The 60,948-nt window shown below is 40.2% G+C and overlaps 3 protein-coding genes across 5 annotated transcripts; 1 reads left to right on the top strand and 2 right to left on the bottom strand.

Annotated features, from left to right (window-relative positions):
* Positions 1-5,714: 5,714 nt before the first annotated feature.
* On the top strand, positions 5,715-18,430 carry LOC131240843 (mannosyl-oligosaccharide 1,2-alpha-mannosidase MNS3). 2 transcript variants are annotated; one of them, XR_009168879.1, is made up of 6 exons: positions 5,715-6,003; positions 7,924-8,912; positions 11,670-11,931; positions 13,764-13,935; positions 16,967-17,164; positions 17,314-17,452. XR_009168879.1 is itself a non-coding variant. In XM_058239341.1 (6 exons), the coding sequence occupies exons 1-6, from the start codon at positions 5,926-5,928 to the stop codon at positions 17,870-17,872; spliced, it is 1,932 nt and encodes a 643-aa protein (XP_058095324.1). In that variant the 5' UTR covers positions 5,726-5,925; the 3' UTR covers positions 17,873-18,430. The 2 variants fall into 2 exon arrangements, 1 of the variants encoding a protein (XP_058095324.1); XM_058239341.1 differs by lacking the exon at positions 13,764-13,935 and adding an exon at positions 17,617-18,430 and having other exon boundaries at positions 5,726-6,003; positions 17,314-17,462.
* On the bottom strand, positions 18,425-25,554 carry LOC131240842 (potassium channel KAT3-like). Of its 2 annotated transcripts, XM_058239340.1 has the most exons (11): positions 25,331-25,554; positions 25,038-25,253; positions 24,722-24,877; positions 24,555-24,612; positions 23,920-24,237; positions 22,677-22,916; positions 22,447-22,545; positions 22,315-22,347; positions 22,045-22,230; positions 18,896-19,376; positions 18,425-18,648 (listed from the first exon to the last, which is right to left on the bottom strand). In XM_058239340.1, exons 1-11 carry the CDS (start codon positions 25,501-25,503, stop codon positions 18,509-18,511), a joined length of 2,100 nt encoding a protein of 699 aa, XP_058095323.1. In that variant the 5' UTR covers positions 25,504-25,554; the 3' UTR covers positions 18,425-18,508. The 2 variants fall into 2 exon arrangements, with proteins under 2 accessions (XP_058095323.1, XP_058095322.1); XM_058239339.1 differs by having other exon boundaries at positions 18,510-19,376.
* Positions 25,555-50,410: 24,856 nt separating this feature from the next.
* On the bottom strand, positions 50,411-58,990 carry LOC131240841 (protein DUF642 L-GALACTONO-1,4-LACTONE-RESPONSIVE GENE 2). The gene is made up of 4 exons (XM_058239338.1): positions 58,785-58,990; positions 52,975-53,133; positions 52,030-52,362; positions 50,411-51,138 (listed from the first exon to the last, which is right to left on the bottom strand). Exons 1-4 carry the CDS (start codon positions 58,867-58,869, stop codon positions 50,546-50,548), a joined length of 1,170 nt encoding a protein of 389 aa, XP_058095321.1. The 5' UTR covers positions 58,870-58,990; the 3' UTR covers positions 50,411-50,545.
* Between the last annotated feature and the right edge of the window lie 1,958 nt (positions 58,991-60,948).

Below are 60,948 nucleotides of genomic sequence, written 5' to 3'. Positions count from 1 at the left end.
TAAGAATCTCCGAAGTTTAAATCCAAGCTATTAAATACAATTTCTAAATTCTAAGATTTTAAAATTCAGCCTGCCAAACACAATTAAATATCTAAGGTTCAGAATCTAGAATTTAAAAATTAGCATTTGAAATCCATGCTCCAAAATAGTCCCTGAAATCTATTATTTCCAAATCTTATACTAACTAATCAACGCAGGGATGGATGTGATGAGGTCGAGCACCATTTTCCTCAAGGAATAATTACTCTGAATCAACGGAGTTCTCTGGACTCCTCACAGAGATGCCTCGAATCCACGAGGAGAGAGAGAAAATAAAAATAAATTAATTGATAATTTTCTAACGTGTATGTGTCTATGTTACACCATTTATAAAGAAAAAAAAAATCAAAATTCATAATTACCAAAAATATCAAAATTCTAACTCTAATAAAAATACTAATTCTAGTCAAACTCTTTTAAAACTTAATTTCTAAAAATAAAAATTTCGAATAAACTTTTCCTAGAATAGTCCAATCATGATTAAAAGTTATTTCTAAAAAAGAAGAAAATCTAAAACTTTAAGAATAAGAAAATATTACAAAAATCGAAATTATTAGAAAATATTACAAAAATCGAATTACTAAAAATAATAAATTTTTCTTAAATTTTCATTTTTGAGTTGAAAGCGCGTGTTTTTTGGAGAATTTGACAAATGCAACCCACTTTGTGGGTCAATTCACCTCGGATGGTCCATTACAGTAAAAATTGATAGGTTGTGCGTCCCGTAACAATACCCGAATCAAAAGTTATGATCGATTTTTGGTCCACATTCTTTTGGTCCAACCATGCTAGGAATGTACCGGTGTCATGTCCTACATCAAACCCCTCCACTTGGAAAAAACTTATCCTTGAGTTATTCGAATAACTTTGCACATGATACTCAAACAATTTATGATATCGATGTTTATCAGCACTTTCTTTATACTTTGCATTAGGCTTTTGAGCTGACACAATACATGTACTCATTCTCTCATTGACTTGACCAGTATGTATTAGTTTTTTCACTTGTGCTTACAAGATCTCACATTCTTTCTGATAATATGGGAAATTAGGCAGACTTGTCTCTGAGACAAGATCAATGTGGTTTTGTATATCTTATATGGAAGGCAATTGATTAGGGAGTTTATTGAGCGCGATTGCCTTGAACTCCTGCAACACTGGTTTCAAATCCTCCGGGACGTTCACATGTTCCATATATTTTTCATTTTCAACTAATGTATCTACATCTCCTCTTTACTCAGATTGTTTAACAAAATCTTGTTCGGTTATGAGAAACTCTCCCTCCACTTTAGAAGTCATGGGTTGATTCTCCGTTCCCATAGAGATGAGAATAATCTTTATACCGTCTTTAATAAATATAAATACGTTATCCCAACCTCTATGTATAGCATTAACATTATTTTTCCATGATCGACTAAGTAACATGTGACAAGCTTCGATATCGACTACGTCAAATATTACTTCTTCCTTATAATATTTACCAATGAAAAATAATATACGATATCGTTCGATTACATCTGTTTTGTTAATTTCATTGATCCATCCAATTGTGTACGTATATGGATGTTTTTCTGTTTTCAGTTCCAGCTTTTCCATCATTATTTTTAACATGAGATTCTCACTGCTTTTGTAAATCTATTTCTACCTTTGGTACATATAACGACTTTCTCACAATCAAAGTAGTGGCCTACGATTCACCATCATTGAGTGGTGCTCTGCGAAAATTGGGGTTATGTTATACATCGGCCACAAGCTCGCGGTTGAGCATCGCCTTCGGCGTGGGGCGGAATTAGTGAATCCACAATATAATTAAGGGTTACATGCATCCCTTGCATAGTTAAATGACTCTTTTGATGGAAAACTTTCATTCTTTCCAAAAAAATAATAAATAGTTGGATCACCGTCCATGAGATTTTGCTCCATACTATTGTTACTTGTCATCGGTCCGAGGAGAGTCCTCACTCTGATACCGAACCGACGTGATAAGGTCGAGCATAATCTTCCTCAAGGGATAAATACGCTGAATCCACGGAGCTTCTCCACACTCAGAGAGATGCCTCGAATCCACAAGGACATATAGAAAATATAAATAAATTCTAATAAAATTTGAAATAAATTGATTAATAATTGTCTAATGTGTATGTGTTTATGTTATATCATTTATAAAGAAAAAAATAAACCAAAATTCATAATTACCAAAAATAGCAAAATTCTAACTTTAATAAAAATTAGTAAAAAGTCTTCTAAAACCTAATTTTTAAAGATAAAAATTCCACATAAACTTTTTCTAGAAGAGTCCTATTATGATTAAAAATTATTTTTAGAAAATAAGAAACTCTAAAAATCTAAATAAGAAAATATTACAAAAATTGAAATTACTAAAAGTAGTAATTTTTTCTTAAAATTTTGTTTTTGAGGCGCATTTTTGAGGAAATAGACAAATGCGACCCACTCTGTAGTTGGTTCACCTTGGATGGCCTGTTACAACAAAGATTTATAAATTGTGCGTCTCATAGCGACATTCGGATCAAAAGTTATAATCAATTTACGATTCACCTTCTTTTGGTCCAACCATGCTAGGAATATATCGGTGCAACGTCCTACATCACTAATTGCATAGATAATGATGTCCATAGCTACTCACATTATATCTAATTAAGATGGATAGATTATAACATTCTAATTAGTGTAAAATATTAATTAGTAGATACTTCAATAAATAAATAAAAACTTAAAAAGAAGAAGAAAAAAAAAAAAAAAGACTAAAAAAAAACTTGGATCCACCCGAAAGGAAGCATTATCCTACACCTAATGGCATTTGCATGTAATTTGCAAATTTAATGAAAAATGAAAATTGAAAAATGAATGGCATCCAAACACGCCATTCTTTAAACACGTGGTCTATTTGTTTCATAAATTGGACCTGGCAACGACACTAAAGGCCCATTTCATTGGACAGAATGGGGCCCACACAAGTAGGTGTGTACATGAGTTGCCTCATATATCTGCTACAGGATCAACTGGTCTGAGCCAAATCAAGATTGGTTAAGCTAACAGTCGACCATCTTTATTCAGATTAGCTCTACCTTAGAAAGTTAGCCCATCTCGAGCTCGAATTGGGCTTGGATCTGGCCTTCGATTAGTGGGTCGGGTATTTCTGACTGTAAGCTGGGCTTGTGTTGTGATCTTAAAAATCTTTGTATATGGTGCAGGCATTGACATCCCTACGTGCCCTGTCCACAACCGTTGGATCACATGCATGCCCAACTATCTAGTTCCTCGAGGAGGACAACCCTGAACTGGCCGGCAGCCCCATGTGCCCTTTCCACAACGGGCCACATGATTTAGACGGTTGGGATTTCATGCATACCCAAGTATTGTAGTTCCTAAAAGATGATGTACAAGACCTTGCAGCTTCACGTTCATGGAACATGACGAATGTGCATATCCAGCTTATTAGTGGTATGAGCATACACACACACACACGTGCTTATGACGATGACACATCATCGGTGTATATCAAACTGGTAGGCATTGCAAGGGCCTGTTTGGAATGTGTCATCATCGTTATTGCACAATGATTGCCTGCATGTAAATACCATGGTATCTTGACTGTTGAATGCCACAATTGGGATCAAATTCTTCCTCTGAAAATATCAGAGTATTAAGTGAACTTTGCATTTGGTGGACCATGGAATTGTAATCAATGGGCTGGATTTTACAATTGATTCCAGTCACATGTACATCTAACTTGAATGTCACGCATGAGTAAAGGGTGCATATGGATGGACAGTGTAGGTAAAACACATACATTATGGTGGATATGCATGAACGTATAGGCAAAATACATACATCAATGTATGCCCACAAATGTAGTGGATAAAATCACACAGTATCTGTTGCCGGGACTAGATGATATGATACTTGAATTAATCCATTCCTTCCCTTATTTTCATGTGTATAAGACCAAATGCAATTCCATGGCACTTAATCCCACCTTCCAAACGGGTTCTCTAAGAAGGGAAAAGCAGGGTACAAGCTATTTGGAGAGACGGGGGATGGGGAACAGGCGAAGAGGATAAAATTGGCATAGCAAAATCTGAATTGTTTATTGATAAGTAAGCTGAGGTGTGCAGATCACTTAAATACAATTTGAAATATTCAAAATTTCTTCCAACGTTATTTTAAAATCTAAAACTGCTCTAACTCACAGCTCACCTCATGTGCAATAAAACCACCCGCCGTGTATTAGGTGAACAATCATGCCAGCATTTTCCGTGCTAAAATCTAGGTATATCGTTGAGTGTATATGAAAAATGGACAAAAATTATAGACCAACGGTCCACATCCATCGACCCCACATGAGAAGCGGACTGTCCTGATTGGTGGGCTAGCATACATTTGCAGTTGGCCCATCCCGTCAATGGATATGATTTCACACGGGTGGCCTTAGGATTCTCTACTCTTTTTACGGGTTTTGATTCTATGTTTCGGGTACACAGCACCCCAGTTCATAGAAGTGGGGCCCAGCATTTAGACTGGTGCCGTGGATGGGGATTCTGCAAAGATCATAACCATCTCCTTTTTGGCCTTTTCTGCAGACTGGTGCAGTATGTTTTTCTTTAATTTTTAGTTACAGGAAGCCGATCTGAGTTCATGGAGATTCCAATGGATCCACATCCACCGTTGGATTCAACAGTTACACGGTCCAGATCACTGGAACAAGGGGTTGTGCTGGAAGGACCTGGATTGTGTCCTATCCTCGCTATTCTCTAGCCCCGAACCGGAAGTTCTGTGCCCACCGTAATGTATCGGTTTATCCACGCCGCTCATTCCTCCTCTCTGATCATTTTATGGTACGTGAACAAAAATGAGGCAGATCCAACGCTTAAGTTGACCACACCAAATAATAAGCTTGGTTGCTTTAAATGCACATAGCATTAAATGCAAGAGTCATCTGTGGTCCATTACAGCGTTGGATCTGCCTCATTTTTGTGCACTTGTTATAAAATGATCCTAGTGGAGGTATGGACGGCGTGGATAAACCGATACATCACAGTGGGCTAGCCAGAATAACTGCCCGTTCGTAGCTAGAGACGGGCGGGCGTAGGACGCAATCCGCGTGGGCGTAGGACGCAATCCGCGTCCGTGCTAGAAGAGTTGCAGGATCACACATTCCATGCTAAGCGCGCCGTAGAGAACGCGGACGGCGAGAAATGGAAGAAATGCATTAAGTGAATTGCCCCCGTCAACTGAAGCCGCGTGAATTGACCCGGGGGGTCACATACAGATTCAGTGATTGGAACCGTTCATATTCTGTGGCCTCTTCTGTATGGACCTCATGCAAATATTAACAATCAAAGGATGATAATGATCGTTGATTTACAAAAATTGAAAGTGAACCGTTAAAGTAATTTTTAAACGGTTCATGTTCAACTGCCCATAAAAATATTTCCAACCGTTCATTTATCATAATTTTTTGATATTAAGCCATCTGCTTCTCCTGATTTAATAAAAACTGTTTCGATGATCCGATAGTCTATTTTTGTCGGCCCCATAGAGCGACACCAACTGGAGATACCGATCCGCGACTGACGGAAAACGAAGTCTCTATTCCCTTAAAATGCGGGTTGACCTGCAAAGAGAGCCAGCCAAACAGAGTCATGGCGCTATAAATCGATCGAACGAACAAACCCTTCCCCCTCTTTCTTCGTAGCATTGAAGCAGACAAGCGCCCTCCTTGCACATTACGTGAGGTGCGCAGCGGCCCTCCTTTCCCTTCTCTCTCATGGCTTCTCCTCTCTGATAAGAGAAAAACACAGAAAATAAAACCCTAGAACTCCAAACACTTCAGAGAGAGAGAGAGAGAGAGAGAGAGAGAGAGAGATGTCGAAATCTCTTCCTTATTCCATGAAAGATGTCGATTACGACAACGCCAAGTTCCGCCCCCGATCCTTGTTCAAGGTCCGTACCCTTTCCGACGATCCAGATCTCGCATCAGATCTCCATTTTCTCATCTCCATATCCTAAAAATCTCATGCAATTTCGTTAGATCGAAGCTTGTTTGGATGTTACCATATCGCAATCTAGGTTTTTGTTGCATGATTCTGCCATAAGCTAGAAATTGCTACTTCACATTTTTTTTGGCCAACTTCAATTTAAATTTGAAAAGTATTCAGTGATAATCTCAATTATATTTCTTAACTATCTAAATTTCCTGAATCCGGATCGTCCATCTGTTTGGCCTCTACCGTGGATGGTGTGCACCCTGAAAATAGCACTGATCCGATTATTCTAGCCACTGACTGTACGAAAATGGTCAACATTCAATGGGTAAAAGATCCTCAATCAGCAGCTTGGATCATCTGATTGGATTGACTTTTGGTGTCTGACCCATCCAGAATCCATATCTCGAACTTTCATGGAAATTGAGCCCCTGATAACTGAAGTTGATATTTGCTTTTTACACTGGATCTTATGGCTCTAATTGTTGTATATTATATTGAAACGGGGCTAGACTACAGTTTTGAGTTTGTCATGTTGTAACAGTGTTAGTAACCCATCCACAGCACACATGTCATAGTTTCATCAATCCAGACCTTCCAAATTGTGGGCCCATTGTGGATGAAATATAGCCCATAAATCACAATGTTTGGTTGATCCTAACCATCTACTTTTCCTGTTATATTTGTAGTGTTGAGAGTTCTCTTTGTAGCTATCCATTTGATGGCTACCAATCAAACAACAAGGATTGGTCGATTGATGTGGTTTTGGTATGTGCTCCATCCATAGTGGGGCCCGCAATTGGATTGAATTGCATGCAAGCCAACTGCTCTATGGATGGGTTGCTAACATTTTCTCATGGTGTAGCATGCAAGACTGCTTTATATATGTATGTAATAACAAAAAGAGCTTTCCAAGCTGCTCATGTGTTGCACTTTTTTAGAACAGGCTCGTTCCTCTTTGCATCTGCTTAATAATCTAGAATCTTTTGAGTGCCTGCAAGGTCATGTACGGCCTGAGTGACTAATGTTGCTTTTGCAGTTCGCTTTCTCTTTATTCTCAAAGCCTCCTCCAGCGTAAATGACATACCTTGTTTAATTCCCATTATGATCTGTGACTCTTAGTCAATTTCTCATCCTATGAAGAAGTGAATTGTGGGTATACCATATACACATATATTCTTGACTAGGATCTCTTTGACTCACCCACATTGTGGACTTCATCATAGCCAACTTATGAATAAGATATCATCAGGAAAAGGCGATTCTGAGAATGCTATTTAGTGGGCATTGTCAACTGTTCCCAGTTCCTTGGAAACTTTCTACCCTCCTTGAAGAAACCAGTTTCTTTCCCCCCATTCTGTTGCAGAGTTGAACAATTTTCTTATGTACTTGGGGAAAGGAATGAGACTGCTGCCGCTCTTGCTAAAGAGGGAGTGACTAGAGAGAGGTCACTTGTTTCTTGATACATTTTGCCTTTTTCCTAGTTGATCCTTATGTGATCTTTTAGTGTATCTCATAAATTTACTTTCACATATAAAACAAAGATCATTAAGAAAGGATTACTTGTCTTGACAATGGCTATTTGGCTATAGCATGGCTAGTCCACTTTCCTTATCATGAAACATATTAGGAAGGTGAGGGCAGACTCCGACGGTACTCTAAGTGCCATAATATCCATTCTGGTCTTTGGGTTCTCTTCTTTTGCCCTTTCTCTTTGGGCCTTCGATTCTTCTTGTTTTGATCATGTACTATCTGCTGCCTTTTACTTGTCTTTTACAGTCCTTTTTCCTTCTCAAAAGAATTTATTTTCCCTATTCTGAATTGGTTGTCAGCTTTCATGTCATCCTTAATTAATTAATTAATTAATTTTTGTCTCTAGGTGATTTCTCAAGCTCCTCTTACTAGTAACATGAGACGTGAATCACGTGATTGTATAAGATGTAGCATGGGAAAATTTCTGGTGTTATTGATGATTGGTGGTCTAGCATGTCTGATGCTAACGCATAAAAGTCCTGTCCGTGCTGCCTCAAATGGACTTGCAAAAGGTATTGTCAATTATGGAGAAGGTAATATTGTGAAGGAAGGCGCTAATAAGCTTCGGAGACTTTGGAGAAGACCACCAAGGCTTCCACCACGACTGCCACCTGATGAAAAAGGTAGTAGTAATAGTTCTATTCTTGATTCAGACAAGGTAAGCACAATGTCAGAATGGCTTTCCCGACAAGGAAAGGTTAAAGAGGCATTCATTCACGCATGGTCTGGTTATCGGAAGTATGCAATGGGTAATGATGAGCTTATGCCGCTGAAACAGAAGGGAGTTGATGGTTTAGGAGGTCTAGGTGCTACAGTTGTGGATGCTCTAGATACGGCCATGATAATGGGTATTGATGAAATTGTTTCTGAAGCAGGAAATTGGATAGAAAAACACCTAACTGAAAGGATTAATGAGAAAGGGTCAGTCAATTTGTTCGAAACTACCATCCGTGTTTTGGGGGGTCTTCTTAGCGCGTACCATCTAAGTGGGGGAGAGCAGGGAAGGATGGCAGATTGGGGTTCTTCTAATTCATTTAAAGGACCTAAGCCTGAGATTTACCTAGAAACAGCTAAAAACTTGGCCGACCGGCTGTTATCTGCTTTTACTTCAAGTCCAACTTCAATTCCTTTCAGCGATGTTGTTCTTCGAGACCACTCAGCACATCCAGCCCCTGATGGATTGAGTAGTACTTCAGAAGTTTCTACTCTACAGCTCGAGTTTAATTACCTCAGTGCCATTTCGGGTGATCCAAAGTATGGCAGTGAAGCAATGAAAGTTTTGGAGCATTTAAAGACTCTCCCTAAGGTGGAAGGACTAGTACCTATCTTTATCAGGTATGCTGTATGCGGAATCTATATAAAACTTGTAACAATCACTTTAGTATTCTCTCAAAGTTTTTAACTGTCAGTCGTTTCTTGTTTATTGGTTACACATCTTTTTGAAATGCTGACTCTGTTTTTCAGTGCATATTTTTCTCTCAAGTGTTCCCTAAGTCGGTAAATAATTGGATAAGGCTTCTAGGCAAGGTATTCCAAAACGGTTACATAACGGCCCGTGTAACAGTCCGTTGTGGGGCCGAAACAGATTTTAAAAATAATAATAATCCATAATGAGTCTTATGACCCGTATCATAATGGTAACAGTGGTGGCCATTACGGGCATTATAATCATTATGGAATTCATTGCTTCTGGGCTTGTTTGTTTCGATGAGATGGATCCAGATATCCTTCATTGGGACCATTCTGATCGCCATCAAACACTTCAGAACTATCTTAACTTTTTATACTTGCTGCTATTTCTTTCTTTCCACTAGGAGGCAATATATTTTTGTGTAGTTATGTCAGTAATTCTGTAGGTTTGCCTGACGTATTTTCTTGATTTTTGTTTTGTGGAGTACAGTGTAGGTTTTGAGACTTCAGTCTAATTATGCACTAGGTTCATGCTGCATGATGATTTTTTGCACATTTTGAAGTCCTGTCTGTCTTGCTCAATACTATTGTCTTCTTAACATTGGAATGTGGTATATTTTTTTGTATACATTTTTCACCTTTACTTTCAACCAATCTGTAGTGATGCAGATCAGGCATTCTTGTTTAAACAAAAAGCCACTGCAGAAAATAGAAGTTGAAGAACTATCCAAAGTGGATGGGGAAGTTTATCTTTGTTTCTCTTGCCAGTGATCGTATGGATTTTTTCCATGTAAACCTAGGTGCACAGGGTCTGTGTTGATGCATGAAATATAACTATTGGAGCTTAAACATGTTGAGCTTTTTTATTTTTGAAAGATAAAACATGTTGAGCTTTGAGAAGAAGCAAGAAAGTTGAGAAAAGGAATAGGACTCAAGTCTAGATTTCTTCTTATCCGATGTGAAGGATCAAACAGCCGCTAAACTTCTATCAATGAAGTTTCTTATGTGACCCAGCTTCAGATGGGCCCAGAATCCAGCCTTCTTCTCTTTATTTCCCTTTTTCTCGCATATAAATTTCTGGTCCACATTTTACTTTTTAGAACCTCCAAAAAGTGCAGGTTTTACAGCCTACCAGCTGATTGCCTATTGTGCTGCTGAACCTGATCCTATCTTTCCACAAATGCCAAATTGATAGAGAAATTTGGTTGAATCTGAACAATCACTATTAGAAAATGAGAAGGAGAATCTGAACAAGCACTAGTGGAGAGAGAATTGTTTTCCCAATTATTGTAGGCTTGCACTAGGGGTTGGCATCGAGCCCGCACCTTTTCCGCATTGTTCATGGATGAGTTAACAATGCATTTGCAGGAAGAGATCCCATGGTGTATGTTATTTTCAAATGGCATAGTTTTGATTTACAAGATGAGAGAGGGCGTAAACACAAGGCTGGATTTATGGGGGGATGCTTTATAATCTAAATGGTTTAAAATTAGTCAGATTAAACAAAGTATATGGAGTGAAATTGTAGTAATGACAAAAGTGAAAATGAGGAATCAGTTCAGATTGCTGACCAAGAAGTTTCCGAAAATGACCACTTCCGATACCTTAGGTCAATAATTCTTGAGAGGAGAGATTTAGAAGGATGCTGCCCATAGAATTCAAACTAGGTGGAAGAAATGGAGATGTGCCTCTAGAGTTTTATCTGATCGCCGTGTGCCATTTAAGCTGAAAGGGAAATTTATAGGATAGTTATAAGACCAGCCAGGCTTTATGGGACAGAATGTTGGGCAGTTAAGGAACAAAGTTTGTTACCAGGTTTCTTGCCAAAATGAACATGTCATGCATATCCAATGCATGATTTTGTATAAACAAGGTCAACTATGAATGCTGCCACCAGTTAACCTTCTTAGACATTGCTTCAATTGCTTGGACATGCCACTGCCCATGGCTTTCCATTCTATTAGTTTGTAAAACCCTGAGTATGAGCTAACCCGAATATGATGGGCCATTTAGCTTTTCATTAAAAGACCAAAATGCCTGCACGTATTTCTTAATTGGGAAGTTAGATTGTTTTTCTGCCCATCATTGGGCCTCTGTGACTGCCTTAGATGCCTCCTATGACTTGAGCATGCATGCTCACCTGCTCAAAGATGCGGCCACCAAGTAACAAGTTTTAACACTGTTTAGGTCAATAAAATTATTGTCGACATTAAAGGTTTTATATATATAAAGATAAAGTAACGAGGATTTCATTAAAGAAGAAAAGGGAAAAAGGCAAACAACAAGCTCTGCCGAGATAGCAGAGACAGAAAAAAGAAAAGAAAGCAAACTAAAGACAGAGCTAAGATCCTAGGAAAAGAAAATCAAAACCCTTGAGAACAGAAATGTTGGTAGCCCATTCGATAACAAAGGTTTTAGCCCGGGACCCCCACAGTGGACGCCGAAGAAAGGTTTTTTTATTTTATTTATATGGCTGGACATGAAATAACTGTTATGATGAGTATTATGTTTGATCCAACAATATTACATGGTTATGTTTTGGGTCTTTGAAATGCTCTTCTTCCTATTCTGGTCTCATGCTTGTCTACAATGTTTTAGTAGCTGACTGAAAATTTCAACACCATATGTATTTTCTTACAATTCTGTTTCTTTTTTTCATTTTAAATTTTCGTATGGGCGCAGCCCTCAATCAGGTGAGTTCACTGGTGAAAATATTCGACTGGGATCTCGCGGTGACAGCTATTATGAGTATCTGATAAAAGTTTGGCTTCAGCAAGGGACAAGTCGAGATAATCATTTGAAGTATTTACATGAGATGTATGAAGAAGCAATGAAGGGTGTCAGGCACCTTCTGGTTCGGAAATCTATTCCAAAAGGCTTGGTTTTTGTAGGGGAGCTGCCTTATGGATCCCATGGTTCCTTTAGCCCTAAGATGGATCACCTGGTATGCGGTACTTCTGAGCGCTTTGGTATTCATCAAACTGACTAAAAATCATCACATGCTGTACTAACATGATATCTATCAAAAGGTTGGTCGTAGGGTTCCTTTAGCCCTAAGATGGATCACTTGGTATGTGGTACTTATAAGCTTTTTGGTGTTCATCAAGCTGACTAAAAACCATAACATGCTGAACTAGCATGATATCTACCAAAAGGTTAAGAACTTTGGAATGCAATGAAGTGTTTGAGATAATTATCATCCTTGCATATGGTCGAGTAGGGCATGTTTGGAGTAACTCAATTAAGTCCTTTTGGGAACTTGTAATTCCCAAAAGTGCTTTTTGGTGTTCGTCAAGCTGACTAAAAACCATTCCATGCTATACAAACATGATATCTATTGAAAGGGTGAGAACTTTAGAATGTAGTGAAGTGTTTGAGATAATTATCATCCTTGCAAACAATCAATTAGGGCATGTTTGGCATACCTCAATGAAGTGCTCTTGGCCACTAGTTATTCCTAGAAGCGCTTTTTGGTGTTCATCAAGCTGACTAAAAGCCGTTCCATGTTGTACTAACATGGTGTCCAATGTTTTAAATATCGACGATATCGGCCAATATATCCCACGATATGTCTCGTATCCCACCTGTACGATACGAAACGCACGGGTAGTGTTGATATATCCCACATGTTAGATCCGGTGAGCATTTTCAGTTTTTGATCCCCATTGTTTTTTATTTTTTATTTTTAAAATTATGTTAAATCAGTGTCAAATAGTTAGAAATCGATTGGTGTTTCATGTTTACATGAAAAAATCATGAAGTTGGAGCTTTGATTTCGATATGCATTGGTTCTTCATTTTTATTTTTTTTTAAAACGAAATTTTCCTTCAACTAGCTGTCAATTGAGACTAATTTCTAAGTATTTAGGAGTATTTGATGAAATGATAATCACATACACTCTAATTTCAAATTTTGAGTGTAGGTTGTCCGATTTAGGAAAAAATGTGGAATATTCAAAAATTTCCCAATTTCTCCCAATGTTGCGCTCTGAACATGAAATCAAGCATGTATGAGGGCTCATCTACTGATTGGTTAAGTCCTAGTCAATTTTCAGAAAATAAAAATAAATTTTAATTAAAAATTAACAAAAAAATAATTAAAAAATATATATTTTTTGAAAATTTCCTTCAACTAGCTGTCGATTGAGACTAGTTTTGAAGTATTTAGGAGTGTTTGATGAAATGATCACCACATGCAATCTAAATGTTATGTATTCAATTTTAATATAGATGCATTAATTTAGTCAGACAACGCATATCTTAAGACCCTATACAAAGGAAACCTATTATGTGCACCTTTTTTTTTTTTTTTTGAGATGTTATGATTTAAACATGTGTATTAAGATATTTTTTTGAACAATCCCTGAAGTTTTATTGAAAAATTCAACTATTTTCCTAGTTTTTCCCATGTTTCCCAAAAAGTGTGATAAAATACCCGATACAAACAATATATCTTGTGCGATAACTGATACCTATCTATATCCCAAGGATGCGATACGTAATGCGATACTGATATTTCGAACACTGCTAGTGATCTCCATTTTGGCCGTCATTCAACAAGGGGTCCCTCATGTGAGGAGATAGAATACATGTTAGAGTTCTGAATGCATGGAGCCATTCATCAGGCTAGGGTACTGTGAACATGCATATACCAAAAATCAGTGTACCACACTCATCAAATGAGTCACCCCCCCCCCCCCCCTTTGTTTTTTCTCATACAAGTTTCACCTGCCTGACCAACAAACTAACATAATTTTTGCCTATGGCACATTTACAGTGTACCCTACCTGATGAACAGCGCAGATCACTGACAAGTATTCTGCGCACCTGGATCTCTGACACATCTTACCCTTCTGTTAATTCAACCCGTCATGACTCATGTGAAGCGGTGGAACACGTCACAGATCCTTGTATTCAGCATTGTGTTAGAGATCTGGGCCATTTATCAGGTAGGGTGCACTTTGAACATTCTGTATGAGTAAGAACAGGGTAGTATACTTATCAATAGATCCATGCATGCACATTGAATTTGAATCTTGGACTATTTTTTCTAGCTACATGTTTTTTGTGTACAAGCTTAACCTCTCTGACTGAAGGACCAACACTATTTTTAGTAAATGGCATCTTCGCAGTGGAACTCACTCGAAGAGTGAATTGGATCTTATGCCTGTGTGCTGTGATGGCTCACTTGGCAGCATGTGCATTGGTGGTGATTTACACTATCTCATAGCTATTTTGGAAGGATTCTTGCTTGCGAGTAACATTAGTAGGTAAATAGTGCTGTCCACTTTACAAGGGAAATAATTGAAACAGTGCAAGTTCACCGACACTTCTAAAATGGTGGTGACTCATCCTCCTCACATTGTGTGGCACATTCTGGATGGAGCATGTCTATAATTGCACTGATCATGTAATCTGAACCATCTGATTTGTGTCTACCAGATCAATGGTAAGGAGCAAATTAGTGAGTATTCCAAATATGGATGGCAAAATCAGATGGTTACTTTCATTCTGCGTGTAACTTTTGGGTTATTCTCAGAGATTTGGACAGTCTGGATTGTTGTACAACTATGCCATGTGTATGTTTTGTGGTTTTTCAAATTGGGTACATTGTTGGGGCCAAATAGGGGGTTTCTTGGGCATGGACATGGCGTATCCATTAGTCCGGGTCGTCAGAAAACAGTTTATATCACCAAATCTCAGGTTCCACTGATGTAAACCAGGGTCCCCGGAACACTGTAGAAAGGTAGGGCCATTCATCATATAGCGCCATTGTGACCTATTGATATAGGTAGGATACGTAAATGAATAGTGTTTTGTTATGTTTACTGAACTCATTCCTAATCACATAACAATTCTCAATCAACAATTCCAGAGCATTGCTTGTTGTGAATTAGTTACGTTTTTCCTAAAAGCAATACCAAACAGGTCCTTACTCTTTTCAGCACAAGAGATTGGCGAAAAATTGGGGATTTGGGGGAATTGGAAAATTTATGTTGGAGGATTTGCGGATTTTTTATTTTTTAAAAAAAGGATTTTAGAGTTTGGAAGTTTTAGGCTTTTTAATATAGTTGTGATTTGCATTGAGGAATTTGAAAGCTTTGGTGAAATTGGAAATTTTAGGATTTGGATTTTGGGGAAATTAGGATCTAGAGTTGAGGGAATTTAGGGGAATTTGTGGATTTGGAGGTTTGGGCTACGTGGGATTGAGCATTTTATGAAATTAGCATTTCTAGGTTTGAGAGATTGGGGGAACGAAAACTTCTAGGATTTTTGTGCATTCACTGGAATGCTTGAGCAGATGTAAGTTTTTGGAAGTGGTGTATAACTATTATTTATATATAAAAAAACAATGTATTTAAATGTTTTATTTATGATATCAAATAAATAGAAGCATTTTCACCTGGTTTTGTCAGTCATGCATCTAGGCATGCGTAGTCATTTCGGGCATTCTGGAGCACTTGTGCCCAGCGTGCGCCCAGCACCTTTAACTACATTAATAGAGACATGTACATGGGTCCCATTTAATTAGTTCCATATGAAATTCATTCTCTGTAAGCTTATGTCAACAACACTCCAATGTAAGCCAACTTCTTTATTAAACCTGGTTCATTGGTACGGGGCACGAAATCTGGCTAACATTGACAAGACCGTGCATGGAATTGTAGTATCTCTGTAAGCATGGTACTACTACGGAGTAGCAGACATGTTCTGATATCAAAATATTCTTTAGTTGAATTGTTTGGCAGTGGATTTTTTAACTCAATTACTCTAAGCTACACTCAAATTATTTTTAATCTAGAAACAGACATGTCAACATGCTGCTCATTTGCATTTGAATGGATTCTCTTAGATAATAAAATACTGAAGTTTGTTACCAGTTGGATTTATTTAACTCAATTTCTCTAATTTAATCTAGAAACAGACACATCAACATGCTGCTCATTTGCATTGAAATGGATTCTCTTAGGTAATAAAATACTGAAGTTTGTTACCAGTTCATTCTTGTTTGCAACATCTCTCTTGAAATTTCAGCATTGGAAGCATGTGGAAGATCCTTAGTGCCTTTGGCCACTGTCATAAACCATTGATTGATTGGTCTTATACTCTTGAATGCAAATACATACATGCTTCCTGGTTGCTTTCAGTGATACATTGACTGGGGATTCTTCTGCATGTTTATTGGCAATTTTCCCATACACACTTGAGAACTCAGTGTCTTGATACGAACTTGAAGATTTTCATGCTTTGATAATCTCTTTTATGGCATTGTTGTGTACTTAGCCATGTCTAATTAATTGAAATCCCATATTAGTAAAAGAATACTAATTTCAATCCGTGCGCTCTACCTTGGTGATCTTTGTGATATCATGCATTGCTCTACATGCAGAATGCCTACCTTTCTCGAAGTTGATGTGCTAGTTTATTTGGTTTGAGCAAAAAACATTACATCTGATATTTTGCTTGATCTTAATCTTTGCAAACTTTATTGATGTAATGGTATTATATTTGAAAAAAAAGGTTTCAAGTTGGAGTAAGGTACGGTCCACCCAGCAGACAAGTTTCTACCTTTCATGTTGTTTGTGACGTCCAACCAATAGGTTGGCCCCATCATGATGATCACATTGTGTAAAAATCAGCCACATCCACTCATCAAGTGGGCCATACTTGTATTTTTCTATTTATCAATTGATATTCCATTATTTTCTATGGTGCGGCCCACCTGATGAGTAGATTGGGCTGATTTTGCACCGGGTGGGGCAAACCTATTGGAAGGGTTGGATGTCACATTCACACGATAAGTTAGAAGTATCTGCCGGGTGGACTGTAACTTGTGATCCAACCGGTTGGACTTGAGACCTCTTTGAAAATATAACAGTAAAGCCACCACGAGTTTAATTTTTTAGCTCTTTTTCTTACTGGAAAAACTCTTTAGTGAGGCTTGATCTCTTGATAGAAATATCAAACTCCCATCTGCAGGTTTGTTTCTTGCCAGGCACTCTTGCTCTTGGTGCTACCAAAGGCATTACGAAGAAGGCAGCGATGAGAGCCAATTTGCTTACATTTGAAGACTTGGAGAATTTGAAGCTTGCTGAAGATCTGGCAACAACATGCTTTGAGATGTATTCAGTGACATCTACTGGTCTTGCACCTGAAATAGCGTACTTCCATATAGAGGTGAGCATGCTTTATGGGCAGGAGGATCTTGTTTGATATGAGAGTGAATACGTAGTTCATTTCGTGTGACATATTTGAGTAACTGAGTTCCATCTCCTTGATGTTTTATTAGAGAAATGATACATATATTTTTTGTCTTTTTCAATCAGGGTGATTCTGAAGGAGGACCTGATGGTGGTAACAAAAGTTCTGAGTACGTGAATGATATAATAATTAAACCTGCAGATCGCCACAATCTTTTACGCCCTGAAACCGTGGAATCACTGTTCATGTTGCACCGAATCACAGAAGACCCAAAGTAAGATCTACAGTTCTTTGGGAAATGGTTCTTTAATGTGTTATGTAGATAATCCATATTTGATTTTATTTATTTATTTATTTTTTTGACCTTGGGAATACATATATATCTTCTCTTTACCTATATCTAACCTTTCTCCCTGAAACTTCTGCAGATACCGTGAATGGGGTTGGCAGATATTTGAGGCCTTCGAAAAATATACCAAGGTTGATTCTGGGGGCTATACTTCTTTGGACGATGTCACTGTGGTGCCCCCTCAGAGAAGAGACAAGATGGAGACCTTCTTCTTGGGGGAAACACTCAAGTATTTGTACTTGCTGTTTGGAGATAACAACATTCTTCCTCTGGATAAGTTTGTTTTCAACTCAGAAGCTCACCCTTTTCCAGTCAATGGGATGTCTAAGGTGTAATGTTCTTACTGGAATCTTTCTGAGTATATCATGTGAAGGAAAATGCGAGGGAGTGCCATGTTATTTTGGAGAGGAAGATAATCAGGTTTTCTTGGTATCACCAAAGCATAGCCTGACCTGCTTGTGTGTTTGACGATTCACCTGGAAAGACTGACACCGGCTAGATTACAGGAGGAATTGGCTGTGGCCCCACAAGGAACTCTACCTGTTTGGACATGGATGTCGATATTATCTACAGGGTTGCTTTTGAGTTTCAGTGCCCGTGTGTGTTCCAAAACTTGTTGTATTTTTGTTTCTTTTTCCCTGGCTTAGTCCAAGTTTTTCCTCAGAGCATTGTTCATTTGATTTGCATCCTTCCATACATCATGCTTACAATTAGTGTCCAGGCCCCTTTTTTTGCTCTTCTTTTTTCATATATATATTTTTTATACAAGTTGATGTCATTTCTAGGGACAGGGGCTTTATCGATTAATAACAAATTAAGTGCAGCCAAATTTATTTGAAATACTTATCTTTCCAGCACGATAGCTGGTTTTGAGCATCTGAGTTTGTTAATTATATGGACTCTCACCATACATTGCTTGAAACTTCTGCATCCATGTCTTACATTGCTTTATTGTAGCCTTGTAGGAATAGTTATGTCGCATCGCTTGTAATTTCATGCTCATTTTCGAGGAGAAACAGATGATCTCCGTCCTTGACAACACTAATGTCGTCTATTTCTGCATTCTCTCCATTGACCACTTTTGTAGGATGGCGGCCCACAAACTTCTGACCTGCAATTTCGCAATATTGGACATGGCTCATGAAGAGAGTATAAGCAAACTTTCAATTTTATCATGTAATAAATCCCAGTTCAAGCATTGAAATTTTTAGAATTTCAAGCTGTTTTATTGTTCTTTTCTTTACTTTTTCTGAATGTGAATGTGCTTAGGTATGAGTTTTTAAAATAAGCAAAGTTCCTCTCTGGTGGAGTGTCCAGATTTGTAATGAAATACTTTGAAGAGAATAAACAAGACTCACCACCGATTCTGAGGAGCTCTTCCAAGGACTCAGGTAGGATAATTAGCTTCCCCAGCTGTTCCCATGATGCATTCGTCTCTTGTAAATGCATGTGAATTGCAACTCTTTTGTTAGTCGATTTCAAGAATTTGCCATTGTTACTGTTCAAACGACTGTCGTTTTCTATTTCAGAAAGCTGAGATTTTGCAAATCGGTGGCCCTTATTTCTTCTTATTTGGCTTGTACTGTTCCTATCTTTGTTATTGACTTGTGATCCAGTGATTTCTATTATGTGATCCTTTAAATTGGTATTTGTATTTTCACGGCATTCTAAGAGATTACAGATATCTTTCGGTTTCCATCTCTTTGATACAGCTTTTGCCATCCTCCCACTGGCATCAGCTTTATTCATATTTACCCCTCCATCAATAAATTCTTCGAGTAGCGCCTTCGGATCTGCATTCGGATCTCCAAATCCTACACTTTCAAGTCCCTTCAGTTGCTGTGAAAATGAAAGCGGAAGCGTCAGTTCCAATATGGTTCTGTAAACTTTTTGACTGGACCCAAAACTCAGCGGACACAACTCAACTCTACTCTGCGAGATTTTGAGGAAACTGCAATCATATTCTGAAAACTTGTTGACTCCACTTGAGACTCAGCCGAGTCAACCTAACTCGGTGAGATTTTGAATGGAGGCAATGGGAAACTCGACTGTGGCTGTTACTCCACCCTTACTCAGGAAGACTCATCCAGTCCACTCAACCACTCGGTTGGCTTGATGTGACTCAAACCGAGTCACTCTGTGAGTCAGTGTCATCATTACTAAAATGCAAAAGAGGAATGCCCTGCCAGTAGAGGTGGGCATTGGGTCGAGTCGGACTGAGTTGGGGCTGATCTGACTTGATCCGGTTTTGAAATAGGCCTGACCCGAACTCGACCCGACTCGGTACCAAGTCCGACATGCCTGACCCGATCTGAGTCCGAGTCTGGCCTGGACTAATCTGGACAGAGTCTGACCCGGTCAGAAGTACCGAGTGGGGTCGAGTTGGCGCCAAATCAGGTCGGGTGCAATGGATGTCCATGGGTTGAAATCACAACATATATATATATATATATATATATATATATATAGGAGTCGAGTTATTGAATGGCTCCAACTCGACTCAGTTTGAGTTTGGATTGGATGAAGTCAACTCGATTTGGATCAACTCACCCACTCAATTTAAATCGGGTCGGATGAGTCAAGTTTGCCGAGTCAAGTTGTCCCGTGCCCAGCACTACCTGCCAGACTCACTTAACGTGAGTCATACAGTGCACTACTATTATATTAGCTGCCTTTTCACTGTTTTTAACTAATTTAAACTCCAATTATCATTCCTAATATTCTTAAGTGAACTTTATATAGAATTTACATTTGGTACCTTTTGCAAAAAGGTTTTCAATAATCTAAGTAATTATCTTTCCAGCACCTTTCATTGCATTTCTGTTAGATTCTTCATCGTTCTACCAGCAAATGGATTGCAGGCTCAGGTAGGCCCCACTATAATGTTTATGTGAAATTCACCCGACCATCTAGTGTTTCACCCCATTTTAGGCCCGTGACCCAAAACTCAGCCCTATCTGTTATTGAAGTAGACCACACAATAGGAAACAGTGTACAGGGTAATGCTCACTCACTTCCCATGGTGTGACCCAGCTGAACCATAGGTCAGCCTGTTTTTGGGCTCCAGGCCTAAATTTTTCTATAACATCTAATGGTTAGAGTGGATTTCATAAAATCATCAGTAGGCCTGTAAAATCAAGGCTGGACTGTTTCTTTGTTGGGGCCCATCTGAATCATAAGTCAACCTTATTTTATTTAGCTCTGGCCTAAAGTGGGATTGAAGTGGATCTCACATACACATTAGGGTGGGTCTTTGAAAAATGAAGGGTCAGCCTTTCACACCATTCCATTTTTTAAATATAAATTTCTCCGTTGGGAGAGACGGTCCATCTTGATTTTCATTGGGACCCACCATGATGTGTATGTAAAATTCACTCCAAATGTATAATCTCACATTAGGTCCAAGGCCAAAAAGTCAAGTTGACTTGTGATTTAGGTGGGCCATGCCAAAGGAAACAACTGGGAGAGAGATGTCGAGACTTGATCTTTATAGGGCTCACCGTGATGACTATATAAAATTCACTCCAATTATTAGATGCCATGCAAAATTTTAGACCTGGGCGAAAAATCAAGCCTGTCCATAGTTCAAGTGGAACACACCAAGGGAAAAATGGTGACCATTGCCTTGCGCTTGTGTTTCAATTGTTTGGTCCATTTTAGTCGGAGAGGGGACTGATTTTTAGGCATTAGGCCCAAAATGGGGTCAAGCAGCTAGTGGTTAGGTGGATTATGTCAAACAACCTTTCTCTAAAAGCTTTAGCCGAATAACTACTTTCTCTAAAAGCTCAAGCCATCAAATGATGGCATATCAATGTATATTAAGGGAATTAACACTCTATCACTTCCCAGCACATGTATGGTGGAACTCCACAAGGGAACTTATTAGGCAAGGTGGAGGGACATACAACTCACATCCAAGTCTCTCTGGTGGCATATTTTCTACTTCCGAGATTTGAACACAAAAAACTTGAGCCATCAAAGTACCTTCCGCTCTTATGCTATGTTAAACAGCCACTTTCTTTAAAAGCTTAAGCTGTCAGAGGTGGGAATCAATGTATCAACATTGGACCTTCTGTTCTAATATCATATCAAACAATCTCTTTCTTTAAAAGCTAGAGTGATCATATGACCGCATACCAATGTAATCAAGGAACATAACACTAACAGATTGCACATAAACATCATAAACATCATGGTGGCCCTACCCGAGCCGCTAAACCATTTGGTGGCATGGTCTTAAGTAACGGGAGGCAGTAGCATGATAATTATGAGGTAGTTTATTGAAAGCCTACTCGAAAAAGGTATCAGAATGTAAATTCTATACTGATTATGTAATTTTTTTTTATAAAATTCCCTATTTTTAATTCGAGATCGAGTCTTTTGAGTCAATCCGACCGGGCTGAACAACAGTCAATTCGAGTTTTGAAACATTGATTCCATATATCTCCCACAAATAAATCAAAGATGCCGCATTATATATCTTTCAGATTTTTAAACAAACGCATACCTGCAAAAGATTGCTCATGACAATGCTTCCATCTTCCAGATTTGCCTGAATGATGTTCATGAGAGGTGTCCCCTTCAGCCGTAGGATTTGACAAAGTTCACATGTTCTTACAGTGAATGGCTGTGGCCTATGATGCACAACCCCTATCTCCCCAAAAACTTCCCCAGCAACCGCTTTTCCTTGAACCTGAATGGTGTATGAAGGAAAATTTTCTAGTCACATTTCATGAATCCGCATTTTTCTGACCATGTTTGGAAGGAAGAACCATACCTGATCACTCCCATCTTTATATGATATCAGATCCTACAACCACAAGCCCAGACAATTCAAATTAAATGAGGGAAATGGCGGTTCAGATTCTGGAAGGGGTTATATGGCTATAAAAGATCAGCATTCACTAACCACTGATCCGGACACCAATATATAAATATCCGTTGGAGCCTCATTCTGCAGTATCACATCTTCCTTTGGTGGAAAATACTCAGCTTGCATTTCTGAAACCTTTTCATGGTAGGAAAGATAGTGTTAGTGTTTTTTTTTTTTTTTTTAAATAAAATAAAACTTGAGAAGATGTCATTAAGCTGATAACGGGAAAGAACGGTTTGAGTTGATTGAGATGTTTGAAGTGATACCAGTTGGAAAAGGAAATCATATGAGACCCCATGAAATAGATGGACTTTCTGGACGACTGGGAAGAAGAGATAGTGAGATATGGTTGAACGGATGGCCTTTGGTAGACCATTCAAGGTCTCGTGTAGTTTCAATCCTTCTGTCTTGTACCTGAGACAGATGTGTGATAGCATCTGATGCTTTATGCTTGGAGGCAGCTGGTTTCGGGCGGCAAATTCAGAAGCAGCTCGAACTGTATCCCTCTACATAGCCCGAAGCGAAAGGAAGATTAATCAGCATAAACATAGAGTAGAGATGACTGTTATTAACGATGGAAGCTGACACAAAGTTCAGCTGATCTACGCACGCCCACACATTCACCCTATATCCACTGGTATGTGCAGTAGGTAGGACGTTGGATCGTTATATTAGTTGGCACTGTCAACAACATGGCCACACATAAATTCACATGATAAGTCGACCAACCTGCTATTTGGGCTGAGCCATCCCTACATGGGTCCCAACCTGATACACCAATTAAATATCCCATGGATGATTGTGTGGGACTTGTCTATACACTCTATAACAGGGCTGCCAATAGGTTGGGTTGGATCAAGTTGTATTTGGGTGAGTCCAATTCAAGCCTAATATATTTATTAAACAGGTTGAAAATCTAATATCAATTAATTCATGTACGATAACTCAATCAAATAGTGTGTTGATTTTAACCATACTTTAAAATATGAAAATTTAAAAATATTAATTACATATTTAAACTTTTTAATTAATATAAAATGAAAAAAAAAAGTGCCTTCGAAAAACATTTCTACTTCCAAAAAAAAAACAAGTAATTGACTTTTTTTTAAAAACTCTTCATTAATATAAAATAAATTCCTTACCATGCATAATTCAAATTACAAACATCATAACTAATTTTATAATTTTTAAAACTCATAATATATTATAATAGAATACACGCATAGACCAACACATAACATTGAGGAGACAATGAGTGAATTATATTCATTATGACCGGTCAGGTCTGAGACTGACCCAACAAACCCAAACCCAACCCAACGGATATAGGAAATGGGTTGACCCAAAACTCGAGTTTTCTGGTTAAATCCAACCCATTACCCAATAGTGGGTAGTTTTGAATTGGGTTTTGTTTTTCTTTTAGGTGCTGTTCATTAGTAGTTAAGATGAGAAAGCAAGATAGTAGCAGAGAGTGTATATATACAAAGTGCAGAGAAAGAAGAGAGATACAAAGTTTCTGGTGCGGCTGGTGCCAGTGACGACGAGATTCGTCATGTTTCCAATGAGGTAGGCCGTTAAACCCAAGTTGAAAAACATGTAGAAAATATCAAAGAGCATCTCTCTCGGATTCTGCGCATGCAAATCCCCATACCCGGTCGTCGTTAGTGTTGTAATAGACCAGTACATTGAAGTTACATATCTGTTCCAGAGGCTCTCTTCTTTGAAATTCGGCATCACCGCACCGATCCACGTACGGCTGGGATCTGGGTATCTGTCCGCGATCAGATAGTGAAAGCATCCAGCGCAATGCACTGCAAACAGCGTTACCTGAAGATAGAACAATGCAAAATACATATAGCTATTATGTAATAGCACTGCAAACAACTGAGATTGTGAAGGAGGACAACAGTTGCGTGTAACACAAAGTTCTGTGGGGTCCACTTTAATGTCGATGTGACATCTACACTGTCCATTAGTTTCACATGCGTCCTGTGTGGAGCATCCAGGCTGTCCTTCAGATGGGCCCACTTCAGTGGGTCCCACCTGCATGCTCGTTTCGTGTAGAGTAGTCGTGTGATCTGAGTCACCGAATACATTACATCATGCAAGAGTAACGAACAGAAGAAAATTTGTGGGACTCTTACTGAGAACAGCTTTGTGCAGCGGGTCCAGAAATAGTTGAATCGGATATCCTTCTCGAGTCTGAAAGCAAGAGAAGCCCAGTCGGGTCAATTAATATCCGTTCTCTAATCATTATCTATTCGGGTTTCAGAGAGAAGAAGATGAAGAGATTGGAAATGCAGTGACCCACCTTGCGAATAGAGAGCTAACTCGCCGGAGACGCCATAGTCGGAGCATGTTAAGAACTTTAAATCCCAGACCGCTGCTATGTTTTGTAAAGAGAAGGCTGAGAGGTTGGAAAGGCGCAGTCGAACAGACGTCAAATACAAACCAGGTGGATATGTACCTGTAGAAGTAGAAACAATACACGTTTCTGATAATATCGATTAAAAAGAGAGATTGGAGCACTATATTCTTGAAAATAATAATGAAGGATTCTAAAGTAGGGGAAAATATAACTTTTTTATCTCTCTTTATCTCTATATTTATAGACTTCTTATACTAACCTGATTGCGATTTTCTTGGGTTCATCTATCAAAAGAAAGGATCGATGGTCGACGTATGCGACAAAAAAAGTGAGAATGATATCAATGGCGAAGAAGGCATCGATGACATTGTCGATGATGAATACTGTGTTTGGCTTGCACGATAGAAATGCAAACTCGAACGGGCAGATCCAGGCGGAGTATATAACGAAAATAATCAGAAAAAACTCCCAAGCCCTGAAAAGAACAAGAAAATATGAACAAACGGTCCTCTTTCTCCTTCAAGAAAGATAGAAAGAGGAGTAGGGACGCACCTATAGAAAGGATGGAAAGGAGAAACGGTGAGTTTTCTAAGGTGAGGGGAACGGGTGTTCTGGCTTCCAAGGGGTGGTAAAAGATCGCTGGAGAAGCTATAGCTACCATCTCCCATTCCGTACTCGTCATGGTAGAAACGTTGGAGGGAGAATTTTGTGCATGAAAAATACATGTTTGAGAGTAGAATGTTATTGGAAAGAGTAGTGGAAGGTTGCAAAACAGGGTGAGATGGAGGTGTTATAAATGCCAAGGTACATGATGGGTTAAACATCGCTATCTACCACATTGACAACGATCGATTTGATTAGCGGTCTGGATCGCAATTAGTGGGCCAGAAAAGCAAAATTAGAAAAAGCCGGTTTTTACGTTGGATGGGTGTCGGAGGAATAGAAGAAACAAGAAAGGATGATGGGGTGAGATGAAAGTTGTGAAAGTGGCGAACATGTCATTATCCGGGGATTGCCGTTTGGGTGAGAACTTAGCATGATGTGTACGGAGATTGGTGGTGGGAGGTCCATTAGCAAAGGTGGTGATGGTGGTGAGAGGAATATTAGTCTTGACGTGAAATGTAAGCCGCACCTCGTGAAACCCAGGGCTGGTTAAAATAAAATAAAATAAAAAACACTCAGATGGACCGCAGCATAGAGAACATATTAGGAGGGGACGTGCACCATTGATTAGGATGAGGGGCCCACTCTGTTGTTTATATTTAATCGAGGAAGTTCAGACTTTTATCCAGTCCAGATGAAAGATTAAGCTAAAACTCAGGTTGTTTTGTGACTCACATGGGCTAGTGTAAGATTCAAGGGTGAGCATTCCGTTCCATTTTCTGTGGTCCATCTTAGCTTTAGATGGGGCTTGTTTCTGGGACCCAGGTGTTTGATGAGTAGATGCATCTGATGGACAGGTTGGATGGTCTGATTAGACCACATCTGCCCAGTTGCACTTTAAGCATACGGTGCTACTGGTACCACTGGACCGGGTCCCGTGCTAAAAATGAGCAAGCATGGGATATCGAATTGAGGTAAGGGTTCAAATCATGGGTGCCATGCGGACCAATGGGACTGGGCTTTTGAGGGGAACGGTGGAAAATGACACAATCCGTTCTCCTAACGGCAATCCGGGCCGTTGCTTTGATTGGATATCGATATTATCTCCTTTATATTCCAATATACTGCATTTTCATATTTAAACATTGGTTTGGGATCATCAATATCTTACCTCGATTTGGCCGGCTTTTAAAAGGTGGATTCGCAGGAGTTTGTAATTGGATGCCAGCGCTCTAAAACAAGCCACGGCATAGGCAGGACGCGGATTGCCTGCAGGAAATTCCTGTGATGGGAAGCTAGGTAGATCTACCGTGACTTTTTTGAAAATTTATCTGATCCATCTGTTTTTACGTCTCATTTCAGACGTGATACCAAAAATGAGGCGGATCCAGCAATCAAGGATGCCACACGAGAGTGAAAATTGGGGAAAAAAAAAAGCCTACCTTTAAAACCGTCTTGGGTCCACTTAATATTTATATTCCATCCAAACCGTTTATAAGGTCATTTCCGAACTGAAAACACAAAAAAAATACAAATTTTCTCTGGCTATAAGAATGTTTCAACGGTGGTCATTCAATCCCCACTGTTTTCTCTCGTGTGGTCTCAGTTTTGGATCGGCCTCGTTTTGATCTCATATTCTAAAATGATATGGAAAAATGTATGGACGGGCTGAATTTCTCACAGATATCATGGAAGGCCCACCTAGTTCCTAATATTTCTCACAAACATCATGGTGGGCCCCACTTACCATCGCAGTAACTTCCCGCGAAAGCCTCCCCAAGGCAATCGGTCGTCTCGTCGGCGTACGTGGTGCATAGCCTACACTACTTTCTCGGTTGGATAGTCATGTGTATAGAGCCTTTATGGGATCTATACCGTCCATCAGGTACATTACCTCATGATAACCATTGAACCCAAAAATCATTATAATTCAAGATTCTGGTTGGCCACAACACTGAAAAACAGTTAGGATGGAACTCCCACCGCTAAGTTTGGTGTAGGGCCAACTTATGGTGTTGAGATGCCATCAAATCCATTCATCAGATGTACCTCATCAGTACAAAAGAAATATCTAAAAATCACCTTACTCTAAAAGTCACGTGAATTTCAATGTTTCCAGTATAATTTTAGAGTGGCCCACCTGAATGTTGACTCAGCTGATGCTATAACTGATGGACGAGGTGGATTTCACGCAGTTATTAAGTGGATTTCAGGCGAGCTACGCAACCGTTTCTCATTTCCAAATTAAACAGACGTACTAAAACTCGTAGTCGTATGCTACTTACAAAAAGAATATCCGTCCTTTTTACCGGCATTTGGAATAGAGTTCCTTACGTCACCACTCAGAATTTCTGTCACCGTCAACTGGGCCCCACATGTTGAGTGGTCCGATGATCAGAACCGTCCATGAGTTGGACCGTATCCTATATTAGTAGATCTCAGAAACGCATCAACGATTGTGACCATCATTACTATGGATGAGCATACAACAATGAAAATAAAAATTTCAATGGCTATCATTTAACTTAAAAAATCGAAGGTTGGGATCATCAATTAAGCTTGCTTATAGGATAAATATTTAATGTAAGGATAATATGACGGTCCACATCATCGGCCTATCTCTCGTCTTAACTGTTTCTGAGCTTTCCACCTTTTAAGACGCGTGTTTTGCTTACGTAACTCTGCGAAAACGACACGACAAATAAAAAATAAAACAAGTTAGCAATGAGTTTGGAAACAGTGAGGAACTTGTCTCTTTCTTCTTTTCTTTGGAAGAGAATAATGGAGAAACCAAAAATTCCATCATCTCATTTACGTGTGCGCAGACGTGGACGGTACACGTACTTAGCTGTATGCTGGATGAATCTGGACTTCGGGCTGTCAACATGTACCCGCATTGGATACCCGATGGACCCAACATGATTTTAACTAGTCCAGGTTTTGAACCTGTTAAGAAATCGAATCGGGTTCTGATTTTTAAGTCTTCAACCCCCAGCTAAAAATAGCATCTTGTCGGGTTCATGAGATGGATGTAAGAGTCCTATAAGGTAGACTTTATTGATAAATGGCCTAGATTTACTTAAAGGATGGATGGTGTAATCAGGTGCACCAATGAGCGTCACTGAATTGTGATACATTCAGAAATTTGTGTTCAGGAATAAAGTGTTATAACTGTGATACACACACAATATTTCAAAAGAAGTAGGAGTATCAATTCATGTGGAGCCTAGGGAAAGGAATTTTGATAGATTTCAAATTCCTCACCCTTCTAATCTATATTAACCAGGCTAGGTCCTAAAAATCGAATGAAGCTAGAGCTCCGTTACTTCTTCTCTAAAGTGTATAAGGAAAAGAAGATCCCAGGGCTCCAATTCACAGCAATGGCAACACCATCGGGTAAGCCGTAGGTCCTTCATATCCAATGCACGGTAGATCCTACCACTATTCGGCATCTACATATAACAATGGACTTGTTAGAGCTGGGTTAGAATCCTAATAGTCGGGGTGCGTGTGGTCCATATAATTTCAATAGTGTAATTATCTATACTTAGGTGATATGGCACGTGCATGGTTTTAAGACTTGCTAGAGTTCAGTGAGATTTGGATTCTGCATGCCTGATATGGTTTGATGCCATGAGTTGCCCTTCAGTTACCTGGACTCGGACGAGTTGAGTCAATACACCGCCCAGCTGAAACTTGAGAAGGGAATGGAAAGATAAAGGGTTAAGATTCAGAGGGCTGGTGAAAAGAAAGGAGAGATATACGGAGGGAATAGCAAGGGGTAAAAGCAGCGAGAAACGTACAGTAGGCGGTGCATGCATCCTCACCGTTTTCCTCACGGTGGCCTATTCAAATCTTCAACCTTCTTAGTTTCGGTAAATACAACGGGTAATAATTATTTTCTTAGGTAATTACTGTATTTTCCTATGCTTGATTCGAGGCCATGCAAAAATTGGGGACACTGCAAAATATATGTGGAGCACACTGTTATGTATGTGGATCATCTACACCATCCATTTGTTATGCCAGCTGAATTTAGCGCATGAAACAAAAAATGAGTTAGAACCAAGCTCAAGTGGCCCACACGGTAGGAAAAAGGGAATCGAACACTTTCAGTTAAAAACTTACAAGGTCACTGTTTCCTTTAATGTCGGCTCTATTTGAGTTGGATCTGCTTCATTTTTTGGTTCATGCTTCAAACTATTCTGCTAAAATGGATGGACGGTGCAGATATGTCATATATATCATGGTAGTATCCATAAATTTAAACCAAACCTTTTAGACCAATTTTCAAGACCGAATTACGCTGGTTTATCGAAAAGGGGAAAGAGTAATAATTACTTCGTTGCAGGGAATTTACAAATCAGAAAATCAAACAGGCCAGCCCACGTACAGTAAATTCTCTTTGGTTCTATGGGATAGTTCTAGAAAGCCAGGTATGAAAGGACCCCATCCGGTTTACCAGGGTACCGTACTATAGGACCCGACCTATTGACAGCTCTAACATGAACGGCTCAATTGTTGGACCCTTCTACTAGACAGACCATATATCAAAATTCAACGTCACTGGCACCCTGATCCATAGCTCAAGTGGTAGACTAAGTGAAAGATACCTCGTTTCAACACGGAGGTCTTTGGCATCGATCCCTAGTGGGGGTGGCTAACAGTGTAGTGTGAAATGACAGTGCAGTGTGCTAACCAAAAAAAATAAATCACTGAACAACACTAGGACCTATTAGATTGACTTTCACATCCAGATCTGTTTTATTTCTTTTAAATCATCCTTTCCAAAGTCATAATTTGAGAGCTATGATTGTGCTTTATTTCTTTTTAATCATCCTTTCCAAATCCATAATTTGAGAGCTATGATTGTGTATTAGACTCATCACCTTTTTCATGGGTCGACTAGAAGGAGGGCCCACCAAATATATGGACATGATCGCCAACAATAAAACTGCATGTACGGTAGAGTGGCCACAAACGATGTCTTCTTCATTTCACCACATGTCAAGGTAGGCTCAGAGTCAGTTAGCACATGTATCACAATATTGCCTAAGCCGCGAGAATGGGAAATGCGACCTGAGATCACACTCCGACTGGTGCACCCGAAAGCATTGGGTATGGACGCGGATTAGGTACCACGCGCTCCGGAGCTCGGAACAGCTGGGTCTGTGAGGGTTCCACCGTGATTTATGGGAATATAAACACGGTCCATCCATTTTGCCATATCATTTTAGGATAAAAGCCAAAAAATGAAGCAGATGGAGGCTCAAGTGAGCCACACCACGGGAATCAGCAGTGATAATGACTTCCACCATTGAAACTTTCCTAGGGCCCCCACGATTTTTATTTGCCAACCAACTTGTTTATGAGGCCACGTAGACCTGAATGAAGGCAAAACACAAATATCAGCTTTATTAAAAACTTTTGCAGCTCTCAAGAAGTTTTTAATGGTAAGCACTTAATTCCCATTGTGTGGTCCACTTGAGCTTCGGATCTACTTCATTTCTGGGATTATATTCTAAAATGATATGGAAAAATAGATGGATTGTATTGATAAACCCATGCATGGTCCCCTCGGAGGAGTAGCCTGTTTTAAATTCAGGACAGGCGAGGGTAATCTAGGGGTGTACATGAACCGAGCTAGCTCGGTTAGCTTGCACAACTTGACTCGAAAAAAGTTCGAGTAGACTTGGTTTGAAGTTGAGTTCGAGCCAAGTTGGGCTGATTTTTTGAGCTCGAAAATGAGTTCAAGCCGAGTTTGAACTGGCTCCAGCTCGACTCGACTGGGATCAAATCAGTTCGGTGACTCGGTTACATTTTTTTTTTTTACACACGCACGCTCAGGCCATAGTGGGATTTCACCACCAATGGGTACTCGAACCCTCAACCAGGTGTTGAAACTCTTGAGAGCTAGTCTACCACCGGAGTAAGTGTTCGGTGACTTGGTTACTTTGATATTGATGTCACTCACCAAGCGTTTGATGAAATGACTCAACAAAGTGTGGTTGGTGGCAAGGAAAGTATGTATATGAAACAAATACCTTTTTTATTATTATTATTTAAATGTTGCTTGGAAGGTATTTGATAGAATACTTAAACAACCTTTGCTGCTATTTCACAGACAATGGGATTTTGAAAGTGCAGTCCAGGTGTTTGTGGAAATGCCGCAAAAACTTAGCTCGATCTTGGCCCAAACTCAGCCTGAACTGGGCCGAGCTGCCAATCGATCTAAGCTGAGATGGCCAGTCAGGCTCGACGATCAAGCCGAACAGATTTCAAGCTGAGGTCAGCTAGTGGCCGAGTCGAGCCGAGACCAGCTCGACTCCGTTCGGCTCGATGTACACCTAATACCTAATCCGCATACATTGGATACTAGAGTCAGTCAGTCATGTTTCTTAAATCAGTTTGGTCCGAACTCGACTCTACGGTTAGCAATCATCACATATGGAAATACAGCTGGCTGAGCATCGCATGTTCAAATACAATGGACGGTACAAACTCCACAAGCTGACAAGAAGTTAGGATTGTCCGACGAATCTGATTATACGATGATGACCCACCCAGTGGGTCCCACAGCTCATGTTGCCACGTGTGTATTGCCCCTCTTGGTCGGCCCACCTACTTCTAGATACTTAAACGGACGAATCATCAATCTTCATCGCCCATTAGGTATGAAAGCTCGTGTTCATCTCTAATCTTCCAAACATTGGACTCTCTGCTTCTTTAACTGTTTGATCTTTGATCAGACAGTGAAAGAGGTTTCACAATAACGTCCCACAGATGCTCCCAGTCTCGCACTAGGATTAGAAACTTGAAATCGGATTGCGTACTGAGTTACTCAACTTTTTAAAATGTCTACCGTACGCACGTGATCACCTACCTCAGTACAGGGAAACAAGAGGCCAACTTGGGTGGGTCCCACTGTGATTTGTACGTGAAATCCACTCAATCATCAGGTACATCACCCAATAATGTTAGGCCAAGGTCACAAAGTCAGGAATATTTATGATTCAGATGGGCCACACCCATGGAAACAGTTGAAAGTGGAATGTCAGCCATTTTACAATTCAGATTACCCTATGAAATCAACTAGGTGCATCTGATTCATGCACACGTCTCACATAAACACTCGAACCCATTACCTCAATATTGAAATAAACTGTCTACCATAAAACCTAGGCTGGTACTTTCTTTCTTTCTTTTTTCTTTTCTTTTCTTTTCTTTTTTCAAAAAATCCTAGGCCGCATGATATAAACATCTAGTAGACTTAATGTCAAAAACACATCATGGCGAAGCCTACCTGTCTGGTATGGTCGGTGCGCATTGTGACATAGGAGATCTCTAGATGCACACCTCACACGCTGCAAAGTGGGATTTTGCTCCGATCGATTGCATGAATAACTTCAAATGCATAGGCCTTGGACTAAAATGTGGAATCCACGGTCTTTAAATCACATTCTCATAATTTAGATTAGCTGCGTATTCTTAATCCTTGCTTCTCAGACACTGATTAAGGAAGATATATGGCAGTGGAAATACAATGTTCTTATTCAAACATATGGTAATTGGAGAATTTCATTTAGACCATCCCATGGTTGTTTACTAGTCCATTAGTAGCTAAGCTTGATTTTTGGTTCACCATACATTGGAAAGTTCTCCTTCAAATTACTACTAGTCGGCATGTCCTATTACACATGGAAAACACTTGCCTACATCACTTTCTCTAAGAAACGAATTAGCTTGTTTGATTTTCTAAATTTTTTTTATAATTATTTCCTTTGGTAATTACTGCATCATTTCAATTTGATTTGACATCTACTTTTTCTTGAACCCTAAAATTAAGGATGTTGTCAAATATATGTGTGGCCCACCATGATGTATGTGGCTTATCCACACTGTCTATCTGTTATACCAATTGAATTTAGGGCATGAGCTAAAAAATGAGGTAGATCCAAAGTTCAAGTGGACCACACCACAAGAAAACGAAAATCGATCCATTGTTAAAAGCTTCTTGGGGCCACACTGTTTACTTATGTGTGGGTTAGGGGTGCACACGGATCGGTTCAGTCCAAGTCTGGGGTGAAACCGAAATCGAAACTGAACCATTCCATACGGTTCTAGAAATTTCAGAACCGGAATCGGATCGTTAGCACCCTAGAACCGAACCGGAACCGGACCATGAAAACCGGTTTGATTCCGAATCGGTTCCACGGTTCTAGGCTTTTTAAAATCCAGCCCAATTGGTATGAATTGTTGGGGCCCACGTTTTGGCACATATTGATTTGGTCACATATACCTAGAAGTGAGTGGATACCCACAAATAAAGTAAATTCAACAGCTCTAGTAGGCCCCATCGTAGAAAATAGTGGTGATGAACGGTCACATGTTGAAACCTTGCTAGGGATCATTTTGTAGAGATGCATTTATATCCACCATCCATCTGCATCACAGGAAACAATGTAGGTAATGTCTCCCATAGTTGAAACCTTCCAAAGGCCCATCATGATGGAAATATTTCATCCACACCGTACATACAGAGGACTCCAACACCTAAGACAGTTGAGGTGCTGACGTCCACCATTAAAACTTCCCTGATCCAAAGGTGTCCATGTCAAATCCACTCTGTCCATCCATTTTCAAATACCACAATAGTACAGGATTCCACTAATCACAAATGTCCAATTTCTAATGGGCCACCCTAATGGTTAATGGCTAAAAATGTCCACCGCTAAAACCTCTTTAAAGTCCATGGTGATGTCTGTGTTGCATTCACACCTTCCAACCATTGTTGGAAGTCCTTGGACTATGGGCTCCCTAAGGATGAGGACCCCACCACTGAAAACAATAGTACAATAGCATCCACCATTAAAATCTTCTTGGACCACAGTTCGGTTCCATAGTTCGGATCCATGGTTTGATTCGGTTCGGTTCTACATATCCCTAAATCGAAACCAAACCGTATCCAATGATTCTTTGATTTTTGGAACTAGAACTAAAACTGGTGCACTTTAGAATCGGACCAAACCGGACCGTTTGATTGGTTCCGGTCTGGTTCCATGGCTCTACCAGTTCGATGTGCACCCCTAGTGTGGGCCACTTGAGTGTTGAATCTACCTCATTTTTTGGCTCATGTCATAAAATGTTCTAGTAAAATAGATGAACAGTGCCAATATGTCAAATACATCATGATGGGCCCTACAAATTTAAGTTTGTCCATCTAGACAGATTTTGAAAGCAGAAAAATCTCTCTAATTTCAAACAAGGTGATATTGTAATAATTGATTATTTACAGGGCATTTAAATTGAATTTGGAAAATCAAAAGACATAGGAAATGAGTCATCCACATAAAATGATTACTAAGCCACTCCTTAAAATTATACCTAAAAATCACAGCATTCACATAATATATATATTTTTAAGTATTTTTTTTTCACACCCACTCACACATGCCCACGCACTCACACAACAATGGGTGCTCCCACCCATGACCTTGTGTTGAAACTCTTGCGAGTCCACCACTGAAGTATGTCGTATATAGTTTTGGAGTACCACGATTTTAGGCAATTCTTTCATCCCGACGAAGTACATCTATTAAAAAATGCACGTAAAACATCAGGTGGGCCAACACGAAACAAACGGTGGGCGTCTGATGCCAAGTTTTACCTAGGGTGTGGCCTACCTGACTTATAGATTGTCATAAATATAAGGTTCCAAGGTAAACATGATGGAGCGGATGGGGAGGGTGGATCTCATGGAAGTTGCACCCACCTGACTCTCAGTTCCAGAAAGATACCTAGCCAGAGGTAAGTTAGCGCAGCTCATTTCCAACTGCCTGCCTATCCTCGTCCATCGTAGCATTCTTCTTCTCTCTCTCTCTCTCTTTCCGAAGGTGGGTGGGCAGTTTCATTCAGATGCCAAAAAAGGTATCTGCGCGTGCTTTTGTTTTGGACGGAAGGGTTACCTATGCAAGTGCGTCATGCACAACTGTTTATTGACCTCCCCGACGTGCCTGCTTGTAAAGGTGTGAGACCCACGGTAACTTATCAACAGGTTGGTTGTCTAATAAACATTACTGGTGGGCCAATAAAGTTTTCAATGGTAGGCAACCAATGTTTCCTTTAGGATAGTGCACTTGAGATTTGTATTTTGCTTCATCTTTAGCTCATGCTCTAAAATAACCTATAAAATTAGATGGACGGTGAGTATATATTACACATACATCAAGGTGAGCCCCATGGTTAAGGCCATACAGTATTGGGCAAGCTTGGAGCCTGATGTAGAGTGGGTCGTGGACAATTTCATGTCCAAAATGTGCTAGAAAAGGTTTGGAGCCTGATGTAGAGTGGTCATGGACAATTTCATGTCCAAAATGTACTAGAGAAGGCTCAATCGGAGGCATAAGTCATCTAGACCGCCAGAACCTTAAAATAGACATATCTCACAAATTGGAATGAGTTACTCGACATACTATGTATGATTTAGGGTAGGACGAGCTACTTTAGACAACCAACCCAGTTATTCTGGGTTGCCCACACTGAATTTACAAGATCTCATCAGATCGACAGTCGAACTCCATGTTTATTTTCGTTTTTACTATTTTTAGTAAGTTTTGGTTTGATTACGACTCTTCATCCATTGGGTTTTAGGAGTTGTCCAAGAAAAGTGTTTAAAATAATCATGAGAATAACATAGTTAAGCCTCATAGGACACTTATTATAAAAAGTAAATTTACTATTTACGGTCAGTTAAGAATTTTAGGAAGTTTTAGTTGTAGTTTAATTCTGTAACTTCTTCCAAGGTTTGATATCCATATTTAAAGGGTTGTGCACTCGTTTACTTCAATCATTCAATTAAATTACAAATTTTATAGAATTTATTTCTATTTTTCTTGCTTTTTCTTCATGGATTTGAGAAATCTTTGCGAGGAGTCTAGAGAAGCTCCATGGATTCGAAGTAGTTATCCATGAGGAAGATGGTGATCGACCTCATCATGTTTATCCAATATGCTCCCTAGTATGTTTTAGGAAAGTTGATTGGTACTGCCTATTGTCGTGTTTAGGAATGGACATAGGCTTATTTATGTGTTTTATCCACCTGCTTATCCATTTTTCATATCATTTTAGAATACAAGTTTATAAATGAAGCAAATCTAATGCTCATTTGAACCGTACAATTGGGATTTAACATTTATCATTGAAAACTTTTTGAAAGCCACTAAAGTTTTAGATGGAGCTGATATTTATGTTTTCCTTCGTCCAAGTCTACGTGACCTTACAAACAGCTTGGATGGAAATTAACCATTACAATGAGCCTTAGGAAGGTTTAAATGATTAGTGTCATTATCACCACTACTTAATGTGGTGTGGTCCACTTGAACCCTGGATCTGCTTCATTTTTTCTTGGTGTGGATAAAACTCATACATTATTGCTACTAAAAGTCTCTGTTCCTTCCTGTCTAGGGACAGATGGGGCTAATTACATCTGAGGAAGCATACATGACAATTTTTATTAACTTTTTACGGACCACGTCTCATATTCCCCCAATTGCGCCGACTTCGATAAGCTGCAGGGCCACCAAAACATGTGCGCCAGCCTGACAAATGTCCAGGACATGTGTGTTAGTTAGCGGTGAACAAAAAAGATGAGGTAGGTCCAGTACTCATTAGTTGGGCCACCGCTACAATTTGCTGACGGTCCACATTCAACATATAAACATGTATCCTGCTCGATGAGTATATCGACCGGCCTAAGATTTCTTCAAAGTGGGGGCCACTTCCCTAAACATTTGCCGGGTTCCACGTGTCCTAACAAGAGTAAAATATATATAATAGCCACTAATCTTCGACTATTAATTACTCAGTTGAATGTGGGCCATTTGATGTAATCTCTTCACGACCACAAATTGAAGGGTAAGGATTGTTCATTCACAGTCGGCCACATCAGACGAATGGAAACACGACCCGTACGATTTAGAAATGGTCCCACAGCCTGAGGCAATGATAGCATGCGGACTATATTTTCTTAGATAGTTCGGATACCGTCCATTGTCATAACATGAATTTCCGTTTTTATTATTTTTAGTTAGGCGAGTCTGTTAGAGCTGTTAGCGCAGGCAGTTAAGGATGTAAACACCAACCCAACTGGAGTTTGCTATTTCCATTTCTAATACTCAAATCCCAATCGTCCAAATAGTCATACTCTCAAAATTAACTGATTAAAGTCCACTAGGCTGTTTGGCAAATCACGTGAAGAGAAGACAGAAGAATACTGTTACACGTAGAGAGAGAGAGAGAGAGAGAGAGAGAGAGAGAGAGAGAGACGGGGATAGAAGCGAGAGGTGGCTGCGTGCAGCGTACTACATGCAGGCAATGGGGGACGCGGTTTGACTAGTAACCCAACAGTCCAACACCAGCCAGCTAGCTGGTGTCAAAGCTCTGTGGGCCCCACGATGATGTATGTGTTTTATCCACACCATCCAACTATTTTTCGAGTTCATTTTAGGCATGAGCCCAAAAATAAGCTAGATCCAAATATTAGGTGGACCACACCAGAGGAAACAGCGTGATTCAATGCTTACCATTGAAAAATTTTGGGGAAAATGGAAGTTTTGGATCAAGCTGATATTTTTGTTTTCCCTTCAACCAGGTTTGTGTGACCTTATCAACAGGTTCGATGGCAAATAAATATTACAGTGGGTCCTAGGAAGTTTTTAACGGTGGACGTTTAATTCCCACTGTTTTCCTGTGGTGTGGTCCACATGAGATTTGGATCTGCCACGTATTTGGAATCAAAATCTAAAATTAGCTGTCAAAATAGATCGATGGCATGGATAAAACACATGCATCAAAGTAGAGGAGCTTTGACACCGGCTAGCGGGCTGGGGTTAGGGTCGCTTGCCAAACCGCGACAATGGGCAAAGGCGTGCATGCTGTTCCCATTGCAGAAAAAAGCATTTAATATGAATATAAATTGAAATTTTAATTAAAGTAGTCTAGTTGTAATGTCAAAAATGTCTTAGATGACTCTTTAATAATTTTTTAAAAGGGTCAAAATTATCCTATTTGGGCACTAGCTAGCTAGTACTCTTACCTAACTTTTTCTTTGTTGGTTTTCCGAGTACTCTTTTTCTTCTTTCTTAAGCATGCTTTTCAAGTACCCACCGTCACCCCTTCTGAATATATTTTTCAGCATACGATCACCAATATTAACAATTCTAACACATCCAACAACTCCTATGACCCTAAAAATAAGTATTGTTTTTGTTTTTAATTTTATTTACATAATAGTATTTTTTTTTTTTTCAGATGTGGAAGCCACTTTTGATTCTACATAAAGAGGGATAGTTATGATTATTGTCGTAGGGAGAAGTGATTGTCAAAAGAAATTTACGTTGAAAATGAACAATTGTGGTTGTCATGTGGAAGATGATGAAGGAGATAGAATTTTAATTTTATAATGTATTGTCTCAGAAGATGATAAACATATATCATTTGTTAAAGGTTGAGGTTGTCATGTATTAAGGGTTTGAATTGCGGTTATCATGTATTAAGGGTCGAGCTTGTTAAGGTCTAAGTCGTGGTTGTCATGTGTTAAAGGTCAATGTTGTAATATACTAAGGGTCGAGGTCGTGATTCTCATGTGCTAAGGGTCGAGATTGTCATGTATTAAGAACCTAGATTGTCATGTATTAAGGGTTATGAGGCCCACCATAGGATATGTGTTGAATCCACTCTGTTTATTGGATTTAAAATTTAATTTAGGTTAAAGAATATGAGTTATATCTAAATATTCTATGGCTTTAAAAAACACTTTCAATAGTAGGTTTTCAATCTCATCGCTTTTTGTAGTGCTGTCTACTCAAGCCTCTAATATGCCTCCTTTTTAAGCTTATGCCCTAAAATAGTCTTTCAAAATGGATAGATGACTTGGATAAAATACATCACAATGGACCCCACAGGACCATCCATCTCTAGTTAGGTCCTGTTACTCGATCTGCATCAAGTCCATCATATTAATGTGAATTCCGAGCAAAAGTCATTTGCAAAAAGTTCCCAAAAGCTATGTTGTGCCCGTCATGATGTTTCTGGGAAAATCCACTTAATCCATCCGCTTTGGAATCTCATGTTAAGACATGATATTAAAAAAATTAGACAAATCTAAAACTCAAGTAAGCCACACGACTAGAAACAGTAGAAAGGGGGCCGGTTGCCTTCCATTCAAACCTTTTTAGGTTCTAATATAATGTTTATATGCAATCCAAACTGTTTATAAAGTGGCCCACATGCTCATAAGGTCCTTACCACAAGAATGAATTGAAAGAATAAAAATATTAACCAGCCTGATCCAAAGTTTTTGTAGTCTCATGAATGCATCAATTATGGGCATACGATTTCCATTATTTTTTGGTGTGGCCCACTTCAGTTTTAGATATATCTCTTTCTTTTTTCTTTTCTTTTTTTTATTTTTTTCTAATGTCATAAAATGATTTGGCAAAACATGTGAATGATGTGAATTTCTCACAAACACCATAGTAGGCTTCACAATGTTTACCCCATCTGAATCTTCTCGCCATCACGTGTTGGGCTCAACCCAAAAGATAGTCAGGGCCAACTTTGTCTTAAAATTTTTGAAAAAAATTGTTAGGAGCTATTGTAAAAAAATTAATTATAATACAGGGACGTTTGCATCATAAGTTACTTAAAATAAGCTACTTGTTTCTGCTTACTAAGCATATAAGTATATGAATTTGGAAAACAGCGTACTTATTAGCTTCTCTCTTTTGTCTCTCCTAAGTATCTATTCAATAACTTATGAAAAGTAGAATAGCTAAAAAAAAAAGCTAAAGTGATTAACTTTAAGTTTCAAAAAAAAATTAATTATTACTAATCTTAAACCAAACTTATTTGAAATAAGTTGCTCATCCACTGTCCAGTAGAAAAAGTAACTTCTTTGGTGACCAGGTCAAAAAATGCGGGTAAATGGTCAAATCCCGGCCATCCGTTGTAAGCAAGAATAATTTTTAAATGGCGTAAATACAAGTGACCTTTGTAGTACATCCCCCGCGTGCTTTTAAATCTGATGAGATTACGTGTATCAGAGATTACTAATCACTTGCTTTTAACTCACACGCAGATAGATTCCCATCATACTTTGGGTGTAATTTCGAGTTACAAACCATGTTCGGTGGGTCCACACTAATTGAATGATTCGGTGACTAACAGCGAAGTGTGAACTGACTAACAAAATAAAAAGCACCTTAGATTTTCATCTGCCTTACTTTTAGAGCTGTTGAGCTAAAATGAGCTTGAAAATGGATGGACGGCGTGGATAAAACATATACATTATAGTGGGGACCACAGCAAGGGCGGTCAAGGAAGCCTATCGTGCACTGACACTGCCAGGGACAGCGTGTCTATTGGATGGTGCTCCGTAGGCTCTACATGATATATGTGTTTTATCCACACCATTCATCCATTTTGGATCAAGATTTTAGGGCCGACAGCACGAGAAAACACCAGTGATTGGACGGTCACTATTAAAAGCTTCCCACGCCGATCATTAAAATCTTGCTGTAACCCAAAAAAGTTTTAGATGAAGCTTATATTTGTGCTTTCCCTTCATCCAAGTTGTTGTGACCTAGTACGTGTTGAACTGAGGCATCTTTCACTCAGTCTACCACTTGACAGAGTGTTAATCTAGGTGTAATACACGGCAAGAAACAGTGACGATGGAACGCCCACTATTGAAAACTTTATATTTCTCAACATAATGTTTACATGCCTTCCGACCGGTTGATTAAGTCACCCAACCTGTACGAAGGTAGAACACAAATATCAGAACTTTTGTAGCCCTAAGAAGCTTTTAATGGTGGGCGTTCAATACCAAATATTTTCTATAGTGTGGTTTACCTGATATTTAGATCCATCTCATTTTTAAGCTAATGCACTCCGGCAAAATGAATGGACGGCATGGATAAAACATATAGGTCTTTATGGGGTCCACAGTACCAACCTCGGTGCTGAAGGGATCACGAGCGAATCGAGTCCGGAAATTCGGTGCTCGAGGGGTCACTAGCGAATAAGTCCGGAAATATGGGAAACGGATTGGCTACTCCCCCTGCCACCAGCCAATGGCTGGTGATCGGTGCTTGTGGGCCCCAGCATGATGTGTGTGTTTAATCCATGCGGTCCATCTATTTTTCCGGATCATTTTATGAATGAAACAAAAAATGAGGTATATCCCACTCTCAACTAGATCATATTACAGGAAACAGTGTACATCTTGAAAATAAATGGTTTACATACTTATTGAACAAACTAATCATAGTATAAATACTATAATGCATCACAGCATAAATAATATTATGAATTTGCAACGAATAAGATAGTGGCATTTTGTGATTTAATCAACTCATCATATACTTAAGGAATATGATTCTTGGTTAATTTGTCTCGTTCTTGTATGAAATACTGATTTCTTTGTTGTTTTTTAAAGACAGTTAACAACATTATTTGTTATTTAATAAATAATAAGAACACGTGGACGTGTCTCAATAATGCAACAAAGGAAAATAGTTAGATGCCTGACATTTATGGAAACTATAACATGGAAAGCTCTAATATTCTAATGAACCGTCCCTTTCAAACAAGGAACCTATCTTTTCACATGAGTAAAGCCGACAGCAGGGACCACATGAATAAAGGAAAAGGGATGTAGAGGACCACCTTCTTGGACCACCTCACTTGCTCTCTTCGCTAATCGATCGAATGGTCGCCAGTGTCCATTCGACATGGAAATACATGGAAAATTGGGGTTGGTGGGACGATGAAAACTAAGTACTTTTTGATCCATATGGAAATGGTTCTTCAAAAGCCATTTGATTATATAGTTAATAGTCCTCCTAAGGCTACTGCCATGAAGATTGTAGTTCTAGTGATATGATTTGGAGCTTGAAGGAATTTTGATACTGAGTCGAGGTACAACTACTGGTTGAGTCAGTGCCCGCCCTTGCGACTCGAGCTGAGTCACTCGATTGAATTGGTTGTAAGAGTTAAAGTAGGATTCACAGCCTCCACTATACTGAAGCAAATGCTTGTACCACAGCCTCCACTATATCTGTTTTTATCTAATGTCTATTTTAAATGAAGTTAGATCCACAGCTAAGCATTATAGGTTAAGCTTAGCTTACAATATTATGTGTGGGGCCCACCTTGATGCACGCGTGACATTTAATCAGTACATCATATCAGCACCCTTGGGTTCTCTTTGGAGCCCAAAATTCAGGCAAGTCCGAAACCTCTAAAATCAGGTATGGCCCACCTGAGTTTTGGAGTGGCCTGTTTTTGGGGCATCTATTCATTTCATTTTGGTGGGGCGTATCTTCGAATGGCTTAGATGGCACATACAAAACATGTTGGGCACACACATAATATGAAACATTTTTTTTTTTTTAATGTAAATGGTGGGTGCTAACAATTAAAGAGAACATGAGGGGGCACACATGATGGATGGACTTGAAGTCATGCACACATCAGATAGCCCACCTATGGGAACTCAAACCCTTGACCTGATGTTGAAACTCTTGTGAGTCTGCCAGTGGGGCAAGAGTAAGAACCCAACTTAGCTTTGAGTCTACCCAACTAGGCTGGAGATCCAATTGAGTCTATTTTTCCAGTTTTAAAATTGTAAAGAGGAATAAATTCTGGATGGCTACGAGTACCCATTGCGGTGAAAAACCACTGTGGTTATGGTTCAAGTGCCTGGCGTGTGTGAGGGTGTGAGTGCGTATGTAAAATAAAATAAATTCCACAATTGTGCTCTAATGTGTCATGTTTGTGCAACATCCAAGCCATCATGGATGGGCCCCACTATGTACGTTCCCTGGTCCAGATGGATGCGGATTGCATGGTGACACTGCCATGAGTTGGTAATAGACAGTGCTCTGTGGGCCCACATAATATGTTTTTTTTCTTTTCTTTTCTTTTTTTTTTTTTTAAAGATGTCCATCCATTTTGCCAGCTCATTTAGGCATGAGCCCAAAAATGAGCATATCCAAATCTCAGGTGGACCACACTACAAGAAAGAGTGGTGATTGAACACCCACCATTAAAAACTTCCTGGGGGCCACAAAAGTTTTGGATCCGGTTGATATTTGTGTTTCCCCTTCATCCATGTCTTTGTGACCTGATCAACAGGTTGGATGGAAAATAAACATTACAGTGGGCCTTGGGAATTTTAATGGTGGGTGTTCAACCAACACTGTTTTCTTGTAGTGTGATCCACTTGAGATTTGGATATATCGCATTTTTTGGGCCAACGCCCTTAAATAATGATCCAAAATGGATGGATGATGTGGATAGAACACATACATCATTGTGGGGTCCACGCAGCACCGGACCTAACAGTATACAATACGCGTCCGGTCCAGATAAGGAGAGTCACTCGTTGAAGATCTCACTCGTGTATGATCATATGGTTGATATTCCTATTATTCTTGAAGACCTTTTGTTTGTGCCATGGATTCTTTTCTAATTTTAATCTGGCACGTTCATGTGAGTGTTGCTGCCACTCTCTCTAACAACTTCCGTGTTCCCACTCGCTTCTACCTTTTGCAAATATGGCAAAGGATATGAATCCAGCTTTGAGAGATAGAGATGCCCTAGTCATCCCACTTCATAGAAGATGCGGCTCTTAATCATGAGTTTCTTGTGTTGGCCCACTATTATTTTGAGGTCATCTTAGACTTAGACGACTATAATGCTATTGGTAGCCGCCCATGTTTTCAGTGTCAAACAAAAATACATCACACGTGCTAACATGGTTCGAGTGTGTGAGATATGTTAACGGTAACCGTTAATGCTACCAACGTTTCTGTGGGAGCGGAATGCGTCTTGCTGTGTATTACATAATCCGTACAGGCAGGCCTCTGTGGGGTCCACTATGATGTATGGTTTTTATCTATGCTGTCCATCCATTTTTATGGATCATTTTAAAATATGAACCCAAAAATGAGGAAGATCCAAGGCTCAAGTGGACCACACAGTGGGGATTAAATTCTACCATTAAAAACTTCCCTGTGAGCAGCAGAAGTTTTGGATCATATTTATGTTTTCACTTCATCTAGTTCTATATGACCTTATAAACAGGTTGAATGACAAATAAATATCATGGTGGCACTTAGCAAGGTTTCAACAGTGAGTTTCATCATTGCTGTTGTTTCCAATGATGCGGTCCGCTTGAGCATTGGTCCTGCCTAATTTTTAGACTCACAACCTAAAATTATCTGAAAAAATGGATGGAGGGTGTAGATAAAACCCATACATCACGGTGGGCCCCACAGAGCCCTGCCTGGACCGTTACTGTTATGATAGGCGCATAACAGCCATTATGGCCCGTAACGGTATCACACCTATTTCTTTTTGAAAGAAAACTTGTATTTTTAAAAAAAATATATTCAATTTTAATTTAAAATTTTTTTTTTAGTTAGCTTGTTAGTACACTCCATTGTTAGATCACACTTCACTGTTAGCCACCCCTTAGGGATCGATACCAAGACCTCAGTGTTGAAAGTAAAGAGAACCTGTATTAGTTACCCTGATAACGGACTGTTGAGGCACATCATGGTGTAAGATCCAACCCATTCTTCGGAAAGGCCCACTAGGAGGAACTCACCTCATCTTGGATAACTGTCTGCTCTGCTCATAAAATGGCCCACTTTTATATGTAAAAATGTAAGGTTAGGAGACGATAAACAACAGTCCAGATTTCAAGATACACACGTGGCCGTCCTGATGAGGGGATGGCATATGCTCTCCGAGTTTCCCACCTGACGAATGTCCTGGATCTCTCACGAGTGTGAAGTCCATGCACACGAGGCAGTTGAATGGCCACACTGCGTGTATGCGCGGGAAACCGCATCATAATCATTTGCCGCCGGCTTCCCGTTGCTGCTCATTTGCTGACTAGAAGGCCGCTTGTATTCAGCACATTTGCATGCGAGGATTATGATTATTACCTACCTGGTACAGGCGTTGTTGCACGGAAACAGATTGGCTACTCCCCCTGCCACCAGCCCGGTGGCTGTTGGTCGGTGTTTGTGGGCCCCACCATGATGTATGTGTTTCATCCATTCCGTTCATCCGTTTGTACAGATCATTTCAGACCTTGATCCAAAAACTGAGAGGGATATAAATCTCAGATGGACCACACCACAGGAAAAAAAAAGTAATTGAATATCCACCATTAAAATCCTCCTAAGGCCCACTGTACTGTTTATTTGACATCCAATCTGTTGATTAAGTCATACAGACCAAGATGAAAGGAAAAAAAACCAAAAATCAGCTTGATCCAAAACTTTTATTGCCTCCAAAAAGTTTCTAATGGTCGACGTCCATTCAACACTGTTTCCTGTAATGTGGTCTACTTGAGATTTGGATATAGCTCATTTTTTGTCTCATGCCATGAAATGATTCAGAAAAATAAATAGACATCATGAATGAAACAGATACGTCATGGTAGGGCCCACATAGCACCGACCATGAGCCATGGGCTGGTGGCCGGAGTAGCCGATCCGTTTCCTTGGTGCACACTTCATATTTCCGGAAAAGGATTGGCTACTCCCCTGCCACCAGTAGAGGGCTGGTGGTCGGTGATCTGTGGGCCCCACCATGATGTATGTTTTCATCCGTTCTGTTAATTCATTTTTACATATCATTTTAGGCTTGATCCCAAAAATGTGGGGTATATAAATCTAAGGTGGACCACATTACAGGAAACAATAGTGATTGGATATCCACCATTAAAATCCTCCTAAGGCCCACTGTACTGTTTATTTGACATCCAATCTATTGATTAGGTCATACAAAACTTTTGGAGGCCATCAAATGAAGAGAAAAAAGCAAAGATCAGCTTGATTCAAAACTTTTATGGCCTCCAAAAGGTTTTTAATGGTCCATGCTCATTCGATCACCTCCAATTACACAACTACTCAACAAATGCATTAAAAATGTGCAGTTACACTAAATTACCTCGAGATACACCCAAACACAGTATGCCAAAACACGCCTTAGATTGCAAAACGTACATCCTAATCAAGAATATGTACCATTTCTCAAATTGTTCCCACAAACGGACTGCAATTTTGACCCGCATTTGCCTTTGCCAAGAAATATGCTCATAGTGCTCCTGATTGCGTCTAGTTCCATACCTGGATTATCCAATCCATTGATCCAAACCGTTCACTAGGTCCATTACACATTTCATGGGTAACCAAGCAAGCATCACACCAACCCAACAGATATTAACCATTAGATCAATGGTCAGGAATATGAATGATCCAGATCATTTCAATAATTTGAGCCATCTATTTGTTAGGAACCATCGTGGATTGCTTATGATTCTAAAGAATCATTTTCGTTAGGAAACTGTAGCCATCACATCCACGTCTTGGAAAAAGGATGGTTACAGGAAAAAAGGCCAAATCAAGTATGTATTAGATCATCGAATCAGTGACATTTATGCATGGTAGTCTTAGAAATGTGTTATTAACTTAACGGACAGTTCAGATCAATCGATTGGACAATCTAACTGAACTGATGCAACCAGGAGCACTATAACTTATAGAGCTCTAAGAGCACTGAAGCATTTCTCGTGTTCTTTCTCTACTGTACTACGTAAAGAACCCCATTTCGCGATTTTGGGGAATCCAGAAATGGACATGAGCCAAACGCAACCTCACCCAACAGCAGACTGCAGATTCAAAATCCTACTTTCATCATTTCCATTTCCAAAACTCCCACTATCTATCACGTGCCTTTGGATGGCATCCATGCAGACTCCATTTTCGAAATAAAGGCGACCAACGTGCTCTGTTGCAACCGTCCATTGGGGCCCAGCTTCTTGAACTGCTGCCGACGGGCCGCAGCGCACATGCATGAACTGGCCCACCTGCATTGTCGACATGAATCCGAAATCGATCTGGTGCGTACAAACTTTCTCAGGAGTAGGCACTTTCGCTGGCACAGTCTAGTGGCTGGCCAGCATTAGTGGACAAGATATGAGGACCACATTCATCCAACGTGGCAGTTGCTAGTTGAATGTACCAGTGGGGGCAGAGCCGCAGAGTATTGTCAGCCCTACATCATCTCATGTGAGGTGGCCCACCTCCCTTTAGAAATAGGTGGGCCAACAGATTGGGGTAGTGAAAAGGATGTGTGAATGGGATACAATCATCACATGGCGAGGCCTAAGCTTCCCTGCTTTTTTGGACTCTTTATCTCCCCTCATGTCATGCACTTCTAAATGATGAGGTTTTGCATCTTTACAATTCCTTTTTAAAAAAGGAGTTTTGAGTGAGTTGCCTAACTTAAGACAATGAAAAACATGAGGAATCTAATTTTCTCATCTTATCTTAGGAAATTGACATATTGCCATGGTCCCATCCTTCTAAAAGAAGCCCCAGTAAATTAGGGGTGGCAATGTGTCGGGTCCAGATCTGGTCTGGATCAGCACAAGGCTTGGCATTTTCTAATGGGCCAGGGAAGTCCAACACGACCCACTTGAGATTCACTGAGCTCAATCCCAACAGATCCAGACCACATGTACAGACCAGGCCCATCAACGGTCCATGCCAATAAGGGATGAGGCTACATGTATCAAATTAGATAAGGGTGTGAAAGCAGGATTAGGATGGGTATCATTCATAAATTGGCCTGTGCCGGAGCCTAGCCGGAAGGTATGTTAAACATGGGCCCAGTCTAGCCCATATAGAAATGAGGCTTGAACAAGAGCCCAGGCCTGTGAAAGGTGGGTCCCGATGCCCTGTTGCTCTGTCTTCGCCCATTGCCATCCCTAAAGTCCGCCTAGTTTAAGTTTAGATAGAAATATAAAAAAATAGAAGATTCTTGGGCTGTTTGGATTTAAGTGAAGTTTTATAGACGGAACCTAATAGGGCATGTAACTCATCGTGGTTCTTCAAACTCATTTGTACATGGCAACATAAAAAAATAAAGATAACGAATTTTCAAAGTTCAATAATTAACAAAGATAATATCTTTGCAAAGAAAAATATCAAAATAACAATGAAGTTAGCTTATCTCTAATTCAATACACAAGAGCACAATTCTCCATGCACGTGCCTCGTGTGGTAACCATCTAAGTTCAAGCGTCCATATATGCATATATGTCACCATCAATCTTTAAGTGCCCAACATGTTTCACATGTGTCAATGTATATATGCATTATAAATTCTACATATACCACATTTCAATCATTCTATCTTTACTCAACCTTCAGGGAATTTGACAATAAAATATCAATGACAACATGACTTAAATAGCCAATCCAAGCGACATAATCCAGAACCTGCAGCAGCACAACTATGCTTGTATCCAAAACCCTTAGAAGTAGAAAGGAATATGCAATTGGTTCTTGAGTCCAGTCCTTTCGCTTAAAAACCCAACAAGGACCTTTGCCAATGCCCTGCATGTGCTTAGCTACCCTCTATGTACAGCCTTCCAACCGATGGTTAAAAATAACAGAGGGGCCAACTATCCCCATCTAACAAGAAATATCGACAGATAGGATTTTTCCATGCTTGTAGTTCTTTCACAAATCGGACAGAAGGTCCACATTAACTGACCATGCAACTACCAGGTCCCCATCATGGCTAATGGCTGATCAAGAGGCTCAATGAAAACCAGCTAAAGACTTCATAGGGTGGGACTGTGGACGGCCCATATAATGGCGGCCAACCCATTCTTTTGCGTTCTCAGATGAAAAGAGTTTGTTTTGCCTTCTTTTGCATTCTCAGCTGAAAAGAGCTTGTTTGCCTACATGGCAACTTTGGATCGTGAACACGCATTGCCTCATTGGGACCCACATGCCGAGATGTTCCGGTATTTGGAACGACCCGTGTTGTATATGACATGCCACATGGTACACTAAGAAAATCATGATGAATGGATGATTCTTACCATTATCATGCATAGATGAATTTAGAACACAATGAAATGGAAATTTTCAATGGCTTAACATTCTAACTCCAAATTTTATTTTATTTTTTTTAAAGGATTATTATTGAAGCATGATTTTTGGCGCTAGTTTCTTTTTGTAGTATAGAGAACATGGATCTCTTAGATCATCAGGCCATATCAGCATGCAGGTCCCAACAGGGTAACACATGCCGGCGACTCTTAAGGGGGCATTTGGATTGTAAGTTATTTAAGATAAGCTACGTATGCCTTAAGTAGCTTATTTTGATTTTTACTTGTTAAACTGAAGTGATTAACTTTAGATTTATTTTTTTTTTTTTTTTCTAAAGCTACTTATAATTGATCATAAACCAAACTTACTTATCTCAAATAAGTTACTTATCTACTACTGTAAGTAGAAAAAGTAACTTATTTGGTGGTATATCCAAACAGGCCCTAAGTGGCAACATAGGCAAAAGAAACTAAACTGAAAACACAGGCGCACACCTCACATTTGTTACCAAAATATAGGTAACTCTAGTACCATCCATGAGAAGAATGTTGCGTAAAACAAATCCATAGAAAGATAGCCTTGCAAACCCAAAAAAGATATGGGAAGATGTTCCCACGCCCCACCTCAATCCCCATAGCTGATCATATATATAAGAATCTAACTAAATAAAAAAGGTAACAGATCATACAAGAAGTCCCTCCCTTAAAATATAACCTACAACTCTATCCAAAATCAAAACCAAATCAAAGTTGGGGGAATCATTAGGATCCTCATTAGCAATTGAAAATGAGATTTGCTGACATGCACAATTTTCACGTGGGGCCCATCGTTCGGTGATCCAAACTATTGATTTGATGGCCCCGTGTGGATAGAGATGCATCAGCAATCTCCCACATTTAAATATTTTAACTCTTTCAAAACTCCACATTTTCTCCACCGAATGTCGACCATAGTTGGTAAGTCTCTTAACTAACTACCTTGAGATTCCCGCAGCATCACTCATCCATGGTGAGTCCCATTACCAAAGCATGGGCCCCACATGTCAGAAATCGTGTTCATCAGTGAACTGCATGTTTGCAAATGAGTAGTAGTAACCTATAAACCTTTCCAAACTCGATCCTCAAAAGCATATCATAGATAGAAGCTACAAGCTATTTTCTCAACATACTTGGAAGAGCTACAAAACCAAAATCATAGCCAAAACCATCCCTAAAAGCCCATGACCCAACCCTCCCCACAACTTTGCAGCCTGAGACACACCCCACACTCTCACGTCATCGACCACCGGCCCGCACAGCGAGCTCTTGTCATCGGTCCTTGTGCTGTAATACACGCTATAAAAGGCAATGCGTGTCTTGTCAGCCCTAGCCTTGAAGGTGAGATTGGCAGTCTGGTGGCTCATGTTCCCTATAGGTGAGTAATGTATGTTCTGAGCCTGGTCCCCGGCAAAGGCCATAATCGCCATGGGTTCCTGGCACGAATCCCCGGCCTTTCCTAATGAGAATGTTAAGCTGTACTGCTTCTCTGGTGTGGTTTCGACCATCTGGGAGATGATGCCTTCCTTGCCAGAGAGCAATTCCACAGCTCTCTTACCTTGTGGTACTGTATAATGGTTGGAGTCGATGTACCTGACAGCTCTATTTGATTCGACTGTCCAACCAGGCAGGGACGAAGTCTCTTCATCAAGGTTGGTGGGGAGCAAGACACCGAGGGAAGCATTTCTGAACATCCACGGGCCTTCTTCGAAGTCGCCATTAGTAACAGCATTATCTGTAGGATTGAGGCATGTAATACAGATCAGTGAATAAGCCATTGCTAATGTTGATTGATTGATTGAGAGAGAGAGAGAGAGAGAGAGAGAGAGATTGCTAATACAGTCATTTGAAAATGCTTGCTCTGAAATTTTATTTTAAGATCCCCCTGTGAGAATACTTGCATGGACCCTCTGTACACATGGTGGATCATTGATGGAACCTCCTCTGTATTTTAAGATAAAGCTTCCACATGAAATGGACAAGAAAAGTCTACCAAATTAAGCAAACCTCCAAGGAAAATGTCAATTTCAAAAAGATCTTTGCTGGGGAGGCTGGAGAGAAATGTGAGAGAAGGTTGTCTGCCCATCTCTGGCATCTCCACTTTACAAGTGGCAATCTCCACTTTACAAGTCCAATCCAAGAAATTGTTGGGGTTATCCTGTCCATCCACCATGAGTCCCAACATATGAATGTTTCTGATCATCGAAACAAAACCCTCGATCCAAAAGTGCCTTTGAACTACGCGTCCATTGAATCAGAACAGATCTCTTTAAACCATCCATTCCTTTTGTACAATAGTTCTCTACTAGACAACTGGACCAAGCCAACAGGACAGGCTATGCCACCCACCATTAGCTTAGGTCCTGCTCAGCCGAGACATAGGGCCTAGATTTCAAGCCCGAGCCCAAGCCTTGGCCCAGGTTAGCAGCCCAACCCTTGCCCTACAAGGTTGGGCGGCTCAAGCCAGGCCAGGCCACTCGGCCCATTGCCACCCCTAATCATGATCCAATTCCATGCACATGTAAATGCACACATCCATATCAAGTATGTCCTCACTTGAAGAAACAAATTTGAGGAAATTATGGACTCTTGACAGATTTTTAAAAAAATAAAATAAAAATTGTACCTTTGGGTTTGTCAGGGTTGAAAAGCTTCTTCACAGCAATGTTGTCTAGGACGGGGCCACATGTTGGGTCCTCTTCCATGCCTGGGTTCTTGAACACAATGTGCGCATTGTCTGACTCAGCCTGGAAAGGCCATGCATATGAATCCCAGCCCTCCACACTGTAAACAGTCTGGAGATCAATGGTCTGAGAAGCTGGGGCCACTGATACATTAAGAGATTCCAACTGGGCACATGTCCTAGCAGCACTGAAGGTGATAGAATATGTAGATCCCTTCTCCACCTTAATGTCTTGGCTTACCTCGGAATCATTCCCAAGCCTCACAGCATGCGAACCTTGTAGCGAAATCACATTTAAAAAAAAAAAAAATGTTAATGACTTGTGAAGAAAAGGAATATCTTACAGCACATTCAACATCTCATGCAAACATGGTTCACACGTACGAAATCTGGACCATTCACCTGTCTTTCCCGACTTTGAATAGGTTAAACCCATAGATCAAACAATGGCCAATGGCAATGAATTGTGCACACTTAGTTGAACATTTTTAGTTAGTACATGTAACCAATAGGAGTCTTCCATTTGGCAATTAGGACTGCTGGAGGGATTATTTGTGTATGGCTCATCTACAGTAGGGCCCAAATGTGAACATTGCAGATCTTGTATGTTTTCACAGAAATTACCTTGAACATGTGAACAAAAAAAAAAAAAAATAGTGACCAGCACTAATGCAAAGTTGGACAAATGGTATTTTCATACAGGCATGTAGCTATCCAAATCTCCCAGACAATGTGGACCACCATGCTAAGCTGTTGACCCACCCAATATACAGGTGGGTCCAATCATTCCCACCAACAGTTGTCTGAGAATGGACCAATTAGTTGGCCCATTAGCTAACATCTTTTTTGCCGTACAAATAGGCCTTGCATTATCAACTTGTAACATACCTTCAGGGACTATAAGGATCATTCCCCCTTGTTTTTGTCCTGATTCAATTAGTTCGACCATTCCATTTGAATTCCAACCAGGGACAGAAACTGGGCCAACCCCCTCATTTGGGAATCCATTGGATGGAGCTGCCTCAAAATCACCGTTGATAAGCAAACCTGCAGTTTAGTCGAAACACTTCAGAATCTCTAAATGCATTCAATCCAATGTTAAATCAGAAAATTGAAGCTGATAGATAAGTGCATTTGTTTGTACAGGTTTTCTATCCATTTTCTATCATGTAGTTCTATCCGTAGAATTCCATCTCCTTGCAGAAGTGGTCAACTGTAATTCTGTATGGCTATCTAGATCACACAATGGTCATACAAGCAGTTGGTGGATCGTAGCACAACAATCACACCATTTAGACAAACCTCAAAAAATGTTATAGATGGGCATAATCCCACATTTGACAGCCAAGAAGCCCTCTAGTTGGATGGTTAGAAGAGAGATTCCAATAGTTGGTGCATGAAGATGATTGATGGGGATTCTACAATTAGAGATCCTGCACTCTTGTTTTCAAATATCCTCTTGCTCTTCATCTTCATGCAACTCCTTGGCAGTCCTCTCATTAGAAAGTAATTGTAGAATCTGCAGGTAAACTCTGGTCTCAGATTCCACAAGACTACAAGTAGGGCCCGTATTTTAGTCATCCAGACCATTGATTTGATGGAACCTGCAAGAGATAAATGATGCTCCAAGAATCTCCCAGATTGGAAGATCCCAGCCACCAATCTAGGGCCCTCTCAAAGGCAAATATGGACCATTGTCATGGGTGGATGCGCGTGTGTGTGTGTGTGTTTAACCATCTATTTCAGGCCACAATGTGAAAGGATAGGATTGACCTATCAAGGACTCTCTCAGAACATGAGCCATCCAAGATGGAGCCCAAAAGACCAATGACAAATCTCCTTCACTTTCCATGAAGTCGTGGAGTGTATCCCTCTCAGGGTCAGAGCTTTGGTTATGGAATGGGCCTCTTGTGTATTAAGTTGAAGGGTTGTAACTACGATTTTCTTGGGATGTAGTTCGGTCACCTCCTCAGCATTCTGGATTTGTTGTTGCTTTTGTTTTCTTTTCGCTTCTTAATAAAATCATCATCACCTTTCAAAAAAAATAATTGCTAAAAAAAATAATAATAATAAAAATATTTATTACAATTAATAAATCATTTTAAATTTTAAACACACAATTATATAATCAATCAGTTAAATTTTAAAATAAACCAGTAATGTTGATATCAGGATATTTTGGAGAAATTTTTGTCAAAATTTTGAAACTGCTGATATCTTGAAATGTGCTCCTGTGGCCCACGTGATGAAGAGACCAGAACAATTTTCTGACTACGGAAGCTCCCTGGTGGGCCTAACCTAACTAACGGCTCAGATCTCACATGTACTTCAAATCCCTGCTGCTAACTATCATGCAAATCTCCTGGCAGTTCTCATCATTAAAATGTTATGCCTATTACAAAACTAACCATGATTTTCTACAAGATACACGTTCTTGTTGTGGCGAGGATGTGACTGGGAAAGACACCAGCACGTAGTAGGGTATGGATTATCACAAGCATGTATAACCCTTCCTAACATCATCAAGCCATGTACTAGGTGGGCCCCACCACGTAGATTGTGACTTTAGCACATGGACAGCCCCACCTGATTATTGGACCACTTGACTTTCGCTCCAGTTTATCTACACAGCGGGTCCCACCCAATGCAAGGCTTGAATCTCGCACATGCTTGCAGCATTGCCAACGAGTGAGGTGTGTCAGTGATGTTTTGAACTAGCAAGCCCAGTCACTTGCACACTGAGAACGTGCTGCAGCAGCAAGATGATGGGCCCACCATCTGCTAAAGGGAGACCTTTGGTGGGACTCACATCTCCTGCCACAGGTGCCCCATCATCTGCCACCATACATGTATGTCCACCCACCCACCTCGAATGGACAGGAATAGTCTACAAAACCTCTCTGTTTCACACAGCTACCTAAAAGTAAGCAACCTGGCTCTGTGGATCCACCATATTGTACATGTTAATCCACTCCGTCCATCAGGTGAGAAACCGTATTTGAACCATAGATGCAAACAAACAGCCCGATAAAATACTCCTATAGGCCATACCAATGGAAACAATGTAAAATTGCTTCCAAAACCTCTAAATTCATGTGGCGTGCCCCGACTGAGCGAAGGACAGGGCTGATTTTGGTATCTTCACTTCAGCCTACAGAATTACACCCGAGACAGGTTTGATGAAAGATATACACCACATTGTCCCCACATGCAAACCTATGGTTGGCATCCCATTGCCATTTTGCCCTGTGATATGGGCCCACACGCATTATGGATCTGGATGGTTTTTTTCTTTTTAACCCCGAGCCTAAATTTAGAGATAAAATCCGATGAATGAAGCAGAATTTACATGGCCCCAAAAAGCTTTTTTTTCTAACACTAACACCACGGTTGGTTTTCACCACAATGGGTACTTGGAACCCATGAGCTCGCGTTGAAACTCTTGTGGATCGGCCTCACAAACGGATCTAGTCACAGTGGAATGCACTCTTGTGGACCCGGGCTCACAAACGGATCGAGTGACAGTAGAATGCACTCTTGTAGACCCAGCCTCACAAACGGATCCGGTCACAGTCGAATGCACGACGACAAAAGAGAACCAGAAAGGCCACAGCTAGGATTCTGAATAAAGTAATTGTGTTTCCGTAATTATTTCGTAGAATGCAGCCTAAGTGATTTTGTCCGGTTTGAAAACAGGGCAAAAGGCTAACACGGATGCACGCACTACGAGTACTACGCTGCCTAGTAAAAGGAGATGCCACTTGCACTCGCCTCGACAGGAGGGCATTCCTCGACATGGGAGCATTCACACCATCATAGACCGGACTGGCTACTTAGGTGAATCCTCACCCTGCAATTTCTATCCATCTAAAATCATTTCAATATGATAAAGTAGGCCTGGTCTTCAAGACATGGCATCGCCTGACGAGCGGCTCCAAATCGCATGTGTGCCTAGTTCCAACGTGTGAAACGAGTTAAGGTGCAATTATTGCTTATCTATTATTGTGATTTGGAGATACTCGTGTGTTTGTACCAAGGTCAAAGATGTCACGGGAATTCACTGGCCTAGGGAATCTAGGTTGTAATGCTTTAATAAAGAGTGACTGATGTTGAAGAAATTCACCAAAATAGCCCCATCTAGGGAAGGGCTTCAGAAACCCGTCCTGCCAATGAAAAACAGAGTGTAAAACTAGGAATCACGTTCTTCGTTAAGCCCATAGTCCAGTGGCAAGTTTGCAATTTAGACAAAATCTCAGGTGTATTTTGTTTTATATTTTTTCAGGTACATAACATGGGAATGGGTGATGTAGACAGATTCCCATCCCGCTTTCTCCGCTTTTTTAAAATAATATATAGAGAGAGAAGAAAAGAAGCATCGGAAGCGGAGGACGGACGCGGATTGCCTCTAGCAATTAGCTACGTGGGCCCAACTAATATCTGTGTTTTCCCTTAATCCAGGTCTATGTAACCTAATCAACAGGTTCAATGGGAAAAAATATATATATCAAACCGGGCCCTAGGAAGTTTTTAATGAGGGCGTTCAATCACCACTGTTTTTTATTGGTGTGGTCCACTTGAGATTTAGATCTGCTTTTTTTTTGGGATCATGCTCTAAAATAATGATCCAAAATGAATGCACGGCGTGGTTAAAACACAAACATCATTGTGGGGTCCGCAGCACCATCCCGTAGCTAGGTCGCTACTTGCAGTCTCAGTACCCAATACGCGTACACTACTCCGACGCGACGCTTGGTGAGGTGTTTTTTTATTATTTTTATTATTTTTTATTTTTTATTTTTTGGGTTAGCTTGTTAGTACACACCCACTGTCAGTACGGAAACGGATTGGCTACTCCCCCTGACACCAGCTCCGTGGCTGGTGGTCGGTGCTCTGTGGGCCCCACCATGATGTATATGTTTCATCCATTCCGTTCATCCATTTTTACATATCATTTTATTTCTTGATCCCAAAAATGAGAGGGATATAAATCTCAGGTGGACCACACCACATGAAAACAATAGTGATTGGATATCAACCATTAAAATCCTCCTAAAGCCCACTATACGGTTTATTTGACATCCAATCTGTTGATTAGGTCATACAGGCCCAGATGAAGAGAAAAAACAAATATCAGCTTGATCTAAAACTTTTATGGCTCCTAAATTGTTTTTAATGGTCAACCCTCATTCAACACTGTTTCCTGTAAGGTGGTCCACTTGAGATTTGGATATACCTCATTTTTTGACTCATTCCGTAAAATGATATGTAAAAACAGATGGATGGCATGTATGAAACACATACATCATGGTGGGGCCCACGTAGCTCCGACCACCAGCCAATCGGAGTAGCCAATCCGTTTCCGGGTCGGTGCTCTGTGGGCTCCATCATGATGAAAGTTCATCCATGCCGTCCATCTATTTTTCCATATCATTTTATGGTATGAGACCAAAAATGAGAAAAAGTATTTCATCCATGCCGTCCATCTATTTGTCCAGATCATTTTATGGTATGAGACTAAAAATGAGATATATCCCAGTCTCAAGTGGACCACATTACAGCGACAGTGTTGAATCATTGTCGACCATTAAAAACCTTCTGGGGGCCATAAAAGTTTTGGATCAAGCTGATCTTTGTTTTTTCCCTTCATCTGGGCCTGTATGACCTAATCAACAGATTGGATGTCGAATAAACAGTACAGTGGGCCTCAGGAGGATTTTAATGGTGGATATCCAATCACTATTGTTTTCTTGTGGTGTGGTCCAACTGAGATCTATATTCCTCTCATTTTTAGAGCAAAGCCCTAAAATGATCTGTAAAAATGAATGAACGGAATGGATGAAACACATACATCATGGTGGGGCTCACAGAGCACCGACCACCAGCCACAAGGCTGGTGGCAGGGGAGTAGCCAATCCGTTTCCTGTCAGTACACACTTCACGGTTAGCCACCCGTTGAAACGAGGTATCTCCACTCAGTATATCAGTTGAGCCATAGATCAGGGTGTTAGTAGACACTTCGTGAGGTTGATCGCATAACGTGTACGCGGTATGTACGTCCGCTTGTAGAGGCGGTGTGCCTATTGGACAAGTATAGTCGTTATTCAGTCACGACAACTAGGGTCCAATAATCCAGGCCATTGGTCGTTGCGTCCATAGTGAATGAGCTGTCATCCATTCGGAAGATCCAGCCACCCAATGTTGGGCCATTTTTCAGATGAAAGGTTAGGATTGAACCCATCAAGGGATTTCGGAGCATGGTCCATCCAAGTTAAGATTAAATAAATAAAATAAAATAAGTGTTAGTTAACCCCTAATCTTTCATACATAGACCATGTGCAGCTGCAGAGGGCAGATTCTGCAGACACGGTAATGACTGGCATACCCTCAAAATAACCTCCAGGTCCTAATAAAATTACTCAAAAACCAGCAAGTAAACGAATTTAACTAATTTTCATAAAAATCACAGATTTTTAATTTTTCAAAAATAAAATAAAATACAAAAAACTCAAATGGCCGTACAAGATGCCCAAAAATCACTTTCCCTGTTTCCCATTTGGTTCTATTTTCATCTGCGTTGCTGATATAATTGTCCATGAAAGACATTCCGACCTTTCATCTTCGACCAAAATAACTGAATATTTACTTGATTGCCATTTCGAAAACCGAAAGAGAGCAAAGATGAGGGAAGAAGAGAGTACCGTCCTCGGCAACGACTACAGACAAAAGAGGAACGAGCAGGAAGGCGAAATACAACCAGCATCTCCGAGTTGCGAGCCACGCCATCTTTGGAGCTGAGCCGATGAGCTGATTACAGAGCACTTTTGGCTCGGCTTATGAGCCTTCAGATGCAGAGCGAACGGGTTTCTCTCTCCCTCTCTCTCTCGTCCTAGCAGCGAGAGGAGAGAGTGAGAAATGATAGTGCCGCTTTTAATCTTTAATTTCCAGCTTTTTCGCCTTTTACTTTAATTTGGGAAATGTCTTTTCTTTTCTTTTTTCAAAATACTAGAAGGCAGATAGTCCGCGGACAACAGAGATGGAAGTACACAGCTGGGCATTTGGACCAGGAAAGACCCAAATCAGAGGGCAGAGCCCACCATGGGTAAATACGATCCAAACCATTCAATAAAAGGACCTGAACAGAAACCGTTAGACAGTTCTACCTGTACATACAGTTTAATTATTATTAGACGTCTGTGGCAACTCATGCTATACAAGTGGATTGCTTATGGTGATACATATCTCTTCAACGGTCCTGATCATTCGGCCCAGCTAGCGGACTACTCATTCACTGTAACATTCCGTCGACACCGACCTTCTTTATTAATAAGCAAAGGAAATAGCTGAGGGGTTATATGATACTCAGGCTTCCCAGGACGCTTGATACGCTAGCACTCAGAAGTTATACACGTGGCATATATTAACTAAATAAAATCGATAGATTATGCAAACCTGATGTAGAGCGGGTCGCGGACAGTTTCATGGCCAAGATGGATCAGAAAAGGCCCGGTCGACGACCGAAGTGATCCGGACCATCGGACCTTAGATCGGGCGTATCTCGCAATCCGGAAAGAGTTAGCTGACGTAAAATATATGATTTTGGGGTAGAACGAGCTACTTTAGCCAACCAACCCAGTTATGCCGGGTTGCGCCACCCGGAATTGCGAAAAACCCCTTGATTGACGGTCGTTTCCCTGTTTTAATTCCGTTTTTACTATAAATAGTAAGTTTTAGTTTGATTATAACTCTTCATCCGTTGGGCTTTAGGAGTTGCGCCCAACGTGAAAAGAGCTTAGAATAATTAGGGGAACGGTTTGGTGAAGCCAAATAGGACACTTACTATTTTTGGCCGAAAACCTTGCGCACTAGTAGACATCACGACCGTCTATAAATAGTAAGTTTACTATTTATAGTAAGTCGCGGATTCTAGGAGTTTGAGTTGTAGTTTGATTATGATTTCTTTCCCATTGCTTGATACCCTTATTTAAAGGGTTGTGAACTCGATTTTAATAATTCATCAATCAATTTCGAATTTATTAGAATTTATTTCTATTTTCTTCTTTCTTTCCTCGTGGATTCGAGAAGTCTCTGTGAGGAGTCCAGAGAAGTTCCGTGGATTCGGAATAGTTATCCTCTTGAGGAAGACGGTGCTCGACCTCACGTCCTCCCCTGCGTCAGTTTGGTATCAAAGCGAGGTTTCTCCTCGGATTGATGGCTTCTAACGACGGGTCGGCCAACAATCCCATGGGCAGTGCTCTAGGGATTTTACCTTTAACGGCGGCAGCTTTCGAAGTAGCGAAACGAGAAAATCAGCAAGCCATACAAGGGCTGCAGGCTTCCATCGACCGCATAGCGGATCTTTTGATAGAAAACCTAAGACAACTCCGTGTTCCTGGTGGCAATCCCCCACCCCCAATTAATCGCCCGGATCGCAGGATAGTACCGACGGTGCATCCAAGGGTCATTCTTGAGGAAGGGCTCCGGTGAGGAGGAAATCGACGACATACTCTTCCAACACCCCAGACATGGCGGCGATCGAGTAGATCGAACAGATCGAGAATTCAAGATGAGGGTTGATATTCCTAGCTTCAATGGCCAATTACACATTGAGGATTTCCTCGATTGGCTTTCTGAAGTTGAGCGATTTTTTGACTATATGGACATCCCTGAAGTAAAGAAGGTCAAGCTTGTGGCCTACAAGTTGAAAGGAGGGGCTTCAGCTTGGTGGGAACAACTGCAACTCGCGCGAACCAGGCAGACGAAAGCACCAATCCGCACCTGGCAACGGATGAAGCAGCACTACGTGCCCGATTCCTCCCTAGCGATTACGATCAGGTATTATTCCAACAATACCAAAATTGTCGA

This window comes from Magnolia sinica, chromosome 3, assembly GCF_029962835.1.
Source record: "Magnolia sinica isolate HGM2019 chromosome 3, MsV1, whole genome shotgun sequence".
NCBI lineage: Eukaryota > Viridiplantae > Streptophyta > Magnoliopsida > Magnoliales > Magnoliaceae > Magnolia > Magnolia sinica.
Note: the sequence above shows the minus strand (reverse complement) of the source record. Positions and strands in the feature narration are given on the sequence as shown.

Coding starts and splice junctions, on each gene's coding strand:
- LOC131240843 (XM_058239341.1), top strand. CDS start 5,926: ATGTCGAAATCTCTTCCTTATTCCATGAAAGATGTCGATTACGACAAC. Junction 8,913..11,669: donor CTAGTACCTATCTTTATCAG/GTATGCTGTATG, acceptor GTATGGGCGCAG/CCCTCAATCAGGTGAGTTCA. Junction 11,932..16,966: donor GCCCTAAGATGGATCACCTG/GTATGCGGTACT, acceptor TCCCATCTGCAG/GTTTGTTTCTTGCCAGGCAC.
- LOC131240842 (XM_058239339.1), bottom strand. CDS start 25,503: ATGTATTTTTCATGCACAAAATTCTCCCTCCAACGTTTCTACCATGAC. Junction 24,613..24,721: donor GTTAGCTCTCTATTCGCAAG/GTGGGTCACTGC, acceptor TCTTGCTTTCAG/ACTCGAGAAGGATATCCGAT. Junction 22,546..22,676: donor ATGATTTCCTTTTCCAACTG/GTATCACTTCAA, acceptor TACCATGAAAAG/GTTTCAGAAATGCAAGCTGA.
- LOC131240841 (XM_058239338.1), bottom strand. CDS start 58,869: ATGGCGTGGCTCGCAACTCGGAGATGCTGGTTGTATTTCGCCTTCCTG. Junction 53,134..58,784: donor TGTAGTCGTTGCCGAGGACG/GTACTCTCTTCT, acceptor ACTAAACTGCAG/GTTTGCTTATCAACGGTGAT. Junction 51,139..52,029: donor CAACCCTGACAAACCCAAAG/GTACAATTTTTA, acceptor TCAATCCTACAG/ATAATGCTGTTACTAATGGC.